This window comes from Mytilus edulis, chromosome 1, assembly GCF_963676685.1.
Source record: "Mytilus edulis chromosome 1, xbMytEdul2.2, whole genome shotgun sequence".
Taxonomy (NCBI): Eukaryota; Metazoa; Mollusca; class Bivalvia; order Mytilida; family Mytilidae; genus Mytilus; species Mytilus edulis.
The window spans coordinates 85,590,516-85,646,251 of NC_092344.1; the positions used below are offsets into that span (position 1 = coordinate 85,590,516).

The 55,736-nt window shown below is 32.5% G+C and overlaps 3 protein-coding genes across 3 annotated transcripts in view; all 3 read right to left on the reverse strand.

Annotated features, from left to right (window-relative positions):
- LOC139493102 (small integral membrane protein 29-like) overlaps window positions 1-3,120 on the reverse strand; it is an 11,955-nt gene extending 8,835 nt beyond the window's left edge. Inside the window, exon 1 of the mRNA XM_071281260.1 lies at window positions 3,036-3,120. The gene's annotated coding sequence lies outside the window, so the exon portion shown is untranslated. The remainder of the gene's footprint in view (window positions 1-3,035) is intronic.
- A 2,946-nt stretch (window positions 3,121-6,066) lies between these two features.
- Window positions 6,067-43,183, reverse strand: LOC139493109 (uncharacterized). The gene is made up of 30 exons (XM_071281270.1): window positions 43,110-43,183; window positions 39,825-39,921; window positions 38,870-39,067; window positions 37,723-37,856; window positions 37,337-37,445; window positions 35,340-35,497; window positions 34,858-34,980; window positions 33,518-33,629; window positions 32,270-32,424; window positions 31,730-31,831; window positions 30,179-30,259; window positions 28,235-28,367; window positions 26,965-27,129; window positions 25,603-25,869; window positions 23,658-23,773; window positions 19,513-19,552; window positions 19,010-19,107; window positions 18,256-18,361; window positions 16,901-17,052; window positions 16,432-16,545; window positions 15,665-15,745; window positions 15,117-15,240; window positions 13,333-13,512; window positions 11,800-11,900; window positions 10,959-11,025; window positions 9,752-9,985; window positions 9,181-9,414; window positions 8,427-8,663; window positions 7,155-7,223; window positions 6,067-6,517 (listed from the first exon to the last, which is right to left on the reverse strand). Exons 1-30 carry the CDS (start codon window positions 43,113-43,115, stop codon window positions 6,369-6,371), a joined length of 3,942 nt encoding a protein of 1,313 aa, XP_071137371.1. The 5' UTR covers window positions 43,116-43,183; the 3' UTR covers window positions 6,067-6,368.
- Window positions 43,184-44,796: 1,613 nt separating this feature from the next.
- On the reverse strand, window positions 44,797-47,414 carry LOC139493117 (E3 ubiquitin-protein ligase TRIM56-like). The gene is made up of 2 exons (XM_071281282.1): window positions 47,326-47,414; window positions 44,797-46,881 (listed from the first exon to the last, which is right to left on the reverse strand). Exon 2 carries the CDS (start codon window positions 46,870-46,872, stop codon window positions 44,917-44,919), a length of 1,956 nt encoding a protein of 651 aa, XP_071137383.1. The 5' UTR covers window positions 46,873-46,881; window positions 47,326-47,414; the 3' UTR covers window positions 44,797-44,916.
- Window positions 47,415-55,736: the final 8,322 nt, after the last annotated feature.

Genomic DNA, 55,736 nt, shown 5'->3' on the forward strand with positions numbered 1-55,736 from the left:
GGAAAGCAAAAGGGCCTGGAGTGGTGTAATTTTTAATCTACACCTTTGTACTATATTAGTTATATATAAAGTTGAATTCTTTGATTCGTTGTTTTTACGTGATGACGGCTGACAAATTGGACCTCGTTATTTTAGTATTATAGATAGTTTTAAGTATGCATTAAATGGCGAAAATTGTAACCCATATAAATTCATATGCGCACACCTTAGTCCAAGATTACTCTGACGTCCAACGGCTGTTTTGTCATACAAGCTGGGGCTGTCCCACTGCCCTGAGCTTGTCTGGCTAAACAGCCGTTGGGACGTCAGAGTAATCTCAGACTACAAACACCTAAATAAGTATTTTTGATAAGTTTAATTTATTATTATATACATGTACATGTACATAAATATATTATCATGATTATTATGAGATGAGAAATCACATTACGACAATCCAAGATAAGGGGTCAGTAGAAGCCTTTGGCTTATGTAACAACCCAAAGATAAAGGTATAAAGGCATAAAGTAACACTAACAGTCAAATGACAGTGGTTTTTTTAACAGGTTGGGAACAAACCCCCTGTATGGTGATTATACCTGTATAGAGGGATAAAATAATCCCTCTATGGAGGGGTATTTTTGTTTGCACTGGATTTAAAACAAATAAAGGCAGAATGACATTTTTCTAGTTATATTGGCTATAATCTCTAGCATTATATGCATCAAAATATGCTCTTTACTAAAAAAGGGGAAACCAGTTTTCTGCTAAAGTGACAAAACTTGCAATCTATTGTATACCTATCTGAACACCTGGAGTCGGTTTCACAACAAAACTTGTGATTGAGATCCATCGTAAGTCATGAACAATTCAGTATACTTACATGACTTACGACCAATCTTAGTCGCAAGTATTTTTGTGAAACCGACTCCTGATCAACAACAAAAGGAATAGTTGACCTTTAAATATCATGTGAAATCTAACATGTCTAACAATAGAAATTCTTTTCAGTGGGGCATAAGTGAGTAGAATTTACCTGATCATCACAGCTTTCAATCATAGTGAACAATAGATTATATATTGGTAGTGTCTGCGCGTACCCGCATGTGGGTACGAATAGTCAAATTGCCATTCGTAGGCTACGTGTACCCACATCCGGTTTTATAATAGAGTGCCATCGGATAGGGAATAAGTCGTAAAATATACAAGTTATAATGAATTTAATTTAACTTGCAAAGTTTTTTTATGTATCATTATCTAAAATTTAAAAACATTTTGAAAATATTATTTTCATACTCTTTACGCGTTATACATGAAATCCCCATATTATTGATAATTTCGGTATATATATCCAGTTTATTCCCGATCCAAAGGCATCTAAACATATGCTAAAATATAAAACCAGATACTGGATGTGGGTACGCTTAGCCTACGAATGCCAATTTGACTATTCGTACCCGTATGCTGGTACGTGCAGGGCTCACACTACTTCAGAATTATAGGGAGAAGTGACTTTTCTTTTTGAAACTAATAGGGAGAAGTGGTGAAATTTGAAAGAGAAGTGCTCATTCGTGAGGTGCGATACAATGTATGGATTTTACAATAGTATAAAGGGCCATATGTAAATAATGTTCTTTTTATATTGTTCAATTCATATCTGAGTAAAAAAATTACAATTAAAGTAACATTTGAAATTAAAAGTTGTTTAAGTTTTACTAAGGTTCTTGTGAGAAACTACCAACTAAATATCTAGCACTAAAAAAAACAAAATTATTTTAAAAAATGTAAAGAAATTATAATATATCAATTACAATTTAATTAAAAATTATCTTGTGTATGACATTCAGTGTTTCTCATAAAAAAAATATAAAAGTTATTAAGCTGGGCCAGAATATATTGATATTAGTATAATAGTCTCAGAGTTAAGCAACTTTAATCAATAGTTTGAAACAATCCATAAAAAATATAGGGAATTATATACACCAATCAATTAGATGTTACCAAAAGTCTCTTAATGCGTGTGGAATGCGTAATTTTTCCCTTTGGGATCAATATTCTTCTGTCAGCTGTTCCATCCGTGCGTCCGTAGTAATTATTGTAAAAGTACGGATTTCGGTCATAGCTGGTCCGGTTCAGATCCAGAGTTTAGAAATTGGTCAATGGCGGACAAATGCAAGAAAATTTACAAAAATAAACGATGTTTGACAAGTTATTTGGAAAGGAACATGACGTTTTTAATGCAATAAATGGATTAAAAATTTACTGGAGGCAACTTTTATCACGTTTAAATGAAGTAATAAACTTATGTTGCCGCCGAATTTGAGGTTGATGTACGTTTTCGAGTAACAAGCTCCGGAACTTGCAGAAATGCACGAAGTGATAAAAAGTTGTATTTTTATCAAATAACCTGCTACACACTACGAAGACAATGCTTCAACCTCTTTTCTAAAGATAATGAGTCGTTTATGTCTGAATTTCTTTAATTATCAATAAAAAAAATGATGTTTCATCAACTTGGTAAAAATTGAAAATGTCCGATGACGGAAGCGACTGAAAGCGACTATCGTCAAGAACAGGGCGACTTGTTTTCGCTTTTGGGGGTCGGGGAAAGCGAAGTGACGGTCGGGAAGGCGACTTCTTCGCCCAAGTCGCCTGGTAGCGTGAGCCCTGACGTGCAGACACTGCCTTTTATATTTGGTCAGATAAGCAGCAAACTGGGCATGTGCATATGAAATTAAGTACATAAATTGGTGCATCAACTGTTCCAGGTTACTGCCATAATAAGTAGAGAATGCCATTCTGCCCTATTTTGATTTGAATCCAGTCTAAACAAAAATACCCCTCTATAGAAGGATTATCCCTTTTACAGGTATAATCACCATACAGGGGGTTTGTTCCCAACCTGTTTAACAAGTGTATATCATTTTGTATAGTGCGTAGGTAACGTTATATTTTCATTCAAGGCTAATAGTTTTTTTTTAAATGAGTTAAAATTCGTTTCTTCTTCTAGCAACTTGCATTTTTAAATACCAAGTAAGAACACTGTGATTTCTTACATTGTTGACTTTTAAAATGCAAAATTGACTTTTCCTAATTTACCGGAAGTTGTCGAGTATATAGTAAACGGATTACAAAGCGGACAAAACGTTTATTCCGGAATTTACTAGCTGTTGTCCATTCGTTTCAACTTTGTAGTGTTTTATCAAAATTTGCTTTTGCCATTTGATATTTAAGAGACTATCCGTTTTGAATTTTCCTCGGAACTCAAAAATCGAAAGCAAACAAGAATGTGTCGATAGTACACAGATGCTCCATCCGCACTATCATTTTCTATGTTCAGTGGACCGCGAAAATGGCCCACGTACGGTGTAAAAACTTGACATTAAAGTTAGAAAGATCATATCAAATTAAATCGATCTCATTGCACTCAATGCCTCTTACCTTAATTATATCCTACATTGCTCATATTATCAATTTATTATTTGTGTATTACTAATTGTGTATTTCACTAATGTTTATATAATCATTTTATTATGATGTTTTTTTTTGTATCTTGCCCGACAAGGGCCCATGATTGGTTTAATAAAATAATGTCTAATGTCTAATGTCTATCATAGGGAACATATGTACTAAGTTTCAAGTTGATTGGACTTCAACTTCATCAAAACTACATCGACCATACTCTTTAACCTGAAGAGGGACAGACGGACGGACGAACGGACACACAGACCAGAAAACATAATGCCCATAAATGGGACATAAAAACACATCAAATGAATGGATAACCACTGTCATATTCCTGACTTAGTACATGCATTTGATTTCTCATGTAGCAAATGGAAGATTAAACCTGGTTTTAAAGCTAGCTAAACCTCTCACTTGTATGACAGTGGGAAAATGTTTAACAAAATTTTATTCTGTATCGATCTTTATATTATCTTAAAATGATAGGTATAGACAATCGAAAAGCACAACTGGTGCAATGATATTTGTACTAGGGAATGTAACTCTACTACTAGGTTGATTCCACGGCTGAAAGAAAGTAAGTTCCCGATATTGTCACAGTCCAGGTTGCAGTATTTTGGCCATGGAATGACTAAAACGGAATTTGTTTTATTTAAATTTCCTTTAATTAAACCTCATAAATGATTTGAAATTCAGGAGGACATCTACCTCATGCAAAGCTCTGATTTTTATCTTAGGTCCATGCTTTTTTATTGGCCTATATTGGTGTCTGCAGTACTGGTATTTGTTTTTATTTATTGTTTTAACAATAACTGAGTCGTTGGTTTCCCGTATGAATGGTTATTTATTTTGTCATACCGTGCCATTTGCGTAATAAAACTTGGCAACAAGCATCACTGAAGAGACATTAAAAGGGAGACTTAATATATCAAAAGGATTTTGAAACACATAACTCGAAAACAAACTGACAATGCCATGGAATAAAAATGACGAATAGACAAACAACTTTATAAACAGAACACAAAACATAACATAAAAACTAAAGACTGATCAACACGAATCTGCTCTCCAAGTGGCACCCCTCGTGTTGTTCATGCCAGTCCAAAACCAGTGATACGTTTGATTCGGTAGCCCGCATTTGAGGAAACAGCACTGCATTGTGGTTACGCCAATTTGAATGTACCCGTCGTCATCTGTGAAATAGATGTTCCATAACAATAAACCAACTCGTGATGGGACCGGTAAAGTTTTCAAAAGGATGATGTCAACTTCACCTCGTGAAACTCTTCGTTCAATAGCTTTCTTGTAATTATAAGTAGAAACCGTTTAAAAACATCAAGATAGGAAATGCAAGTTCTGGAATATCGTAACAACTGTGAGATATATACTACATATGCAAGACGCTTGCCGGAATGGGGCTACGTAGAAATGGAAAGTTCACAATTGGGAAGCTGAACTTATCTTCTTTTTGTCGGAAAGTTTTGTTCTTATCTGGCCTTAATTGTCGATTTCAAGATGCAAGTCTAGATGTAAGGCAGACTTAAATGTATTATGCAGTTGTATCCTTTATTTCAAATACGATGGGATAGATAAGTTCAAAATACAAGAAGTCACCAAACTTTGAATAATTTAGTGATCTATATAGCAGACCGTGAAGTAAAAGGATAATGTTAGCTTCGTTACATTCTTCCTAATAAGCTCCTGTCTGAAGTCAGACTCATGATTCATATGAATAAATGAACAAGTATAAAAAAAAAAAAAGGAGCACACTTAGTTCCCATCGGAATGTCGATTATTTGTTGAACAAATGCTTCATTTGAAGCAGAGTGATTTTTAACTAATTAAGATTTATCCCTCCCTAGGACGATATACTTGCATCTTCATTGGCCATTTTTTTCTGAAACAAGGCATGACCAGTTCTTTTAATATGTCTTTTACTATGGAATGAGGTATACTTTTGTAACTGGTAGAAAAGTCGTCAATTTTTTGATATTTTTGAAAAGTGAAAGAGACTAAGATTGACTATGTATGTATAGTTCATAATTTAACAGATCTTTTGATTTTCAAACTTTCACATCTCATTAACTCGACTTCTAGAGTAGGTAGTTTCAAGAATGGTTGAAATGGTCATCTGACGTTGTCAAATTGGTTAAACCATTGAGTGTCTATAGTTGGTTATTGACCATGAGGATATATTCGACTTGATTCTCGGTTATTCAAGTTACTTTGATACATATAGCGATTATACTTTGGCTAATATATTTACTTTCTTTCGATAATTCTTACTCAACACATAAAATGTTTTAACGGGTAGAATTTAATAATAATTTAAAAAAGCCATGGTAAAGCATATTTTTTTTTATTGCTATGCTCTTTTGTTTCTCTTTGGCAGCAAAGTTAAAACATCGTTATTTGTGGTGTACATTTAGCTGTCTTACTTTTTCTCTTAGAAAGTTCAAACAATAAACAAAGAATAAACAGGACCATATTAACAGTTAGTTAGAATATAGTTTACCTAGTTAATATAAGTTGATCTGTTTCAATTTCTGGTTCCATATCATATACAGTTTTACGAGTGCTTAATTTGGTTAAATAATGATGGTATTGCAAACATTAAGATAATGATAATGTATGAAACTATGTTCCCTCTTTAATTAAATGAGTCTAAACAAAGGAATCTAAATGAGTATGATTGCAATGATTTCAAACAATATAATAAATAATATTGATGTCTATATATACGGTGATACTTCAGTAAATAGTAAGTAAATCAATATCAATATACATAAACATAAAACATGTTTATCGGCATATACATATGTTCACCGTTGCAGTATGACCAAAAGATACTGTCAAATTATTGCACGGATAATTGTACCAATATCTGAATAAAGAAGTGGAGTTAAACATTTTTACAGTCTTTATCATTGAGTATCATCTTTTGATTCTGTATAGTTCATATTGAATATTTCTATTTGAGGTAACTTTCTTTTCTTTGACAAAATTATAATAAGTCCTCCACCAACTATCACTCCTACCAATAATAATCCTAATCCTATTCCAGCAGCAGCACCTAAGACAAATACATCAATATATTTATTCGTTTATTTTTGCACTTGTCCTGATGAAAAAAAATCTAAATTATATAACCTAAGTAGAACTACATATATTACTTAGTTTGTTTAAGAGTTGAGTTTCTTCTTTTTGTAACTTTATTGTGGTGGAAAAATCTTCACCGAAGTACATTTTGTATAAAGCGGCCAAGACTGTTATTCTGCATTTCTAGATTTACTGCCTAGTATTTTTTGTCAGCTGCCAATCCAAATTACTGATTTTGATTAAATAAACATGTTATGTAATATACTAGGATGACGACTTTATTATTCTGCCTGTGTAGCATACATATAAAGCAAACATTTATAAATATTTATTCATAATATTGAGTGGTTTCAAAACTATTAACTTGCGACTTAGTTTTATGAATAAATTGTCGTGGTTATTCACATGAATAAAGACATCAGTAGTTTACGTTCAATTTTGATTAAGGAATTAGTCAATTACTAATCATAGCATTAACGCAATAAAAGTTGTGAAACACGAAAAGAAAAATGGCAATAAATCAACATGATAATTATTCAGATAAGATGTGATGATTGCAGAACAAAAACGTTTTTTTTTCTGATATCAAATATAACATCAATGATACGAACCCGAGGAAACACCTTTGGTGCTTGACTGTGACTGTTTTTGTTTGGCAGGAGCATTTGAGTAATAAGTTCCTGAAATCGATAAGAAACTATTTTGATTGATTGCCAAGGTTTTAATGTATTTTTTTCATATAAAAATTCTAAAAAAGGAATATTAAAATGTTCAATTCCATGATCCATATTGGGAGAGTTTTAATTACGAATTAGTTTAAAGTTTATTTGGAATTTGTGCCCAAGGGACAGGTTAGAGGGGTAGATATTTGACTTTGCATTATAATTTAGATATGTTTGACTAGTTTAAATATGTTTATATTTATATTTGAACCAACGTGTCGGATGTATTGTTTCTATAATATATTTGTATTCTGTTAAACTGTTATTACAAATGTCACCATAAAAAAAATGTTCTTACTTACTTAATTATATACATGAATGACGTTCATATTCATACAGTTACGAATGTATACAAAACATATTGGTAGTATCAATTTCTAGAGTGGTATTTCAATATATCTATATTGTTGCTTTTGGGATTTAACATCACGTAATTATCAAAGCTTTTTGAAACGAAACAAGTCCAAAAAATGTTAACAGTAGTATATAAATATTAGTCTGAAACGTCAGTTTGGTCCTAAATTGCAGTCAGTTTAGTTCTGTTCAATACCTTTCAGAAAATGCAGTATTACCTTGATTGTACATGCAAAAACATCAGACTGAGCAACGTCTGAATATAACTTAATTGACTGCAAGCCAATTGTTTGAATACAATTATTTTAAAGCTGACTCATAATGATCGCTGTAGATAAAAACTGTTTACTAGTTTAAAAAATAGAAAAAAAAAACAAATATTCGACAGTTTTTTACAATTTACTAGGATTTAAGATGAATTTTTATTGTTTGGCTCAGATAGATTATCTGCATTACAATACAATTTCCTTCAAATGTGGGAGACATTTATCATCGGAAGCAATCGAGTTACAACTGATGCTTTGTACAATACGTATCTTACATTTACGGAGTTGGAGATGATTGCCAATGAGATCACTTAGCCATCATCACTATCCACCAAAGTTCAAATGATGTGGATGTAAGAAATTATAGGCAACTGTACGGCTTTCAACAAGGAGAAAAACTAATACCGTATAGTTGGCTATACAAAGTCCAGACAAGCCAAGATACATTCTTTTATTACTAAACACCTAATTGTATTATCTTTATAATGCCAGCGGAACGGATTAACACTTTAGTATCATTATTTTACTAAAATATACTTACTTGTATAAAGGTCACAATAATCTGTTGCTATGACTCTTAGTCCTGTGACAGGATGAGCCGGGGTTAATCTACATGTTGTATCATTGCCACAGAAAGAAAATGAGTTACAAGTAAATGACTCAGTCTGGATACATAGTTGAGCACACTGGTCAACAGAAACTGCTTGTATGTCGAGCATTTGTGGAGTTACTTTTACCGTTGACCTAGCTTTACGCTTAAAGTCATTTAAATAGCTTCCTTAAACGAAAACAAAAGAAATATTTCTAACACATATCAAGAAATGTGTCACGTCAGTTATATACTACATTTGATGAACCCGATTATAAAACAGAGATACACAAAGAATGTTCTTCTATTTATAAGGTGGAACACTAATAGTACGTCCTCTTAAAATTGGCGCAATTTATGAATTACTTTGTCATCAAACATTTGTTAATTCGTTTTTGCATATGTGTTTATCTCTCAATTTCTTCGTGTTAACTAAAAGATGAATCTGCAGTTTACCAATATGACTGGTATTACTTTGAAATTAATTGTGTAGACAGAAGAACATACAAGGAATGGTATCACGGCAAGTAACTTTTCTTACCTTTATTCCTAGTAACGAAAGTATAATGTATTGGTAAAACTTAATAGAAATGAAAGAAAATAGCAAGTATTTAACCTATTGTTTCATATAACTTATTTCTTTTATTATAAGACTATAAGGTAACTTTATCAGAGTACTCATATGTGTAAATATTCAATTACTCACGACTATAAAATGAACACATTGAATCAATATTGCTGCCGTTCTTTGGAATATTAAGATGATGTGCCTGCAGTAGAGAACACGACTGAGAAATCATACAGTAAACGAATGATTTGCAGGTTGATGAGAAAATGCATTTCTGAGCACAAGCCTCTGATGTGGCTGTTATTGTTGTTTGTGTAGAAGAAATAGTAGAAGTCTGTCCGGGTATGGCGGTAAATTTGTCCAAATAAGACCCTGTAAAAAGGAATGTAGAATTCTTAAAAGTTAGTTATCGTTCAAGGATCATCGTAACTGTTTTGATTTTTTATCCAGAATAGATAAATCAGGATCAAACAGCAATTGAAATTGATAAGCAATGCTGTAGTGCATTCCACATACACTTTTAATTTAATGTAACCATTTTATCATTATGGTGAAATTTACATTCAATGTGAAATGAAAAATGACGCCAGTAAATATGTTTTGTTCTTTTCTAGTGAAAATGGCATCATAAATTACATGAACAAAAACATTTCTAATATATCTTCAATTAAAAAAATATGTTTCCTTTTATTAAGTATTAAAGTCTTACTATAATATAGATCACACTTGGGTCTATCATATATCAAATCTGTCCTGTTCTGTGCATATGTGCTAGCCAACAAACACACGCCCGTTTTATAACAGTAAACAAATGAGTAGCAATCAAATTCTAACTCAGTTAAACACGACTCTGCACAATCATCTACTGAGATTCCAGAAAGAAAACCACTCAAACCTTTCTGGGATTTGTCTTTCATTGCCTTGAAGTGACTTAATGTTTTGCCTGAAACGCAAGAAAATATACATTGCTAGCATTTTATACTACAAAAAACACCTGGCTTAATATGTACAGTTTTTGAGAAACTAAATGAAAACCATTTAAGGTGACAATTTGTGTGTTAATCAGTATAATCAAATTGAAGTTTTTCTAAACCGCGTTATGTTTTGATTTGTACTTATAAGCCAACAGTTATATTTAACGGTACCAATTTGACTAAATGTAATTTGGACAAATAATGTCTCTACAATGATGACTGGAAGTATTTCTAAATTAAAAACCTAATAAAACGGTAAAGAGCCGATATGATTAAAAAAATAGATAAAAACCTAGCAAAGGAATAAGTACCATTCATGGAGAGTTGACTTGTATTCATAACTTTCAAAAGATTTTCAATTTTTTGTAACTGCAAATGTCATACAATTAATATCCTTATTTTATTATTTCAGCACTGATGTAATGACCTTATTTGACAAGTCATGTTAATTTGCAGTTATGCACAACTAACTTACAAAAGCGATCGCGAAAAATTGGAAACATCTTATAATGGGTTAAATTGACATTGTATATCTTTTAACAAACACTTTGTGCATACAATTACCAACAATTGGTGTTCACATATATCCCTCTTCATAAACAATTTCAATCATTACATTCATTTATTTACACCATATAAGACATAAAAAGTAAAATCACAAAAATACTGAACTTAAAGGAAGATCAATTGGGAAAGTCCATAATCACATGGCAAAATCAAATAACAAAACGCATCAAAAACGAATGGACAAAAACTGTCATATTCCTGACTTGGTACAGGCATTTTCAAATGTAGAAAATGGTGGATTAAACCTGGTTCTATAGCGCTAACCCTCTCACTTTAATGACAGTCTCATCAATTTCCGATATTTTTACATTGATGCGTTAAATAAACAGACACAATAAATATAATAGTCAAAATATGGGTACATAAGATACTTACTTGACAACGGTTTTCCATCGTTTCTTAATATATTGTCGACGATTGCTGTAGCATTCAACATATATATCTGAAAAAGAATGTAGATTAATCTATATCTACAGTTTGGAAGTCTATACAACACAATCATTATCCAATATCAATAGCATGACTGCTGACAAATAGGTTATTTGACAAGCAAAATATAATTAACTTTGGAATATTAGATTATCACTTTACTATACAAATAATCATAACTAAGTTTTTTAATTTGCTGTTGTTTTTTTTTTAGTAATTTCAAATTAAAAAAAGAAATTTTCCCCATGCATACATGTACATATATTCCTAGAACGATGAAGATTTATTTTTGGTCCTTTATGGTTTATTATCATTCCAACGTTTGTTTTAGGGTTTTTGTCTCAAACATGAATGTTCATTGATGACATTAGAACTACTGAATGCCCTTTTGGATTTGAATTTCTAAATTAAAGCCACAAGATTGCATGATAATTTTCTTTTCGACAACTATTCCTGGATGTTCAAATCTTAAGAAAGTCAAAACTTATTGTTTTCATATAACTTGAGCTTAGAATATGTATTTGTTCCAATGAAGTTATTGTGGCATATTGTAATCAAATAAGGACTAAAAACAAAACCAATATGAAATTATTTATTTAAGAATTACTAGTGTTACAAGATGTGCAAGCAAAAAATTGTCAGAATATTTTCAGAGACAAATGAAGTTTAGATTAGAAATAGATAGGAAGGAAATTTCTCTTTCTCATGAACTGCATCATTTCAAAGCTCAATGCTCTACGAAGATGGCTTGTTTATAACAGAAAAGAGTTTGAGAATGTTTACTTACTGATCCGTCAGTCTGTGGAACTGTTATTTTCAATAATCCTCCGTAAACATTATCATTGATTGTCTCTATAATAGTATCTATGTCGGGTTCTTGGCGATAAGCTGTCAAAAATAACGAACATGCTAGCATGGGAAAGAGAAGAATTACATTTCCTAAATACTGTATACTTGTGTACTTTTAAATACGAGCTGAATTATCAAAGAATATATAAACTGTAGTTTTGATTTTTGTGAAGCAATTATTTCCCCATGATTGTCATGTTATAGTCGTAAAATTGATATGTATTGTAATATGTTGTGCAATATATTTAGCTTACGATATCTATAGATTATGCAATCATATGTTTGCATATATCGCAAAGTATAGTATGTACGAACCTTTTTAAAGCTAACCTTTTTGGAGAAAATCAGATGAACAAACAACAGAACAATTGATTGATTGATTTGTTAGGTTTTTGACCACTTTCAGTACTATTGGGGTTTTTTTTGTAGCGGTCGGAAGTCGGTTTGATTGGAGAGGACCACTTACCTTCGATGGGAAAAGTGTTGACAGGCTAGTGTTACAGTATGTTGTATAATTAAACCCCCGAGCCCGAGGCCCATACAAAAGATACATGATACAGTATGTTGTCTAATTAAACCCCCGAGCCCGAGGCCCATACAAAAGATACATTTTGCGTTATATGGATTATAAATAAAATATGTAAGTATTAAACAAGTAAACTATGTGGACCTGGTTTTCTTTTTGCATCTGCACAGCAAAAAAATCAAAAAAATCAGTTATACAATGTAAGTGAAAAAGGACATGACATTGGTTGAGAAAAACATTCTATCAAATGAGATGTTGGCTATTTTCAGTGTTGATACATCTTAAAAAAAATTCTTATATCTTTCTTGTAATAAAAGAGCTCGTATCTAACAGCCAAACGGATAAAAACCGTTCAAGTTATCGACAGTTAATGACACAGTGGATTATTTCTTTCCTTGACAAAAGTGTGAAATTATAGTGTGGAACAAAACATGATCTTACCCATTACTATTTTACTAAGTTTTTCGCCGATAAGGCTCAATTTGTCATCATAACGATATGAAACAAATCTGAGATATTATGCAATATACCAAAGAAACAAATGGAAGGCAATATTTTCGAGGATTTCATTGTCCGTTAACAACATTAAAGTAATATGATCTAATATTCATGTTCATATGATTTTTTTTGGAGAGTAGTTGACCAATTACTTTTCAATTTTCGTGGAATCGTATTTTGTAGGTATTTGATTTCATTCTTTCGCAAACGGCCACAGACATGCCAATAGAGAATCCCTTCTTCTGTGAACATTTACATCCTTGATTTACCTACACTCGCGAAATCAACGAACACCTCGTTTATCCTACAAATAAATCAATTTCTTGGTTTACACGGAATTTTTATTTTATATTGTCCTCGAAAAAATATTGTGCTATCCATGTTTCATTATCATTTGACTAAGTTAATAAAGCATGTTCTCTAATACATACTAAAGCGTAATTTTACCTCCATCATATTGTTGAGCTGCATCTACTATTGTCATGATGACATAAACACGAGTGAGACCGTAATCAATCTCAAGTTGCTGGAATCGGATGAGTGATGCATTGGTCATCTGTCCTAATTGATTGAGAACCTTTAGCTTGAAAAGTTTACTGTTGGAGACAAGATATGGAAAGTATTGTCCTACAAATAAATGTTATAGTTTGATTATACTTCGTTATATTGTTTCCAACTTACCTTAACAGACTTTACTTAAAAAATGCTACCTGCTACCTGCATTATTCATAAAGGACCAGCAGTTCTTGAATGGATCACTCTTTTCCCAATATCGGTGTCATGGTTTTCTAAACCCCATGGAACATTATTACGAATGTTTCTTCGGCATATATATATCTTTCATTAATTATACGTATTGCAGCATCATTTCTCGTAAAAGTAGCTAGAGCGCTGATTTAAAATGAAATTCTGACATTAAATGACAGGAGAGGATGAATTGACCATCATAAAGAAAAAAGACATATAACTTACTTTAAATTATGTTTTAAGGATGCTTTTAATAATCTCCTTTTTTGTCTTTGTATTTTTAGGCTGTAATGGTTAGTCCGTTCTTGATAATATCCCTTTAGCGTGGCTCGACATTCATACCTGCCGCCATTGTGTTATTGTGATAAGATTTTAACACAATATTGACTGCTTATCCCTATTTTTGTCTTTTTTCCTATAATATCTGTTTGTTTTTCTCACACATTCTTGTTGATATAATGGTATTATATGTAACTGTCATACAAGCAGGAAGTTAGCTAGCTATAAAACCCGGTTTTATCCACCATTTTCTACATAGGGAAATGCCCGTATCAAGTAAAAAATATGACAGTTTTCATTTTTGCTTTCGATAAGGGAAAAAAGTTATTTTAGAAGTTTTAATTGTGCATGGTATTTTACCTCCAAGCATAGCATGGAAATTTACCTCTAAGCATAAGCAGTATTACCCCTTATAAGACATATTTTTTACAAATTTGCTTCCATGAGTAGAATAAATGAAATTGAGAATGGAAATGGGGAATGTGCCAAAGAGACAACAACCCGACCATAGAAAAAAACCAACAGCAGAAGGTCACCAACAGGTTTTCAATGTAGTGAGAAATTCCCGCACCCGGAGGCGTCCTTCAACTGGCCCCTAAACAAATATATACTAGTTCAGTGATAATGAACGCCATACTAATTTCCAAATTGTACACAAGAAACTAAAATTAAAATAATACAAGACTAACAAAGGCCAGAGGCTCCTGACTTAGGACAGGCACAAAAATGCGGCGGGTTAAACATGTTTGTGAGATCTCAACCTTGTTTGCACAATAAGTTGAGCACTTTAATTTATCACTATTATTTGACCCTCCTACAAAAAAATTATCCGGTTATCGAGGTGGGAGGGGTGGGTGATAGTTTTATAAACTTTAAGTATAACCCTCAGTGTCATTTTAAAACAACATGCTCTACTTTAAACATATCAAAAACAACCAATTTACTTATTTGCGACTTTGTTTTTAAACTGATAACGAAACTGTACTTTCACGATCAGTGAGTACTAAAATTGTAATTAATCGAATAATAATTGTTGTCTGATATTTAAGCATATGAAATAAGCCTTTGAAATGCAGAACGTTATTTAAAGACACAACAACAGTAATTCAATATACAGTTAAAATACACATAATTTTACTGTCACGCAAATTTTATTTACTGGTGAATTGGGGTTGTTGATGTGATTGACAATTTCAACTACCAACCTGAAAAAACGATGACAACATGTTTTTGTTGATCGCCAGTATAACATGGTACAATATTGAAATTGTTTAGATCAGGATCATTGTCATTCCAATCGAAATAGTTGTATGTCAAATATAACCCTTTCTGAAAAAAAAACTTGCATGAAAAAGGCATGACACACATTTGTAATTTCGGTACATTTATGAAAGGACTAATATTACATCCCATTTTGATTTTCTGTTTTCATTCATCACTTTTAATTTATAGGAAAAAAAAACGATTCTTCTGTTGTAATTTAAGCTTGAAGGAAACAATTTGACAGTTGCAGTTTGCAAACCATGTACTAGTACTTCAATTTTGAACTTGCACTTACTTGAATTGCATATATTTGATATTTGGTTTGACGTTAAACGTGACTATTATTGTTAAGGAATTTATGGTGTTCAGTTTATTGTTATCTTCAAATGCTTGCCGTTGTTAATGCTGGCCTCCAGAGTGTATTACCAAGCATTCATAGTGAAATACATTTGTTTATTTAAGCACTATTTGCTAGTTAAAAATATCTTACGGTGACAGAAAAAATATCAAGTCTTATTGGCTGAGCATGAGTCAGTTCCGATCCTGAATCAGAATTCGAAGACCAATTATCCTGAAATGTGATTGCAACATATTAAAGGCTAATAAACTTTAGGATTTGTATCGCTCTATTTTTGGTGTTCTGTGTAGCATAAACTTGTTTGTTTATCAATTGTCTAACATACAATCTTGTTGTTGTCACAAAGTCTTGATTTCTTTTTTCAGTGCTATAGTATTGACATCTTTGCGTATTTAAAATCAATGATTTTATTTTAATTTTTCATGCACAAGGGATGTATGGATTGACTTTGTTTTACTAAGATGTTCGATGAATATTAAATTCTATCGTACCTTGAATATTTTCATTCTATCTGAACAATGAATATTTTCATTCGATCTTACTGAAACGAAGAAGCAATGTTTACAATGTCACAGAATTAAAGTTAATTTGCACCATCTTGATGAGTGCCATAAATTTCAAATATTGCTCTGGGTTTTTTTCCATTTTGTTTATGGCATTGTTATGCATATACTTTGTGTGGTAATGTGGTATGCTACTCTTTGGAAGCTTCACTCAAACAGTAATAATATTTTGAAAGACGTATGCTAGTTACTTGAAAATTCAACTAGGACAGATTCTTTTATTGAAACAGTTTTTTTAATTTTCAGTCCATCATTTTCCATTTTCATGCATATGTTATGCAGTTATTGACTATTTTGCTATGCATTTTCATCGAGATCGATCAACAAACGACTTACTTTCAGGAAGTAATATTGAAATGTACTGTCGAACTGTTGTGGGTCTGCTAAATCTAACTTAAAATCACTGACAGTAGCTTCAAATATATTACAAGTCATTCCACGCACAGTTTTCTGTAAAACAAACAAATACCAATAAGGGACAAAATTAAGGTTGAAAGCACAATCACTGTCTTAAACGATGATCAGAAGTAAACTTATAAACTCTAGTATATATGATTAAAAACAAATAATGAAACAAAGCTTTCATGTTCAAATCCAAGTATCTTACTTTCTCATTGTTTAAAAAATATCAAACTTGTTTATCGTTTTTTTTTCTCTAAGGGATATAAAATTGAAACGACTAACAAGTTATTCATTTAGAAACTACTATAGGTATATACTTAATTATTAAAGTTTTGAAGAAAATAAGAATGATAAAGATCATTCTGATCATTTCAATGTTCGAAAAACAAAAAAATACAAATACCTGCCCAATAAACTTGTAAGTCTTGTTCATATGAAAGAGATCCAGAGGATTAAGCATATGGTATGATCCATTTTTCTTTTTGTCAATGAAATTCTTTGATATAGGTTTGATTGTACAATTTTGCATCCCTGTATCAATTACATAAGCTACACCTGTAAATAAAACGAAATTAGAAACAAGATGCAAACCATTGCTATCTAGTGGAGTGAAGTTAGGCAAAACATTTATTTTTTTATGCACGCCCCTAAATCACGACAAAATCATATATTATTCGAAAACAATTTTATCTTTACTATTTTGCACATCGTAAAAACATTCTTACGTTTCAGTTTTTGTCAAATCTACATCAATTGTTTAGAACAGAATATCTCACTATTAAACAAATCAGGATTACTTTATATATTTGATGAATAATGAAATATGCATAAAACGAATAAAACTTTCAGAACATGTATGAAAAGTCATTAATGTTTTTCTATGCAAGCAGAACATTTTTCAAAATAATCCAATTAAAATGATAGAAATAAATGAAAAACAAAATAACTCGTTTTGATACAACTGTTCCTACCCTAAAATCCAATACAATCCTTTTTTTGCTGTTTTAAGTTACAAAACTGTATATGAATGAAGTTAATCTTGGGTCCAATTTGTTTTTTTATACAAAAGTGAAAAACCTGCTATTGCTATTAATTTGTCACAAATAAACGTCACTATGTCTTTTGTCATAAGCTGTCGTTATTGGAAGATGTTCGTTGTTTTTCTGGGGTTTAGATGTGACGACTTTTATAATTTTTTTTTGTGCGTTTCTCTCTGCTGAGAGATCGTGTGTTTGTTTGTACTGTATTCCATTAAAACAGTGTTGCCATTTTAGCGATATTAATTTACATTGCCATATAAGCAGGCCTTGAAGTCGGAAAACTTTCGAGTCATTTTTTTGTACTCATACTCCAAATCCAACCAATCAAAATGCTTGATTTCAAGTTTCGAGCAAGATTTTCGTGCTCCGAGCACCGAGGAAAATTTTATGACTTCAACCCCAGGAGGTGTTGCTAGCCATAAAACCTGGTTCGAGCCATAATTTTTTCTTCAAATTTCTTGTACCAAGTCAGGTATATGGCAGTAAAATAGTTCGTTTCTATGTTTGTTTGTGATTGTTTTTGTTGCACTTCGGTCTTCATGTTGTTTCATTTGTTTTCCTACTATAGTTTTTTTACCTAGGGTTTGGTTTGAAATCCGGATTTGCCTTTTTTTTCGCAATCGATTTCTGACTTTTGAATACCAATTCCCTACTGATATTTACCTTTCGTTGATTTTAAGCATATAACATGTAACTTTTTTTTTATGTGTTCACCTACCTGCATTATAATCATGGATGTGTTTCAAAGGGCTATTGCTGTAATACGGTGCCCCTGTTTGTACAATGTCATACCGGACAAGATTGAAGTTAGTGTCATACCATATCTGTATTATATTATAATATAAAAATATAGAGATGCGGTATAATTAATGGGATATCTATCCCAATACATTTCGCCGTTGATCTATAAGTTTAATTTTTATAACACATTTACCTATGGATCAATGTATATAAATAAACTCATCATAGATACCAGGACTAAATTTTGTATATACGCCAGACGCGCGTTTCGTCTACAAAAGACTCATCAGTGACGCTCGAATCCAAAAAAGTTTTTAAAAAAAAGCCAAATAAAGTACAAAGTTGAAGATCATTTACTCATTTCGCTTGACCGGGTTTTGTTTGAGTTGTAGAGTTTGATTTGTGTTTTTGTCTTGTGTCTTTTGGTCATGGTGTTTTGTGAGTTTTCTTTACTGACGATATTGTGTCTTGCGATTTTGATTGTCACTTTGAATGGTCTCGTTGTTTAAAAAAACCCAAGTTATATAAAAATACAAATAAATTATTAAGCACAATACAAAAGGCGCCTCTGGCCAGATACAATCTTTCATGATTATAAGTTATGCCGTCATCAGCATAAAAAATGAAAACACATTCTTTTATAAGCTTTCTTTATTATTTAATATCTTACAAATGTTTATTTATTTAGTTTTTTGTTCGTTTATTCTTTATGACACTTTCCTAATACTTACATCACTTCCATATGTATGTTTGGATCCTGGAAAGGTTACTTCATCTCGGTAAGAAAAGTGACCACTCATTGATGGCATATCGTCATATTCAAGCAATCCTTTGAAATAAGAGGATCATATCAAACGACAAGATATATAACAATAACTTTAACTGTACCATATGCGCATTACGGTAATTAATGTCAAAATAGGAATAAGAACACCAAAGTCATTTATTTGATAATTGATAACAACAAAAACAAAGTATGAGAGAGAAAACTGCCGAAACGCATTAGTTCTAGTATGTCAACTTAAAAAATGTTTGGTTTTTCCTTTATGAAGTTTCTTCTGCTATAAATTTCTGTTTCCTACAGGTGAATAGAAAAATTCTAAGGCTGCAATGACTTATGAACCAGTACCTTTAAAGCAGCAATGTAAATACATGTTTAATAAATTATCTTTAGTTTAAAAGGATTTTTTTAATTTCTTTCACATATGGAGCCCATTTTTAAACAATAACATACCTGAAACTATACGTGTTGAAACGCCGTAGTAGTCTGTAACCTGTGGATAAAATTTAAAAACAACATAAATTATTTCCTATCGGAAGGAGTAAACCATTACTTTTTCGTATGGGAAACAACATAACAGTGTACGTACAAAAGAAAAATTAGTAACAATCGTCGTACTCGGTCTGGCATGTAAGTTTATGTGATCTCACGATTGCGAATATATGTTAGTTCCTCTCAAATGAATAGAGGAACATGCCGCTTAGAAAAACAGCACAATTGGATCCGATACGTTTCAATCATTATGAATAATAATTTGAAATGATTTTGGAAAACTAATGATTTTCTACCCTAGGATTATACCATACTTGTGTTTGGGAAACCCTTTCAGAACTTTTTTTATCATCATCATCAGCTTCTTCTCAGATTTTGTAAAACGTCACTAGTGTTTGAGCAGAAAGTTGATGAGCCAGGGGTATGTCATCGAACGTCTCGTCCTTTTTCTTAAAAATTTCATCAGAAGGTACCAAGACCTTGTTGATAAATATTCCGTTTCAACTTCGTACTGACGTTGTTTATCGTCCAAACAACGTGTTGTATTATTCTTTCATTTGTCTTTGTAAAATCATTAATATTACTTTTACTGTTTGGATTGTTTTCTGTGGTGTCCGTTTGACGTGACTCGGTACTTATTCATCCCGTCAATGTAAAATTGAGAATGGAAATGGGGAATGTGCCAAAGAGACAACAACCCGACCATAGAAAAAAACAACAGGAGAAGGTCAACAACAGGTCTTCAATGTAACGAGAAATTCCCGCACCCGGAGGCGTCCTACAGCTGGCCCCTAAACAAATATATACTAGTACAGTGATAATGAACGCCATACTAATTTCCAAATTGTACACAAGAAACTAAAATTAAAATAATACAAGACTAACGAAGGCCAGAGGCTCCTGACTTGGGACAGGCGCAAAAATGCGGCGGGGTTAAACATGTTTGTGAGATCTCAACCCTAGCTTCCACTATACCTCTAGCCAATGTAGAAAAGTAAACGCATAACAATACGCACATTAAAATTCAGTTCAAGAGAAGTCCGAGTCTGATGTCAGAAGATGTAACCAAAGAAAATAAACAAAATGACAATAATACGTCAATAACAACAGACAGTCAACTGACATGCCAGCTCCAGACTTCAATTAAACTGACTGAAAGATTATGATTTCATCATATGAACATCAGGCACAATCCTTCCCGTTAGTGGTTTAGTATCATACCATCATAACATATATGAGAAGAACATAACCCGTGTCATGCCAACAACTGCTTTTTGAATAAATGTGTTTAGTTCCGATGCAAAGACCCTATAAGTGAATCAATATTAACGCCAAAATATGCAATCTTTAATGACCTGACAACAGTATCGTAACTATATCCCTTCTTAATAAGTCTATTCAAAGGTTTTGTTAAAATGTGTTTGTTTTGTCTTTCATTTTTGTTGGTGTGTTATGTATATGCGACTGTTTGTGTTGTTTTTATTACGTGACTCTGTACTTTAAAAGACCGCGTCATTATGTTATAGTTGTATTATAAATAAGAATATACGTTGAATGACAAACGACAAAATTATTTTTAATCGAGTAGTGGTATTTACCATTTGTGGAATCTTAGAAGTTATAAAGAAATTCTGAACAATTATTAAATCTCTTTTTATTTCTGAAATTAATTCTAACATACTTTTGATTTTTTAACCATGTCTGCCAACACTCCCCATGCGAATTTATGTTATTCTTTTGTATAAACATTGAACGACAAAATTTCTTCCTGTGTGACGTATAAATTTTCTGACAATAAATGTGCTTTTCATTTGATAAATGCTTTGTGTTTTATTGTAAAATTGCTACTTTTAAAATTGTAACACAGTGATGACTACTGCACCCATATTTGACTATTTATTGATTATATCTGTTTTGTTCACGCATCGTTGTAAATATAACGGAATTTGATGAGAATGTCGAACAAGTGAGAGGTTTAGCGCTATAAAATAAGGTTCAATCCTCAATTTTCTACATTTGAAAATTTTTGTACCAAGTCAGAAATATGACAGTTGTTGTCCATTCGTTTTTGATGTGTTTTGTCATTTGATTTTGCCATGTGATTAGGGAATTTCCAACTAAATTTTCCGCGGAGTTTAGTATTTTTTGTGATTTTACTATTTGCTTTTAAACCAGGTTCAATCCACCATTTTCTACATTTAAAATTTCTGTGCCAAGAAATATGACAGCTGTTGTCCATTTGATTGATGTGTTTTATCAATTGATTTTGCCATGTGATTAGGGAATTTCCGATTGGATTGTCCTCGGAGTTTAGGATTTTTGTGATTCTACTTTTTGATTTTAAACCAGGTTTAATCCTCCATTTTCTACATTTAAAAATGCCTGTATCAAGTCAGGAATATGACTGTTGTTGTCCATTTCATTGATGTGTTTTATCATTTGATTTTGCCATTTGATTAGGGACTTTCCGCCCTTTGAATTTTCCTCGGAGTTCAATATTTTTTGTGATTTTACTTTTTGCACTTCATTTTCGTACTTTATTTGACCTTTTAACGTTTTCGAAAACTGGATGTGATCTCAGGTACTCCGGAAGAATAAGCAGATCCTACTCTACATGTGGCACCGTCGTGTTGCTTTTGCTATTTCAAATCCGGTAAATAGTCTAATTCGGTAGGTCACATTCATGAAAAGGGAAGGGTATTCTAGTTACGATATAAAGAACATATCTGATATCATCTGTGAAATGGTTATTCCATAACGGTCAATTAACTAGTGATGGCGTCCATAAAATTTAAAAGGATGACTGCAACTTCACAATTTGAAACTCTTTGTTTAATAGCTGCCGTGTGAGCAGCAACCCTCTTTCAAGAAAATCATGATAGGAAATATAAACCCGAGAATATCGTATCAATTGGGAGATATATACTCCGTATTCAAGAGCTGCTGGAATGTTGCTACATAGAAATGGAAAGTTCACAATTGGGAAGCTGAACTTTTGTCTAAAAGCTTTTATGCCCCACCTACGATAGAAGAGGGGCATTACGTTTTCTGGTATGTGCGTCCGTCCGTCTGTTCGTCTGTCCGTTCGTCCGTCCGTTCGTCCCGCTTCAGGTTAAAGTGTTTGGTCAAGGTAGTTTTTGATGAAGTTGGAGTCAAATTTACTTGAAACTTAGTACACATGTTCCTTATTATATGATCTTTCTAATTTTAATGTCAAATTAGAGTTTTGACCCAAATTTCATGGTCCACTGAACATAGAAAATGATAGCGGAAGTTTCAGGTTAAAGTTTTTGGTCAAGGTAGTTTTGGATGAAGTTGAAGTCCAATCAACTTGAAACTTAGTATACATGTTCCCTATGATATGATATTGCTAATTTTAATGCCAAATTATAGCTTTTACCCCAATTTCATGGTCCACTAAACATAACAAATGATAGTGCGAGTGGGGCATTCGTGTACTATGGACACATTCTTGTTTTTGTTTTCAACTGATTCACGTCGTCGATTTCTAAATGTAAGTAAAGATATTATATGCTTGGTATCTTTGTTGAGTTTAATCAACCACTGGGTAGATGCAAATACTGTTCGATACTTGATTTAGTAGAATAAACAGTAACTATTTACAATTTTTGCATTATACAAGAAACAAAGGATTTTTTAACCCAGGGAATAGCTTACCTTAGCTGTAATTTGCAAACTCGTCGGATTTTTAAAAACAATCTCAAATAATCTTCTACTTCGTATCTCATTAAACCATTCATTTTTCATTCGAACGTCAATAACTGAAGTTTTTTTTAAAAACTAAACGTCATCTGTCATAAAACATTGTAAGCCTTTTTACTTGGATGAGGCTTGACAGCTTGGCTCACTAGAGTAAAGCACCAATAAAATATAGTAGATATCAAATGACCTCACGTGGATTGCTAAAATACCTTTATATGCAAAGTGTTCTGCATTATTGTTAATATTTTTTTTATTTTAGTGTCATTTGTTTAAATTCTTTAAATTTTTCTGACACTATGAAGGACACGTAGACCCAAATCATAGGAAGGTTTGGCTACTAATAATTGTTTTTGGTAAAATAGATATTTGAAAGTAAGACTTACAAACCCCAATTGTCCATAAGTCTGTAGATGAACGCTTTTCTGGTTGATGGCATCTTGTAAATATCCATATGCATCAGCAACAGCAGTTTCTTGGTTTGACAAGCCATTTACTGTTCCTTAAAATACGAAATAAACAAACATTGTTTTTAGTACCGTTAATATCATAACTACCACTTCCTCATGCAAAGATACGGTTCCTTGTCCGGGTATAAATGTAATCCTGTTTTGCTATTTGTTGTTTTGATAAGTCTTAGACTTTCAATATATCTTCACTTACACGATTTATTGTCGAATATGCAAATGAAGCAAAACGGTTTGTACCGTAAACGTTGTCACCACCATTAGGTCAATACCTCTGCTGATGGGATGCAAGTCCCGGAGAGTACATGTATCACCAGCCACGTAACTAATTTTTCGTTACCAGCAAGATATTACAAATTTTCGTTATTTAAATTATTTAGAATCCAGTAATCTATCACCTCATGCAAAGCTCTGATTCCTTGCCTGGCTTCGGCTATAATTTTTGTCCTATATAAACCCCTTATTTTTTATAAGTTTTTTCGATTTATCAAACATAGTGACCTAGAATTTCATTAATTATATTATATTATGAAAAAAAGGTGTCGTTAATATATTTATATCAATCTGTCTATTGAAATAAGACTTATTAATTTCAGTTATAAAGAGGTTAAATACATGTATGTTAATTAGAGTTTATTCAAATACAGAAATCATAGGAATACTTTCGAACAGAAAGTATATTACATGTATACAGTAACACAAATGAAAGATATAAACAACAAATAACATTAGTGGTCAATTAAACATAAGTACGATGTGGTTTGTCAAGTAGATCAAGTAACACATTTTAGTAAATAACCATGGTTTTAAAATGAAACTTATCCACATGGTTAACAGGTCATTGTATCAATCATTACTGTTTTTACCAAACTCGTTTTTGCATGTTGCAAATTTCATACTTACTAGATTGAGAACTCTCTTCATAATGTGGGCATAATTTACAAGTCTACATTTGACGTCGAAAATACTACTTAATGTTATTTCGCAGAAGTTGACAGAAAACAAAACAAAGAACGTTGACATATATAACTGCTTCCAAATAAATATGTATATTTGTTTACTTCAAGAAGACATAAATTTCAGATCTTAGTAAAAAAAATATAACAACGGGAATTATCAAGACTTAACCGAAGACCTACTCGCATCAAAATTAATTGAGAATAAGTAAAAAGGGAGAAGGTTATTCATTTTTGTTTTATATCCATAAAGATATTCATTTTTGTTTTATATCCATAAAGATATTCATTGTTGTTTTATATCCATAAAGATATTCATTAGTCAATGTAATAATAGGAGTTAACAATCTTACAATACAAATGTCCAGAAATATCGTAATGTCCAAACTACACTAATGTTTACATCATGCATTCTTGTATTGGTTTGTTGTTCAGTCAATCAGTGACAATGTTTTTATATTTGAACTCTTGGAAAAGTTATTTAGAAAATAAGATATTTGTTTCTTAGATATAGATACCAAAGACTTATAGAAGTTTATGCTATCGTTATAAGATACTAATAACAAAATACATTATGATCTTTGTTTACTACTTGCTTTTTTACCGAATAAGACATTATTTACTCTTTTCTATGACAATATTCCATGGTAAAATTTATGTAAGATGTCAAAATGCAAGTGAAATATGTTCATAAAATACCATGCGTTAAAAATCGAAGATATTCAAAGCTTAGTATTTTCAGCGTTTTTTCCACATAGGACCGATGGATGTACAATTTGGTTCAGATGTTATTGCTCTCTTTTAAACGAACAAAAACCAAAATTTAAAAAATTATATGAAAAATAATGTGTGGTTTGATGCTGAAAATAAGTGAAACCCATATTGCTTAATTAGATTTGATTTCTTACTCTGGTAAACTGTATAGTTGAAACAAGGTGATGTATGAGTTTTCAAATATGTTTGTATGTCTGAGCGTCTGTCTGCATAAAGCTTACAACCAGACATGAATGGCTCTTTGCAGAAATCAAAACTATTACAGATGAAACCATAACTCTGTGAACAGTATGTTGCACAATCTTGCCATGTATCAGTAAAGTCGTAGCTTTGTTTGACGTCCTTTGATGATATCACGTAAGATGATGGCCTGGTTACTGTAGTAGCTTGAGAAAATTTTACTAAACGAGATGAAAATAAGAAGATAAGCAATAACATATTTTGTTCTTTAATAGAATAAGGTCATATCATTGAAATCAAAGGCAACTTTTGATCGCATGTCGAGCACCAATTGTGTACTCAAAGTATTAAATACAGTTGTATCGCCGTAGGCTCCATGACCTCTGAAAGAACTAACATTACATTTATTCTATACTATTGAGTTGAATAGTGTTAGGGTTAAAGCTCGATAAAAGAACGAAATAATTGTGTTTCAAGTAATTTGTTACAGCTTTTATTGAAAAGAATCAAACCCTTTGTGATGAGAAACGTTATTTAATTCTGCTTGGGTTAACAAAAACAGTCTGTGTTAAAGGGGGTATCATTTAGGGGGTCTGATTCCGGATCCCGCTTACTATTTTGTCAGATTCCCGTATCCCGCTTACACTATGAACGTAAGAATACACTATGAACGTAAGCAATTCTCATTTTTTTGTAATTACCCGTGTCCCGCTAGACTTCATTTCCCGTATTCACGGCACAATAGTTTGACTTTCACGTGTCACGCTCACAAAAAATCGGCAATCCCGCTTCACGCTTAGACCCCAATGAGATCCACTTGAAGGGGTGCACTCCATCAAGAAGTACTCTTCATTGTTGGGAAGCGAAATATGTGATACACTGTACATAAACAAACTTATTAACACAATTTTTTTGTTAATTTATAACATTTCAAGGATCACTATGGCAAATGTGTTGTAATGCGTGTTTTGGGCTCATCGTTAGTTTAGTATCCTGAACCGGGTTCTGATTACCCTTCTGGAGTACATGATATCCTCCCGGTTTTTTTTTTTTTTTTTTGGTGGTTTCGTGTCACTCAGTCTTACGTTATCTACCATATATTTGTATATTGTTTGTGTTTTCTTCTTTTTTTTATGCTGTGGTGTTGTCAGTTTATTTTTATTATCCTACGAGTTTGAGTGTCTCTCTGGTATATTTCACCTCTCTTTTATGCTACTCATATTCGGATATCCTAATTATTTCTCCTAGTGTACCTTAAATTCAAACTATCATTTAATCCTCATCGAAAACAACACAATGCAGGTTATTTTACATACCATAATCAGGAGCAATATTGGTAATTGTGCAGGTAAGATAGACCGATGAAGAATCATAGTTAACTCTAACATTCTGTAGTCTTATACTGGTTATATTCATAATAGCTGGCAGTATTCTCTGTGCTTGTAGCAGTAGCAGGTCTGTATCTTGCTCTCTAAACGGCCCTGAATTAGAACAAGTCATATGACACAAGTTACTTCATATATGTGTCAATTATATTTTTGCAAGTGGATGAAATATATCAGAAACTTTCTTCTTCAGTAACTTCATTATTAAAAAAGAAATATATCTACCGATCAAAACGACATTGGTATAAACAACTACAGTACAGAACAGAATAATGAGCAAACACTTATCACAAAGCAAGCTATAAATTTCACTTGGTCAACAAAATTTGAAACAATTTAAAAGAGTTAGGATTTCAGCTCATTACATTAAACAATTAACACTAAAAATGAGTCTATAGGGCTGCAGGCTCGTTGTGTGTGAGAGAATTTGTCTAAATTTAACATATCTGTGAATTGCTTATCATTTTACTTTTTCAAGCAATTTTCACAAGGAGAAATCATACACAGGAGGTTTACACCTGTGAAAAAGGGGAAATTACGTTTTGTCTTGCCTGATTTTTCACTTGATTGGATTTTAATTTGAGGGAACAGGTGAACGCAAAACGCTGTATAATAATTCTTCAAATTAATGCTTCATGCGAAGTCCTTGGAAAATTAAACCGGCACATTTTTGAATGCGCGCACTGATAAGTAACACACTATCCGCAAGTCAAAGAACCGTGCAAAAAATGAAGGTGGAGGGTGTATGTTGTATTCTAAACCTTTTTTAAAACAACTTTTTTAGTGTCTAATGAGAATCCAAATTTATCTTCATTCAGATCGGTCTATTCCATATCATTGTTTTGTGTATATATTTCATAAATAATTGATAATAGTGTGCGAAATATTGAAATAGATTGTTTAATTCAACAGTGGACGATGATAATTGAAATATAGTTAATTAGTTGTGTACCCTGGAAATAAACTATTTGGATACCACTGGGTAACAATGTTTCATGAACTCATTGAGTCAAATATGATGCAAAATATCAGTACTTTTTAAGGATGACAAAGATAAAGAAAATAAAACATTTTCATTTGGCCGTTCATCTATTTAACTGTTGATCCGTTTTTTCAAACCCGACTCCTGACTGTGTGGTACATAAAAGCAAACCCTCAATTGTTATATTATATTTGACACATACAGTTAATTTACATTTACCTGGTAATTGCAGTTGAAATGTAAGGCTTGACATGTTCCTGTAGCAAGAAGAAATGTCAAATTCTGAAACTGACCTCTTCCCTGTATCGAAGTTCAAAAAATTAACTAAAATATTCAAAGGGTCCATATCCGGCTAAATAAAAGAAAAAACAAATCATTTTAGAATAAGACAAGTAATCGAGAAATGGAACCAGTCTACATTTACAAATACTCCTAGTCGTCGCATTGCCTATAAAAATAAACTGTGTATTGATAATAGGAAACAAAATTGAAAAGACCGATTACGTGTCCTCTAGGTAGAGTAATAAACTTACAAATTGATATTATATTGAATGAAAAAAGCGTAAAATATGGATATAAATAAATTTCTTTGGATTTTTTCTCCAGAACCCAAAAATTCATAAGCTTTATATGTGGTAATGGTTTTGCTCATCGTTGAATACCATACTGTGGCGTATAATTGCTTTTATTTACGTAGTCTCTAATGGATAGTTGTCTCATTGGTTATCATATCATTTATACTCATTTTATATCTGGCACTCATACCACATCTTTCTATATCTTTAAACTTATATTACGTTTTAATCTCAAATATTTCTATGCCACTTCTAAACTACACAGATGTCAACGATGAGTGAATTATATGTATGGTTACTCCTTTCATGGTTTACTGCTTTAATCTCGAATATACAAAATCCTTACACGAAGTTGATAAGAGCAAAACATCAATCAGAATCAATAGCTATTTAAATGTTGCTCTACAAGTTACCTTCGACTCAAAGTAAAACAATAGTATGTCGGGTTGTATCTTACTTAGGGTTTTTAGATTGTAATTTAGAAATATGTCACAATTTCCTAGATTTATCTTTATGTAAATTAGACACATCTTATCCGATATGTTTAATCGAGCGCAGAACTTTTCAAAGTTAAAAAACTTGGTAAAAGCATGGTCTATCGGTTATAAGATTTTTATCTTATTTTACATTGTATGTTTCTAGAAATGTACCCACAAAGAACTAATGCTTTTTTTGCAAATTAGTTCCTGGGTAATTGCTGTGCACAATCATATTAACATCGAAGAGAATTAAATATTCACTGACAGTTGATGCGAATTCAAATGGTTGATTGGTGTTCCTTTTTTGACAAAATGTGGTCTTTCAAAAACACCAATTAACCGTTTTATTCATTTGCCGGCTCTCCAATCCAAGCTATTTTGTTGTTTGTCCGCATACAGCAAATGACAATCAACTTTCTTTAATTGCACTTTCCGTATATTAATATAAAAGGTTAACTGATAAAAAAAACCTAACTGTGCATCTTAGAGAAGCAATACATATAGAAAAGTAGTCCTTTGTTTATTCATGTTGATCATTATGACCTTGCTTAGTTTTATTCTGTTACCTATATAAACATTGGACTTGGACACCTTAGTTGTAATAACAATCATTTTAAACCCGCAACAGTTTTACAACTATCCCTGAAAACCCTAAATCTTTTTATTTTGTGATTTTTTTTTTATTTTGGTTGATTTATATATTTCGGAGTTTAGCATGGCGTCAATTTCCCTGAAGTTGTATACATTATTGTTTAGAGAACCGCTGGTGTTGGATTTTCTCGATACTTGAAGATCCAATGATAGCCTACGACTGTTTTCTGCACTTTTTTTCTCAATTCACACTTCCATTATAAATTTAATTATAATTAAATACTTTAAATTTGAATTTTAAACTACTACATCAACGGATATTTGCACATCGAAAAATTACTGTCGCCTTAATTTGCAGTCAGATTTACCAAAAGTATGCTCAATCGTCGTAACAACATCTTGCAAAAATCAAAAAATAAGGAAAATATAATATGGTTCTGTTATTGAAAATGTGTGTTGTTTTTGTTCGTTATGAAGTGCTAGTATTTGTATTCAGCTCATTAATGGAAATATCTTACCACATCTAGCGTAATTTCTAATGAAAATGGTATATCTGTTGGTGATGTTGAACCATCTGATGGATATTCTTTATAGCCGTCCTATTAATAATCAGTTTTAAAGTATTTTAAAAAGGTCTCCTTGTTTTTTACTGGCCGGTAAATTCGTTCGTCCAGTAAATCAGTTTTACTTTTAATTATGTAAACGAAGTGAATGGACTAACTGGACTAAATGAAACCTTACATTGAAGCACGAATAATAACACTCTACTATTGTGATTATTCGAAGCATTATTGATACATGCATTTTCTATAAACATCTCGTAACAATCGTAATATAGACAGATAAAGAGGGATACGTTTAAAGTAAAATTTCTACACTAAGGTTATGGATGTATACATAACTTTATATCTTCATAAAATATGAACACCTTTAAGAAGAATATATTTGCACAATCTCTGTTTGTCAAATTACTCGAAACAAAGTTAAATCCGACAATTTGAAAGATATGTGTGTTAATATAACAAAGGTTAAGAATGATTTTTTTTTAAGATCATGGAAACTGATTTCTGGTTTACATGACGGTCGTTCTCGTTCTGATTCCCCTAAAAAGCTGATGTTATTTTGCATAGTTCATCGAAACAATTCAAACCAATATTTAACAAATATCAAGAATGAAACGCACGCACATTAAAAATGTCAAATATATAAACAATTCAGTCAGTGGCATACATAATATAACATGATTCTAGACGAAAGACATTTGTCTGCGTTAATTGCTTTCAATCATGGTTTTTATTCGGCTTAATAATTACAGAGATAATTAAATAGAAGCAAACACTTGTTGTTGTTCACAAATCCTACTTGAAAATAAATGGCATGTAATCATAAACGTTTTGAAATAATAATATAAGGAATAAATATATACACATATTAAAACTTTTACAGCACTCGAAGTGCATTTCAAAAAACATTTTTCAAATGAAGCTCATGGTCATAACATTTAAAAACCCAAAACATTATACAAACATTATAGAGCTTATATAACAGGAAAGGGTCAAAAGTATTTACAAATCAGGACAACTTAAAATAGATGGGCAGCCGATTTTCAATATCATATGTTTATTATTTAACCCCGCCGCATTTTTGCGCCTGTCCTAAGTCAGATGCCTCTGAACTTTGTTAGTCTAGTATGCATTTTATTTTAGTTACTTCTATATATTTCGGAGTTTAGTATGACGTCCATTATCACAGAACTAGTATATTGTTTTTGTTGAGGGACCAGCGGAAGCACGCTTCCGGGTCTCGCTGCATTGAAGACCCATTTGACACATTCCCCATTTCCATTTTCAATTCTATTTGCAATTCAGTGATTTTGTTGTTCCTGTGTTTCCCCCAGTTGTTGTTGGTTATCCATATTTGATTTTGCTTTATCCGACTATTGAACAGCGTTACATTGTTGTTGCCTTTATCTATATCGTTGGGTCCTTGTTTGACAAGATGTAATAATGTTTGGTTTTGATAAAAGCAGTAACGTTTTTCTTATGTAGTGAATCATGAAAGTTACTCACTGTTAAAAAGTAATAGTTCAGTGTACTATTATACCAGACGCCATTATATGGAAACAATCTTTTACCTGTAAAAACATCACAGGGAACACCCCTAGACGTTCTCTAAAACAAAACAAAAATTAATGGACGTGACATGTTAAAAAAAAAAACGTAAAACAGATTACACCATTTAAACTTAGTCAACAGATTTAGGAAGTGGACTCCAATTACAAATTCAGAAAAGGAAAAATATTAATGACTCGAGAGGGAAGATAATAGTACGGCTAAAATAGTCGTAGTTTATTTAATATCAAAAGAGCTAAAACTAACTTAATTTTGATATTTCTTAGTTAATGAACTTTGGATACTTTATGATAGAACTCATAACATATTGGTGGTAAATAATAACTGTCAATATACTTAGAATGATCACTTGTGATGACGATTTTTGTTTATTTTCAATGTTTCATAATTAGAAAAAAATAATTCATAAAAAGATACCGATTATGCGGTAAAACTATTGAGTACCTCTAACAAACAAGTTGTTTTTTCTAAACTTACCTTTCCAGTAAATTGATAATTAGCATCTAAAAATAAAAACTGGCTTGCATTCTTTAGTTGTTCGCCAAATGGCCCCTTTTGACCATCTTCAGAAGCGCTTGTAATCTGTGATATCGTACAATTTCCTCTGGTCTTGTCAGTTAAATATTTTATTCCTGAAAAAGGTGAGTACAACTTTTAGAATTATAATATTTCAAAAACTGGTAATGTAGATGCAGCTATTGTCGTATTTCATCATGGTAAAATCGTAATCCAACAAAATTTAAACATTTTGTCCATTTGTTAATATTTCATAATTAATAATTATATTTCATAGACTTTCATATGCGATCCGGTTTTTCTTAAATGACAGAGACATTCTTCCAGATAGATATTTTATATCCGTATGAATAAAGCCAAGAGTAGTATACCGCTGTTCAAAAGTCATAAATCGATTGAGAAAAGAACAAATCCGGGTAACAAACTAAACCCGAGAAAAACACATCAGCTTATGATGAAAAGAACGAAATAACAGAAGCATGGAAGTGGAACAAATAACAAACGACAATGCAACATCTATGAATGCACGTACTCTTGATGACAACGTTTAATCAATTTATTTTAAAAGAAGCGAAGGCTTGACAAAATTTCATGTTTCTGGCATTAAAATGTACTCTGAAGATAAATGCTTCCTTTCGTTTTTTCATAGGGTTTAATTTTTTTTATTTGGCCATCTATCTATTTCTATTGTACTCAGTAAACATTGTTTTTTTCAACTATGAATACGCATTTCCTCTTGTCTTGTTAGTTGTGGTTGAACACAAATATTAGAAATCTGTACAAGTATAATGGTATTGATTGAGAAATATATATAAAAATAAAAGAAAAAAAAGAGGAAAAAACAATCAGCTAAGGAACATATGAGCAACTTATAAATACATTTAAAACTCTTTTATTTTTAATGAGTATAAAGGAAGTATCAATAGTAAGCTACATGTATCATTAAAATACAATAACAGAACCATCAAAAAATAATCTTAAATTCATTTGCAATGGTATCACCGTTGGTTGTTCCACAAATCACACGATCCCGGTGTTTAATTTAGCACACAAAAAAGGTTTTATTCTAAGTAGAAACAAATATATGATTATTTTGTGGAATAAAATTGCTTTTAAAAATTCTTTTGTTAAATACGTAGTAACGAGCACATCATAAAACTCTCTAATAACGTAGGAAATAAAGTTACCAAAGCGGCCGAGATATAATACCTGTTGTGAAGTCATGGACTTCACTAAATGAATCTGTATTGTACGTTGTTCTCGAAGATGTCGTTGGTCTGTAATCCATTCTCATAAGGTTCAGCTCACTATCGTACCATATCTATATAAAAAATATGTAAATAGTACAGACGTAACTACTTGCTATTTGTTTCATCTTCCTCTGAGACCATTGTCAATGTGTGCAACACTTTTTTTTAAATTAGGGGATCCTACCATCTAACTAAATATATCACAGACGTAATTGTTATAATTTGAAAAGTAATTAAACCTTGGGTTTTCATGGAAGGTAATAAAAAAACGTTAACTAACAACTACTGGGGCGAATGGGAAATGACTGCCACAGTATTGATTTTCTATAGAAAACAGAGAAATGTAGACAGTGGTGACTAAAACCGTACGTTTTATGTTACAAACTTTCCCGCAAGAAACAATAGATTGGTTAATGACGGATTCGTTCGGAATGCCCTGGTGCGCTTTTTAGAAAATATTTTGTCAATGTCCACAATCGCTAGTTTGTGTTCTACATGGACCAATTTAAGATATTTAATATTGAAACAATAATTCCTGTTACTAGTACAATTTAAATAACTTTATCGCCATTAACGTTTATAACTTGGAAAAAATCCGTGTTTATAATAAGGACCTGTACTTGTGTTAGCTATAGGTACGATGTCTTACCAAATGGAGTAAGATAACATAACAACTAGTACTATCAGTAAAATGTGTTCCTCAATACAAAAAAAAAACAATCAAAACTGCTGCTTAAATTTAGAATGAAATTCAAAACAGTGTGGCTGTGGCCATAGATTGACACATTAAATTCATCCATTGACTGGTACAATTTACATGAACGTTTGTCTGTAACGACCACTGTTCACGACGTACCTACGATAGACATTTAAACTGTGGGGTCACCAAAGGTTTCTTAACGCCTTTAATTATAAAATAATTCGAAAAATTAATCAGGAATAACCTTTATGTTTTGATTTATATAATTGATATAAATCAAAACATCGTGTTATTTCTGATTAATTTTTCGAATTACTTTATTAAGGTGTTGAGAACCTTTGGTGACCCCATAGTTTAAGTGTCTTTAAAAAGTACATAGTGAGCAGTGGTCGTTACATACAAACGTTCACCGAAATTGTCCCAGTCAATGGGTGAATTTAATGTGTCAATCAATGGCCACAGCCACACTGTTTTGAATTTCATTCATAATGTAATGATTAAAATGTATCATTTAAATCTTATTTATATCGAAATAAATGTTTGAATGGTTCCCATTAGAATAAACAGTCTAACAGTTACATATGACAAAATAAACTCACATCTATTGAGGTGATTGCCAGGGACTGTGGGTAAATAACCTCTGCCTTGTAGTGAAAGGAAGAACTTGGCTTTGGTACGGGTCGTGTATTATTTCGCCCGGGACAATATACACCTTTCGGAGTCTGTAATAGAATAGATTATAACTATAATACATATTTATTAATTCGTTATTTAGACTTTATGCCATACCATTTTGTTACCTGTTATAATTGGTGTATTGATGTAATTAATAATTAAAAATCTTTAACTGCCGACGGACTGACAACATTTCTGTTTCCCAAAACCTCTTGCATGTATTCTTTTTTTAGAAAGGTTTGTCATAAATCTATTCTGTACCGAAATACTTTTAATACTACTGAGCTGATGATAAAATCGAGGACTTCTACAATGTATTTAGCAACGAAATAAATAATCTGGGTTATTTCTCCTTCGGTAGATTACATAAACAGACGTTTCTTAAATTGAAAACAAATCAATTTACCTCAAAGACAGAATAGTCGCTAATATCTAATCTGAAGTCAATATAGTCATAGTAATGTTGAAACTGGTGCCTGGTTCCATTTGCTAAGATTTGTTGTCCAGTGGCGATCGCTCTAATGGGTATTTGCTGGAAAGCGATTGGTGTTTTCCAATTAGGAGCTTAAAATTAAAAATGAATGTATAATTAATGTATTGATTGATGTATGCTAAATGTTCAACATAGAAAAATAGTACATGAACATTCAGAAAGATAAAATGTTAACTAAATTTGAAAGTAACCTGTTATGTACCTGGGGCCGGTTTCACGAAGCTATCCTAAGACATGTCATAAGACATATCTTAGGACATGTCTTGTGATCCTCTTATGACTATCCTAGGACATATCTCAGACCTCGTCTCGAAGCTGTCTTAGGATCATCTTAGCTAAGACATCCTAAACCTGTCGCAAGTTCTTTAAATTTTCAAATATAAATATGATCTACGGAAAAAAATCATGTAAATGTAGTATGTCTTACCATAAATTATTCTAAACCTATTGATTATATAATGACATAATTTGCAAAATAATTTCTCGTGAAATTTAGCCCCTCCTATGGTGTATCTACACATACCCAACACTTTTTAATTTGGTAACTATAACTTAAACAATACATCAATATAAATATGAAATTTTCAATGCAAAATTAAGAAAAAAAGAATATAAAATTATGACATTGTTTTGGTACAAGTGAGTTGAATTCAATTTCGACTTTATTGGTTATAAAAGGTTAAGAGATAAAATCGTGCAATTTTTATATCAATACATAGAACTTTCATTGTTGACACATCCTGATAATCCGTCAATGTATATATGTTTTAAGCAGGAACAGGAGAATAGATAATAATAAGATATTTTTTACAAAATTAATATAAAAAATGAGTGTAATTTATATAAATAAACGTATAACTATCCCAAGACCATCATAAGACACCTTTCGCGTTGTCCTAACTTTATGACCAACTTTAAGAGATGTCCTAATTTAGGACCGCTTTGTGAAACCCACTTAGGACTAAGATATGTCGTAAGACCATCCTAAGACATGTCTTAGTCCTAAGACAGCTTCGTGAAACTGGGCCCAGATCTAAAGATTATTTTAAAAAGCAAGTGTTCCGTGCAGGTAAATTTTATTATTTGTGTTTTTACTACAATTGGGTCAGAATCGAACCTATAGGATAACGTAGGTTAAAATTGAGTTTTTCTTTTGTTTTCTGTTCACAGCTTTATACATGTAAGTGATAGTCTATCTGGTTTGTCTACATCTATTTTGTAAAATACTATTTTCATACATAAAACAGATACATAATGTCTACAAATTAAAAAAAATCATATTTCATATTACCTAAATTAATTTTTCAAAATTTCCTACTTCAAAAAATCATACCATGCTTCATACCATCAAGTTATACCATGGTATAATAATTTGTACCATGGTATAGGAATTCGTACTATGGAATAGTAATTGTACCATGATACCATCATACCATACCATGGTACCATTCATGCATACCATAGTATAATGGTATTCGTACCATACCATCATACCATAACACATACCATACCAATGATACCATCATACCATACCATGTTGTACAGTATGCCATCTCAAGTCAGACGTCCGTAGTTCAGTGGTTGTCGTTGGTTCACGTCTGTCATATTTGTTTTTTCGTACTTTGTTTATGTTATTGTGTTTGGCCGTTATTTTTCTCAATTTAATGGTTTCATATTTTTCATGTCGGGCTCTTTTTATAGTCGACTAAACCGTATCTTTTTTTTCTTATTGTTGAAGGCTGTAAGGTTTCCAATAATTGTCTACTACATGTATTTTTGACTTTGGTGGATAGTTCTCTCTTTATCAATCATACCACATCTCCTTATTTTCATATATGGCATAAACGTGTTCTTACATACTGTTTCCTTGGGCATTGTAATGTTGCCTACATTTTAAAACACGGTCTTACCAGCAAAAAAATAATCTAGTGTAAATGTTGAGTTTAATTCTTTCCACACCAAGCAAGTTGACCAATGATCAGTATTGATACCTCGGACAAACTGCTGCTGTTTGTAAACCTGAAATGAAAATTGTTGATAAATTACACCGACCTTCATTTGTTGTCCGTAAATTTGAAATATACTCAGTTTATGAATTCGCGAATCCTTTGGATGGATTTGTATCACGTAAGCAATTTAAAGATATTTTGTTTTAATATCATATTTAGTTGTATTGTGTAAGATTTTTTTCCATATATTCATGTAATAAGTTATTGTTGTTCGACAATATCTTTTATTTCATCAAAATGCAATTAGCCAAACTCTTTCAAATAACCATAATTAGAATTTTAAATACCTGTCCACTCTGTTTCATAAAGTGCAACACACCATTCGTTGTAAGGATATGAGGAACAAGGCCGCTTTTTGCTGGAGTACCAAATATAACCGTTTGCAGATTTGTGCTTAACTTCTGGACTTTACAATGCTGAACTGTAAAAGATTGAGAAATTTTTTTATAACTAGTCTTTTAGTGCTCAATAAAGTGTAAGTTATTTTGGCATAAATGATTGATAATGCCAACAAGTTTTGTTTTACATTGTCTTATCGGGGCCTTTTATAGCTGACTATGCGGTATGGGCTTTGCTCATTGTTGAAGGCCGTACGGTGACCTATAGTTGTTAATTTCTGTGTCATTTTGGTCTTTTGTGGATAGTTGTCTCATTGGCAATCATACCAAATCTTCTTTTTATAAGTAATGCATTTCCTGAACTTCAAGGATGACACGGTTATCAAAAAGCATAGTGTATATGAACTTTACCAGTCCGCCAGAAAAAACAATAAACCGAAAAATCTGCCTTTATAATAAGTAGCCGTTTCCATATCGAATGGGGACTTTAAACACGGTTCATTCTGTTAAAAGAGTATCGTGCCCACTTCAAGTTCTTATGCTAATACCTTTTTTTTTCAAGTTGAAAGTCCAATTTTATCCAAGTCGACCCACATTCAAGATGAAAATTGAGAATGGAAATGGGGGGATATGACAAAGAGACAACAACCCGACCAGAGAGCAGACAACAGCCGAAGTCCAACAATGGGTCTTCAACGAAGCGAGAAACTCCCGCACCGGAGGAGCTGGCCCTTAAAAATATCCATTTTAGATTGATTGTTTTCTATTTCTTGTCCTGAATATACATGCTATGTTAGGAATTTGAGGTTTAAATGGCACAGTCAACTTACCGTTATCTTCATTTAAAATTTCTTGTTTAATCACCAGAGTCACATTTTGTAAATATCCGAAAAGTAATACTAGTTCTTAATTCTGGGTTGTCACGTTTTTTTTTGTTTTTTTTTTTGTGGTTTTTTTTGTGTTTATTTTGAAGCTAAGCTCAGCTTTATACTTTTACTTGAATATCTACACTTTATGAATTCTCCACAAAAAGGTTACCAATTTGAGTTTGTCGAACATAGCTTATTGTAGTACAATCAAATCAATATTTACTCACCTGTATCTACTGTCAACATCTGATTATTGTTATAATCGAGCAATGTCGTAGTCTGTCCTCCGTTTGATGTCTGTTTAACAGTTGCAAAATTTCTACCATAATCATAGTATATCTCTGCAGTTATGGTTTCACCTAAGTCCTTCAAGTTTGCTTCTAATCGTGTGGAAAACGCGTCGGGTAATGTTGGAAATGCTGGATCTGAAATCAAAGATGTTGAGAATTCCAATCCATATGTTTTGAAGTAGAAATGATTTGGGTTCTTAAACCAAAAGAATCGAAAAATTATGGCGGTATGCAAAAGCTCGTACGTCGAAGATAAATTGTTGAAACCATGGTATAAAAAACCCGGAAAATGACTTTTATACATACAACTCCTTGTTGGAATTAAAATGTGTCATCTTGGAATATTGAGTAATGTTAAGTTAAAACTATTTTTATGTCCTCCTTACTTTTTGGCAAAAACAGTACTGGACATAAAAAGGAATTATTCTAATTCATACCTCCACTCGCTTACACACACTTTTAAGTCTGCTCTAAAGACATTGTATATTTTCATTAAAAGGACAGGATGCAGATCATGTTGAATCTGTTGAAGTCACATCCGTTACGAAGAGTCATGTGAGAATTATAAAAACTTGCTAATAACAGAGCAGTGAGTCTTTAATGTAGCATTTGGTTTCCACCGTTGCTTTTCGTGCTATGATATTACACTATGCATATTGACTATCAAAGAAATTTCCTACTGGAAAGCTCAGAAGTTTTGCGCCTCGCACAATGAGCAAAATTATCGGAAACGTTAAACACATGGTGTGACAGACAATGTTAATCATCTCTTATTACATGTACTTTTGATAACTAATTAGAAAAGAAAAGGAATTGACAATGCCAAAAATAGCATTTTTTCTACACATTCATGTTCTATTCTTGAAACTTGATGAGCTAAGTATATTCTTACCATTTGGTCCTGGGGTGACGTTTGGATTTGGTATGCATTGCCCCTTAATGTTTACACCAAAATAAACTATGATCATAAGCAATGCTGGTACCGACGTCTGAAAGAAACATCATGTAATAAATTTTACACATGCTACAATGTACATAAAACCGAAATGCTCCCATTAAAGAAAAACATAAAGCCTCGGTCACACCTTACCGGGTAGCACGAACGGACGCCTAACGGATGAAATATAAGTTGTCCGTTGACAAAATTGTTATCCGTTGGGAGTCCGTTGATGTACTGACCGAATAAAACGGACGTTCAACGGATGCATAACGGACACACACCGGACATGCAACGTACGAGAAACGGACACGTACCGGACAGAACGGATGTCGAACGTACATCCAACGGACGAGTAACGCATAAAACGGACACCTAACGGAAGCGTACCGGATAAAATGGATGAACAAGATATACGGAAAAATCAAAGGCGACATTAATAATACATGTAAATCGAATACATATTCAAAATGTTTCTGTGTAACTGGTTTTGGTTTGTTCTTCAAAAATTCTGCCAAAGGGCAGTGTCTGGCCTGAATAAGAACTGCTTGATTGTGAAGGCGTGCCTATACTCTAAGATCGATTATGAATAAAAAAATTCATGAACCTTAAGAAATCTGACATACAATAATTGGCATTTATCCGTTTTAGATCCGTTCATCATCCGTTTTATCCGTTATACGTCCGGTAGAAGTCCGTTTCTCATCCGTTCAACGTCCGTTTTATCCGTTAAACGTCCGGTAGAAGTCCGTTGGTGAATTTATCTTCCAGACCTCCAACGGATGTATAACGGACACGTAACGGATACAAAACGGAAACGAAACGGACGAGTACCGTACAAAACGGACGCCTAACGGACGTTCAACGGACATTTTATCCGTTGGACGTCCGTTCAAAGTTTTGAACATGCTCAAAATTTTCCACCGGACAGAACGGACGTCGACGGATAAAACGTACGCTTAACGGACATGCAACGGACATGGACGGACGTCTAACGGATAAGAACGGACGTCTAACGGACATGAACGGATTGAAAAAAAGTTATCCGTTAGGCGTCCGTTCGAGCTATCCGGTAAGGTGTGACCGAGGCTTAAAGGAATGATATGAAAAGAGTATAACCTAACTGTTGTATATTCATACGAGTTTTATATTCTTAAAAGGTTTTTGTTTCATAAAGGAAAAGGTATAATATGACCAAATAGTTTGCCTTTTGATTTCGCAATGTAAAGTTGATCATAAATCAAGCGAATTCGATTCGTTAAATGTCAACAAGACATTTTTTCTGTCATACATTATATTCAAACAGTTATCAAAGGTACCAGAATTTTAATTCAATACGCCAGACGCGCATTTCGTATAGTTGTTAATTTCTGTATCATGTGATCTCTTGTGTAGATTTGTCTCATTGGCAATCATACCACATCTTTCTTTTTTATTTATGATTTTGAATGTTCTTGGGTATCTTTTGCTTCTTTTTTAGAGTATGTTTGAAAGAGACAAGAATGGCACCGTACCAAAAGTCCCTTTCGTACCCATCAGAGAACTGCTAAATTAATATATTTACATGCAGAGAGTATGAAAAATTTCCCTACACGAAGCATCAGATTTTACGTCTGCATTTGAGCTGGAAGCATCTGCGTATTTATACACCATGCATATCTCTTTATCATAGATTTTACAGTCGCATTTGAGAAATTCAGGGATGAATAATTTATATATATTCCAAGTCAACCATTGTAAACCCCTCATTTTTTTATATCATGTTAATTATATTAAGATATGAGCAACAGCCTAATATAAAAAATGTTTTGCTACATAATGTATTATGCAAATATTTTTGTTTGTGGAAAAATATTATTCAAAATAAGAAGCAGAACCAAAACACTCTAAAAAGGTGATAAAACTAAAATTCGAAATATGAAAAATGGGTCACTTAGTTTATGTGTTTCTAGTTATAGTTTCTAGACGTAATCTACTCTTGGCTTGATTGGAGGCTCTTTTTACATATTTTATTTCAAGTATCCGACACTCTCAAAGAGAAATAAATAAATTTACTGTCTTCTGATTGGTTAAAAGTATTACTTTTGTTTTCAATGTTGTCAATTTTTATGGCGACACGCCCACTCTGACGTTGTGTATTCATACGCCAACATGTGTGTACGTTGTTATCGTTAATATAAATAATATAAAAAGTTCTTTGAGCCTTATTTTTGATAGAAATTTATTTATAATGAATGGCAACAATTTCTTTTGAATTTATTGAACCATAAAATCAATTCGCGAATTATTAAATGTGAAGAGTCAAAAATTAATTTTATGGTTCAATAAATTCAAAATAAATAATAGCTATTCATTAAGTATACCGCATATTTTTTTTTTTTATATACAAACTTTAAACAAATTTTGATTTCAGTGAAAATGTTCTGAAGCTACCGAAATTATAACTCCTTGCATTTTCTTCAAAGTGTCTATAACAGCTATCTTAGTCGATAAACTTTTTCAAAAAGATAAAATAGAGAATGAAAATGAGGACTGTGTCAGAGACAACAACCCTCCCAAAAGAGCAGAAAACAGCCTAAGGCTACCATTGGGTCTTCAATTTACGTTTGTATATGCATGGGGAAAGTGAATTCGGAAGGAACAGTAAAATCACACAAATACTGATCCCCGAGGAAAGTTTAAAACGGAAAGTCCCTAATCAAATGGCAAATTTAAAGCTCATACACATCAAACAAATGGATAACAATTGTCATATTCCTGACTTGGAACAGGCATTTGCTAATGTAGAAAATTGTGGATTACACCTGGTTTTATAACTAGCTAAACCACTCAATTGTATTGCAGTCGCATGAAACTCCATTATATCGAAAACGATGTGTGAACAAAACAATGGAAAAGTTTAAGTTCGACAATGCAGTTATGAACGAAACCTTAAAACACTCTTATTTGTGATTGTTTTACTGGTCTGTTTCTTTAGAAATATTTTTTAATCCTTTCATTTCAAAATTCAAATTTTCTTTTTTACAAATGTCTATAAATAGCATTCTAAATTATGTTATAAGGGTCTACTTTTCAACACAAATGATACATATATGGTGCAATAAATTTATGTAATACAGGGGCAAACGTGTTAATTTGAATTGTGAATTAACAATATAAAAAGTGTCATAATAACAAATGATTTTGTTGTCGAAGCATGATATATATCAAACATACTCGATATTTCACCTCTGAACATACCTTCATTTTTGTAATCTCCGTACCTATTATACTACATCACTGGGTGGACTTCAATCAATTTTTATTAATATTGTTTATTTATCTAATCATTATCAGCTACACTAATATTGTACGTGTATTCGGTATGTTCTAAGGAAGTTGATTTTGTGTAAATGTGATAGCAGATTTTCAATTATTTGTATTAATGTATTATTATGTAATATTCAATTGTCCTGTGTTACTGATAAACGGAAAATAACAAAATTACCAAATTTTTCAATCGCTTATTACATAAAGTGATATACGTACAACATAATGTACGACTGTACCATGGATATACTGGCAGGTGACTTCATCAGACGTCTGCGGTAGAACTAATTTGAAAGTAAATATTTTTCAAAAATGACTGACTAGAAATTTTCAGAAATTTGTGACAATAGTTTTTAAAATCATCCGAACAAATGCTTTTTTTAAGATAAAAAGGATTAGTAAGTCTACAATTGTTTTTAACAAATATATTAGGAAAATATCGGTGAATGGCGAGACAATAAAAGAAACCATGCATTTTGGATTCAATCTTATAACGTGAAAACAAAGATTTCAATCACAGAAAAAAATAATAATATGAATTTATCTTTAATTTGTTTTTAAAATAAAATTGAGAATGGAAATGGGGAAGTCGCAAGGAAATTGCAAACATAAAGAGACTGTCTCGAGTCAGAAATTAACCTCATCGGGGGTGATTCTTTTATTTTGTTTCCCCTATTTTTATGTTCTGGAATGATCCGTCATGCTCCAGTATACGTGTTACCACAAACAATTGCATACAGTAAATCAGGTCCACACCCTGTATTGGTCTTGTATTATAATGTTTAGGTTTTGTTTTTATTGTTGGTCTCTATATGTCTCTGTGTCGTTAAGCTGTCGTCTCTTTGACATATACATGCATTTGAGTATTTTTATATAGATCACATAACTAATGGAGTATACGTCAAAGAGATTTTCATTTTTCGTATTTAGTTTCTATAACGTATTCCCGACCTAATATTTTAGAACTATAAGAATAAGATATGGTATGATTACTAATCAAACAACTCCACCAGAGACTTAATAACGTAGAATTTAACAACTATAAGTGGCTATACAGACTGTAGACCCCATGAATTGTTTAAATACGTTTTTGTCATTTCGGGAATTTTTACAACTGACTATGTGGCATGGGTTTTACTCATTGTTGAAGGTCGTACGATGACCTATAGTTGTTACTTTTATGTCATTTGGTCCCTGGTAAAGAGTACTAAGACTTCTTGTGGCTACAAGACAATTCCATGATTACCCATTCGCACAACTTTTACTCAAATAGAAAATACAATTGTCTAACAAGCGAATTTACATGTTTTGTTGAGCGAAACATTAATTGGTCGTCTTAGTTTGAATTCAATTTTGAATTAAGATAACTCTCAAATCAAATTGCATCTTTTTTGAAACTATGTTTATTACAGGTTTCAAGTTAAAATTATTTCAATTCAGCTAAGATTTAGTTATACAAGATTTCTATCTACTTCAAGGTGAGCAGTAAAATTGATTTAAAACTCATGCATACATAAGCACCTCCTTAATGTCAGTTCTTCTTATAAAACGTAAATAAACATATACTTCTTCAACAAATATTACCTAATGCATTTAAAAGAATTAAATAAACTATGTATACTGCACCTTTGTTAATATATTTGAATATGTGAACTTTCAACAACTTAAAGTTATGTTTTATCACCAGTGAATATATTGAGGGTATAATAGACTGTTCTAAATGCATAAGGTTTAGTTTTTAAATATATTCTGTAAGATACGCATGAATCAGACCCCCTTTACCAGAAACATATATGTAACTATTATGATCTGTAGCGATATTCACTGGTCGCTCAAGTCCATCTTTCTTCGTGTTGTGTCGATGTACCACTTTGCCGGTTGGGTTTAAGACTGTAACATTTCCTTGCCTTTGGTCAACTAAAAATATGTTGTCGTGTATGTCGACGCAAACACCACCAGGCGACCAATCTTTAGTATAACTTAAGGGTTTGGCGGTATATTCAAATTTGACTTTACCATTCGTTCCCATGACAACAACGGCATTGGTACCCCAATCTGAAGCAACAATGTCACCGTTACTCGTAGTAGTCAAATACGTTACCGCGCGGCTGAAAGATTTTCTAGTAGATCGCGCCATTTTATGATTTTCTACGTTAGTTCCATGCTTGTCATAAACCATGTAGATATGATTCTTGCTGTTGGCGACAACAAAGGTGTTACCATGCATTGTGGTCAGAGGATACGATGCACTTGTGCTTTGGAGATCAACTCTATACTTTATCGATTCATCTTTGGAAAGTATAGTTACAGCAAAGTGATCGCTAACAGCAATAACATCATCAAAACCAGTAATACTAAAAGCGGCAATGTTTTGCAATGTGTCAATGTGCTCTCCTTTCAATGAAAATATCTTTATTTTCCTATTGGCATAATCGCTAACATAAATCTCATTTTTGATCACGCAAAGTCCTGTTATTTTTGGAGATGTTTCATCGTCTGATAAAAAGACATTTATCCGTCGTTTAAGATTCAAAGACAGAACTTTCGGAATATCTGATTCCTCAACACTTGGCGGAAGAATTGATGCCACTGTACTCGTTGTACCGGGAGTAAATTCAAAGAACTTTATGTTATTAACATTACCATATAGATTTCGTAACTTGACCTCAGGAAATTGACATCGTATAGTTGTATTTGGCTGTGGCAATCTATCCAAATATCGCAGCCTTCCTGAGAGCTCTGGTTCCATGTATATAACTTCCGCTTCTTTGCCATTTTCAGTAACTCTAGAACAAAACTCGCTGCCATATGTTAAAAGAGCATGGCGCTGATTTATACCATCCTTTTGACCATTTATCCGTTCTTTTTCTGTGGTCACGTGTTTCTTTACAGTATCTATCAGGTCCGTCTTCTCTTTTTCTATTCTCTCTTGTAACTGTTTAGTTGTATGTTCTACTTCATCGATCGCCGTTTGTTCTGATTTATCGAGTTCGCGAACAACAGTCTCTGATTCAACATCAGCATCAAATAGATCTTTAATTTTTATATCCAACCTTGAAATTATTTCCGAAATTTTCCCACGCTTAGATTCGTCCACATCCGAAACTGGTACAGCAGAGTGATCAAAGTGATCATTGAGTCGACATTCCCGACAAACAAGCCTGTTACAGCTTTTACAGTAATGATCAAGAACTTCCTTCTCGTGATGCTGGCAATGCATCATTCTTTTCTCGCGGATTATATCGTCATGAGAACCACGTGCTAACTCATCTAACGATAATACGCTATGTTCAATAGTCATTCTTGTCGATGAATGAGCGCCACCACATGCCTCGCAAAGAAAATCTTCGCAGTCAACGCATTTAAACTTAGCTTGTATTTTCTTGCTTCGTAAATCACAAATGGCACATTGTTTATCCCCTCCATGTCTGGAAAAATATACATCAATAACTGTAATAAGATATTCGTTGGATGGAAATTCTCTAGCATCATGGGCTGATATCTCGATTGTCTCTTCACAAGTGGAACATTCGATCGTATCGGCAGTTTTGTTCGTGTCTAGTATTCTCTGTAGACAATCAAAACACATGGAATGAAGACATGGTAGCATCCGTGGTTTTTGGAAAACATTGTTACATACATCGCAGACAATATCTCCGGGTGGAGAATCTGGATTTGCTACTGCCCCAGACATTCCAAGCCCCTGAAGAATTTAGAAAAAGGTTTAATCATTGGATGATGTTTACTGTTTGAAACAAATAAATAATTACACATAAATGAATGATGTTCGTTAAAGACCACAAGAAGTAAAGGATTGCTTTATGTGTATAGAAGTCTCTAAATATTGTCATTTTGTTAAAATAAGAATTGTCAGATCCAAAGGAAAAAGGAAATATGATAATCCACTATGCTTGTTTCTTGAAATTTATTTCAATCTGTTAAATGTATCTTTTTATAATTTAAAATAAGTTTTGAGCCAGAAAGGATAAGTAATTTCAATATAAAGTTGAAAAAAACTGGTATGATAAAAAAAAAGGGATAAATAACTACAATATAAAAATTGAAAAAAAGCCTTCTATGATTCTAACCATATTAGAGTATAAATTTTCTATTTCATGATAAAAAAAATCTCTAGTATTATTCTTACCTTCTAATGCTTTGAAAGTGTGAGTACCGATATCAAACTGTAGAGCTCAGCATAAACTTATCAGTGAATTCTTACATTTTGACTATTTACCTAAACAAACACTATGTAATAAATTAAATCTTTGATCAATTTTTAATAGTCACTATAGGCTACTGAAGTTTGATGTTGGGTTTAAGTACAGTTTTATATTTTACAAATAGTAGGAGACAAGGCTAAAAATGGCAAGTGCTTATGATAAGTACTGTTCCTTAATGATCTTCATTGGTGATTTCAAAAGTGTTGGGTTTTTTGGATTTACAAAATGTATTTTGACCTTTTTATTTTTATGGAACTGTTGTTTTCTATAAAACTAACTTTTATTTCTTCCGCCCAAAAGTTTGACTGGGGCATAGAAATATGGTCTCCTGGAATTCTCCGATACGAAGGTAACATTCATGCTGATGGGTTGTCCTGTGACTGTGATGGATGTGAGAATATGCAGACAAATAAGGTCGAAACGGAACGTTAAATGCTGTGCACGTACATGTATATGTTTAAAAACATGTGAATAAAAACTTTTCAAAATCTGTTTCAGTGGTCTGTATACCAACCTGTAACAAGGCAATTTTTGCCCACATTTACGCAAGAATATTATTTTTATTGAAATGTCCTGCGTGGTTGTGGCAACTTATTAATTTGGGTTTAATGTTTGTTCTTGTTAGTTCTGCATTTAGATCCTCTTTTTTTTTGCTCCCACATGATCTTTATGGTTTGCCTTATGAACATGACATCACTATCGTGACTTTTGAGAGTATTTCGTAAAGTACACAAAGAGTGAACAGTTATCCGTATTTTTAACGTGTTTTTTTTGGGGGGGGGGGGGGTAGGGGGATTGATGGGTACCACTAGGTTGGTTACACTGCTTGTGAACTATCAGCCCTAATTAAACTATGATATCTTCCTAGTTTCTCTGTCCTGATTAATGTCATAATGTCAATAAGTTTCACTTGTTCATCTTGTCAGAAACATTATGTAGCTTTGTTCAAAGTTAGTTGGCTCCTCCGTTCAGCAAAGTTGAAATGCACGATACAATGAACAAATCTGAACATCATAAAGTTAAACAGATTTGTTAATATTGATTCAATGTAAGTGTGATGGTACGCATCTTAAAGTGATGTTTGTAATAATATTTTTTTAAAATTTAATTTGAATATCTAAAAAAAAATCATATATAGTTAAACATTGACATTTTTAGTGTCTAGCCTAACACATTTGTAAATCTGTCAGTTAATACATGAAATGATAAAGTAAGAGGTGTATATTATTCAGAGTGTGTTATTTCTTTACAACTTTTCAATTGATTTGTAAAGACTTTTAATCAATAAATCAATATTCTAAACCACTGATTATGGACAGGTTATCTGCTTACTACTGAGTATACTCAAAAGCAGCATAGAAAATGATTAGACTTTGGTATCTATAAACTTTATACACCTTATTTAATCAACGCTAATGAAAAAGTCGTCAAGTGAATATCAATTTATTCAAACGATAATTTATTAGAGATAGTTTATAAAAACAAAATTCCATTTTAACTATGTATGGTTATAGAGAAGTATTTACTTTTTTCAACAAAAATAAATAACGCTTTTGGTCACGGATAAAGCATTATTTATTAAAATTTCATACAAGAGTTAGAAGTTATTATTTCTATTCGTGATAAGATTATCCAAGCGTTAAGGTTGTACTCTCCTTATTTATTTTGTTGTTTTTTTGTATAATGAAGAGCCATGTAATAAAAATATCTTGTAATTGTACTCATCTACTGACATTATGTTGGGCACAGTTTATATTTTGAAATTGCTCAGTAAGTCCAAACGTTGCAATTCCTGCTTTCATTCCTTGTTTATTTTCCCAGTCTTATAACTACTTGATCGTGCCTTCTAACTGTCTGAACATAAGTTTCATTTTAATGGAAGTGTACTTATTTATTTGGAATATATTATCTAATGAAAAGCCTTCTCGAATTCCTTGAACCAACTGTTTGAACTGTTGTCCCGTCATGCTGTTGTCGTTCACATTCGATCTTGACATTGCTATAATCACTATCTTGTATCGAGGGCTCTGACGCTACAGCTACAGGCTTATTCCACCATAGTACAATTATATGTGATTTGGAGGAACCGATGCTAATGCAATCACAGGTTTGTGATACCTTTGACAGACAAGGTTGTCTGATTGTGCGTTGTGATACCAAAATGCATTTGAAATCAAAATTTACAAAATCTTGACCTGGGGTTTGATTAAAATTTAACAACTCATGGCTGCCTCATTTTAACCAACATGTACCATTTAAATCACATCACGGTTACGAAGCAAATGATACCACTTTTATAACTTCTTCTATTATTTATACTGATAAGTTAAAGAAGTAATGTAATTAAATAGAAACTATAATACATGCACACGACTTGTTCAACTTTAAGTTATGGAGTGCTTCTCAGAAGAGAAACAACCATATATACTATGTAAGAGATATCGTAATAGTGCACATGCTCTCATGTCATGTTTTTGGTCCTAAGATCATGTTTACTTCCTAGTAAAATCACAACGATAAGGCATAATTCCTTTCTGCGCCATTATTATACATATTTAAACGAATTTGTGAAGGTCATTTGCGAAGTTTTCTATAAAATAAAGCAATCTTAGTTTCTTTCACATAATTAATTATATGTTCTTAAGAGGTAGGCTTTTTGTGTCATTTTTCATTAAGGTTATTATTGCATTGCATTGAGAAAAAAATGTTAATCTTTAACAGTTACACAACTACTCCAAAGCGATAGCTGAAATAAGCAAAACGAAGATTCTACTTATATTTTAAAATATATTGAACGACTTCTATATAAATGAATAGCGTTTTGTTAACTAATAAAGTTTATGATTATTGTTTTACAATCGTGAAATAACATGAGCAACAAAACCAAACAAATGTCCAGTCTGATACTAAATGTACATTGTAGGTCTGTCTATACGATGAAAAAAAACAAGGGGGAAAATTGCGTCGCTTTAGCATAAATACCTCTAGCATAAATGAACCGGAATTCAAAATATGTCCTGAAATGCAGAATTCAGTAGTCTGTTTAATTTATTATAAGACTTGGTGTTGTGCATTCATTAAGGTTGTGCGAATCAAATAAACACGCACTCACCCCTAGTCTTATTTTTTATTTATTTAGGGGTTGATAATATAAAATAATACGTCCAGTCTGATTAGTAATTCATGGATCAATATCCACATAAAGATAAATTCAAATCGTATTTGCATTTTGCACAAATGCAATGTTAGCGAACCTTTAAACTACACATGTTTACGCCAAACTTTCATTCATAGACTATAGCTGTCTATTAAAATAAAATTACACACAGTATGATTGCTTTTCTCTTTTTCTTTGTCGTCTGTTTTCTTTGTCATCCTTGTCAAAGGACAAATATTCAAAATGTATATAGGTTGCATTTCTGTAAATATTGACAATGCAATTTCCCATAGGAACTCCTTTTACGGCTAAAACTCTACCACTTTTACTATGCAGTTTTGAATTTTTTTTTATCCTAGAATTGAAAGTTCATATGCACCACAAATTTTTTCAAAGGTCAAAATATAGGGCTGTGCGGCATATTTTCAACGTTAATATGCCCTGAACTTCTCAGAGTTTAAACTTACACTAATTTTCTTAACTACCCCTACCTCGAATGAAAGGTTACCACAGATTTCAATGTAAACAATATGCACGTGTTTATTTACTGGTAACATTCCCAATTTCTGTCTCTGCGATATGGAACACAGAGAGCATAACTGGGAACCAGTATGTAAACAAAATTATTTTTCTCTTCTTTATAATTTAGCACTCCATCAACATACTGATGATAACGTGCCTTGCACTGATTTTACTATGCCGCGCGTGCGTGGGATATAAATTTTATTTACAGTGAATAATACAAAAATAAAAATATAAATTTCAACATAACTTCTTTTTCTTCTGTTTTTGTACTATACATTTTGGTTAAAACTATATACATTGTGGAATTTATTTAAATGTTTAGATGTTTATTGAGAACAGATATTGGAATCTGTTCTCGGAAGCTTTCAAGAGTAGTACATTGAACTGCAGCTACTGGGAGAAGGTTCCATTGCAAGATTGTTCTAGGGTAGAATGAGTACTTGTATGAATCTTTAGTGGTTTGTATGGGCCTGAAGGAGTAAATATGTGAATGTTGACGTGTTCTTGTATCAGATTGTGTAAGTAGGTCTGTCGGATATATGGCAACAAGATGATGTATAATTTTGTAGAGGAAAATGATGCGGGTTCTAATTCGCCTTTTCTCAAGTGTTGCCCAATTTAGAGTTTGTAGCATTTCAGTGACTGAGCTGGTGTTATGGTATCTGTTGCAGGTGTACCTTGCTGCTCTGCGCTGGACCATCTCAAGTTGGTGTGTTTGAGATTTGGTGTGCGGGTCCCAGACGCAGCTGCTGTATTCTAGCTTTGGTCTTACAAGTGCAATGTATGCTTTTTCTTTGACTGTTTTTGAGTTGACTTTTAGATTCCTTTTAATAAAGTTCAGCTTTTGTGTGGCTGCAGATGTGATATTGTTTACATGTTTGTTCCATTTTAAATCAGTTTGTATAGTAATTCCCAGATATTTTGTGGATGTTTCTTTTTGAAGTACATGTTGATGGAGAGTATAGTCAAAATTTAATGGATTTTTCTTAGTTGTTATCTGAAGGACTGAGCACTTGTCTGGATGGAATGACATGAGCCAGTCCTTCTCCCATTTTGCAGCTGATGTGAGATCTTCTTGCAGTTTTTGTGTGTCTTCTTTGTTTTGTATTGTTTTATAAATTATGCTATCATCTGCAAATAATCTGAGGGTACTGTGTTTGATGTATTCGTTAAAGTCATTTATGTATACAAGGAAAAGGATCGGACCCAAAACTGTTCCTTGGGGAACACCAGATGTTACGTTTATTTTGTCTGACTGAACACCATCAATAATCACTTTGTGTCCGAGATGTGAGAAAATCTTCTATCCATTTTAGGGTGTTGTCATCAATGCCATATTGTTTCAGTTTGTAGAGAAGTCTTTTGTGAGGAACTTTGTCAAAGGCTTTGGCAAAGTCCATCACAATTATGTCGGTTTGGATGTTACTATTGTTATTTTTTGCTAGTTCTTGGATGAATGATACTAGTTGGGTTTCGCATGATCTATTTGCTCGAAATCCGTGTTGAAGGTCGTACAAAATATTGTTATTTTCTAGATGGTCCATCATACTACTGGCTATTATGTGTTCCATGATCTTACAAAGTATGCATGTGAGAGATATGGGTCTATAATTTATTGCGTTGTGTTTATCACCTTTTTTAAAAACAGGACAGACATTTGCATGTTTCCAATCTTTTGGGATTTTTCCTGTATCAAGCGATTTTTGGAAGATGTAGGTGATTGCAGTTGAAATGTCGCTACTAAGTTCTTTAAGTACTGTTCCGCAAATTTGATCTGGACCAGTTGCTTTATTAGGATTTATCTTGTCCAGTAATTTTATGACACCCTTCTTGGAGATGGTGATCTTGTTCATTTTTGGATAGTTCGATTTCCCTTTATCCGGAATAGGTTCACTTGTTGTTTCTTCAGAAAATGCTTTTTGAAACTGACTATTTAAGATGTTAGTTTTGTCAGATGTATTGTCAGTAAGTTTACCATCTTTTCTAAGTGCAGCAATGCCTGTATTGTCATTTTTCATACTTTTTATGTATGTAAACAAGTTCTTAGGTTGTTTTTTTCTGATGTTGTCATCTGGTTCATCTACTGGTAGGTCAAATATCATTTTTTCAATGTAATTCCAGTAGGCATTACGCATTTCTTTTTGTAATGTTCTTTTTAAGTATTTGTATTTTTTCATTTGCTCTGGACTGTTTTTGCTCTTTTTATGTAGTCTTTTAACTTTGTTTATCATGATTTTTAATGTTTTATCAACCCAGGGTAGTTTTTTCTTGTTTGTGATTGTTTTCTGGGGGATGTTTTTCTTGACTGATTGAAGTAGTCTTTCTGTAAATGTATTCCATAGTTCATCAGTAGATGAACTATGGTAATGACTTTTGATTTCTTGTGTGAGTTTGTTCACATCTAGTTTGATGTTTTCCCAGTTAGCTTTTCTGTACTGGTAAGTTTTTCTTGGCATTTTCTTGTTGCGTTTGAGAGATAGTGCACATTCTGCATAGACGATATCATGGTCTGCATTTCCTATAGGAGGCATAGTCTCCACTTTGTTGACTATGCTTGGTATGTTGGTGAGAATGAGATCAAGTGTTCTGTCTCCCCTAGTGGGCTTTTTTACAATCTGCTCAAGTGAATGTTCATTTATAATGTTTAGGAGTTGTTCATGTAGCTTAATGTCTGGTTTACTCGGGATGGTGCATGGAATATCCCAGTTTATGTGCCCAAGATTAAAGTCGCCACCAAGAATGATTGTAGATTTTGTATTTTGGTTTATGCGATCTAATGAGATTTTAAGCTGTTCAATGGATGTGCCATTATCAGATGGAGGTCGATAATAACTTCCAACAATTAACTTCCTGGCATTTGTCATGTTTATTTGCACCCAAATAGATTCTGAGTCTGTTTGTAGATCTCTTATTTCTTCAGATAGTAAGTTTGTTGTTACTGCAATGAGTACACCTCCATGGCTAAGATTTTTATCGCTTAGAGGTCGGTCTTTCCTATATACAGTATAGTCTATCATTGGGAAAAATTCAGATGATAATATGTCTTTATGGAGCCAGGTTTCAGTACCTATGATGATGTCAGGTTTAGTTGATATTAAAATTTCTTGTAGTTCTTGTCTTTTATTTTTAAGTGACTGAAAATTGATGTTTAAAATTTTCAGAGGTGTTTCTCTTTTACATTGAGTTCGCTTGTTCACCTGTTTTTTCGGTGTTGAGGATGCAGTAGGTTGTAAGTTTAAGTTTCCCACTGATTGGTCATGTAGGGGGTCAAATGAATTAGATGTTTCGAGTGATGATAGGTCGAATATTGATGATGAAAAGTTAGGCATTCCACATTGTATACAATGCCAGGATATGTTTGATGAATCCAAGCATTTGTAGTTTAGGGATGGCATGCCTTGGCAGTTTGCATGGTACCAGATGTTACATGTATCGCAACAGATAGCTTTTTGGCTCCAAGTGACTGCTTTTTCACATGTACCACAGGGCCATTTAGGTGTTCTAGGTCCTGGGTTTAGCTCTGTGTCACCGGAAAGAGCTAGTAACATGAGGAATAGGTATTGGTTTGATGCTTTCACATTTTTTTATTTAAGATGTTGTACAATTTCTCTAAAGTTTGAGAAGTTTACTGATTTTATTGCATGTAAGTTGCCAATGGTGTTTATTGGACTAGTTTCCTGGTTATTTGTTTGTATGGGCTGATTGCATAACTTCAGGAGTATCAGGCCAGTCACTAGAGTATAGAGAGTTAGTGGACATGCAAAGGCCATGGTCTTATATCTAGTTGATTTAAATGTTAACTATATATAGGTTAATTATAATAATATTATATCTATTGTTACCTATTACCTGTTAATATGACATGTTAGATCTTCGTACCCTGGGCTCCACAGGGTTGCAGGTAATGAAGGAATAGATATCCTTGTTAGTCAGAAGATAGTAATAGGTTGGTTCGTAATTTAGACCGGATGTTCAAAAACCGGATGTTTATGTGTTGCTAGAGTCAGTGAGTGAATTTTTGGAAAAATTTACAAAAATGTTTAAGTGAATATTTTTTTACAATGTAGTGTACATTTACAGTTAATCATCCAATTTGATGATACAAATGAAAATATGGTAATAATGAAGGCACGATTCTCAATAATTTTAGAAAAATTGTCAGCTCCAAATAGATCGACCTTCTTTCCCACGCATGCGCAAACGGAAACTTCTTTTTTTTTTCTATGAATATTCAATTACTCCCCAAAAGAGGCGTGTTTTGAGAAACAGCTGTATTTACAAAGTGCAACCTATATGGGCGTATTTCCGTTTTTAGTAAATTTGACAGATTTCCTGTCTGAGAACGGTCGCTGTTGTTTTCTCCAGGCGCTCCAGCTTCTTCCACTAATAAACAGAAGACTGCCACATTTATAGACATGAGTGTTAACACCAACAATTAATTCATCAATTAGTTTAACTCTGACATACATTATATATGTTGCATAACCTCTTTCAAGTCGTACGTATATATAATGCTAATATGACTACAAGTGTGTACATACATGTATATTCTTTATAAATGTTTTGATTTTTTCAGGTTATTATGAAACTCGCTATAACAATCGTCTGTTTTGTTATATTGGACATATTTGGAGACACAATATGCACTACTGA

Excerpts from the sequence above, each read along its gene's own strand:
- LOC139493109 (XM_071281270.1), bottom strand. Across the intron at positions 37,446-37,722 it reads TTATGAAACAGAGTGGACAG|GTTTACAAACAGCAGCAGTT; the intron begins GTATTTAAAATT and ends TTTTCATTTCAG. Across the intron at positions 23,774-25,602 it reads CAACTATACAGTTTACCAGA|GAACAGTAAATGGCTTGTCA; the intron begins GTAAGAAATCAA and ends TCGTATTTTAAG.
- LOC139493117 (XM_071281282.1), bottom strand. The coding sequence starts at position 46,872 with ATGTCTGGGGCAGTAGCAAATCCAGATTCTCCACCCGGAGATATTGTC.